Source organism: Schistocerca serialis, chromosome 3 (genome assembly GCF_023864345.2).
Source record: "Schistocerca serialis cubense isolate TAMUIC-IGC-003099 chromosome 3, iqSchSeri2.2, whole genome shotgun sequence".
In the NCBI taxonomy this organism is placed as follows: Eukaryota; Metazoa; Arthropoda; class Insecta; order Orthoptera; family Acrididae; genus Schistocerca; species Schistocerca serialis.
In genome coordinates, this window is record NC_064640.1 from 848,821,219 (window position 1) to 848,893,307 (window position 72,089).

The 72,089-nt window shown below is 38.2% G+C and overlaps 1 protein-coding gene across 1 annotated transcript; it reads right to left on the minus strand.

Annotated features, from left to right (window-relative positions):
* Positions 1-14,939: 14,939 nt before the first annotated feature.
* Positions 14,940-51,977, minus strand: LOC126471261 (unconventional myosin-Va-like). Its single transcript, XM_050099380.1, has 5 exons — positions 51,915-51,977; positions 41,691-41,784; positions 41,500-41,574; positions 40,940-41,289; positions 14,940-15,206 (listed from the first exon to the last, which is right to left on the minus strand). The coding sequence occupies exons 1-5, from the start codon at positions 51,975-51,977 to the stop codon at positions 14,940-14,942; spliced, it is 849 nt and encodes a 282-aa protein (XP_049955337.1).
* Between the last annotated feature and the right edge of the window lie 20,112 nt (positions 51,978-72,089).

A 72,089-nucleotide genomic window follows, 5' to 3' on the forward strand; every position in this document is an offset into this window, starting at 1 on the left:
TTTAGTTACTGAACAGTTTTATTAACTTCATTCTCTGTGGTTGGAAGTAACATCATTGTATTTAGTGCAACATTATTTACAGGTGTTATATTTGTTTTGGGGAATTTTTGCTGTAACTTGTTGGCAATACTTGAAAAATGGTCATTTATATAGTTTGCTAAGTGTTGTGGATCATTTATTACCTTATCCCACTCCCTTCGCAGTATGTTATTCTGCATTTGTTTGTCTCTCTCCATTTCCTTTTTTAATAACATCCAAGACTGTTTTGCTTTTATTCTCTGCATTATATATTATTTTATCATTAAATGACTTTTCTGCAGAAATCAGCACATTCTTGTAGGACCTTTTTGTATCTGTGATAGAAATCTAAGAATTCTGGATCATTGCAAATCTTTTTGTTGAAACTGAGTTGTTTAAGAGTTTGGGAGGACTTCTTAATACCTGCTGTTATCCATCTGTTATTGTGAGATGTTCATACAGACATGCATACTTTTGGAAATGCCTTTTCAAAGTTAAATTCAAACAATGTGGAGAATTTAGAGAATTCCATATTCACATTGGTTTCCTTCTGATAGATGTCATTTGTAGACTTGGAGTTTAGGGAATGATTCGATGCCTGATTTTATTACTGTTATTTGACAGAGATTGTCTGATAGTTTGAGATCTTTTACAGCTAAATCACATTTTTCCCTGTCCATATTTGTGGCCACATGGTCAATTACTGATGCATTCATTGTAGTAACCCTTGTTGCACTATTGACCAATAGGGACATGCCAAAACTCTGAAGGATGTTTATGAAGGTGCTGCTGGATTCATCTATGATATTAGTGTTGATGTTAATGTCCCCACACAGAATTACATTGACCTTTGCACTTCAGACTACTTCTAGAACTTCTGTTAATTTATTGAAAAAAATGTCCACACTACTACTGGGAGATCTATACTCACACAAAAGGATTAATTTCTTGGTGATATCAAGCCCTGTTAATTCAGTAGCTGATATTTCAAAGTGTTTGTCTTCACTTACTGTACTGAGGTCATGTCTTCATTTGAACTGTATTCCTTTTCTAATATAAATGCATGATCCTCCACCCCTTGAAGTAGTTGCCATTTCATACAATGATAATACTACATATTCGATTTCTGTGTCTCTACACCAGTGCTCAGTAATACAAACTACTGTGCAGTTCAAAGATTGGAGCTCAACTTCTAATAGTTGTATTTTAATTTTTATTGATTGCATGTTTTGATGGAGGATTGTTAAGTCTGTGAAATGCCCCATGTAACTCTTTCCAATGGTTTATTTTTCTTTGCGACATCTGGTACGTGTGAAATTTGAAGTGTTAAAATATGTCTTGTGAGTGATTGTTTCAGTATTTTTTAAACTGCTTGAGATAATCTCTATGAGGGGAACCTGGTGTCTGGATTTATCCTAAAAAAGACCTACTTTTCCTACCTATGACATCAGTTATTTGACCATGTGTGGCCCAAGATCCACTCCCTATACTTTCATGAATCAGCTGTATCAATCTTCCCTTCCCAGTCCTGTTTAGGTGCAGGCCATGCCTAGTGAAACCCCATCTGTTGATAATCCCGATGGGCAGCAGAGAAACATGAGCAAAGTTGGTTGTCCTCAGAGCCATCCTTAACCCCACATTGATTCACCTCACAGCTCCATCAAGGTGTGGTTGATCATGAAGCAGGAACAGCTCAACAAAGTGTACGTTGGTGCCATGAGTCAGGGAAGCTATCTTGTCCATGTCACCACCTATGTCATATGCCCCATCCCTGTCCAAACTGTTTCCCATCCCACCCACTATCACTACATGGTCCTCTTCTGTGAAGTCCTTACATAAAGACCCTAGGTCCTCTATCAAATGACTTAGCCCTGCATTTGGATTGAAGATACTGGTGGCCTGGTACGCTGCCCCGAAACTTTCCTTTAGCTGAGGACCTACACCTCAACCATGGCTACTACCTAGCAGCAGCACTTTCTTCTTCCTAACACTTTGTACATTCCTAGGCTTCTTGGCCATGGTTGAAGTGTGCTGCATATTTCCTGCTCCTCATTCTACCTGAGGCTCTTCTCCATGTAACTCTGGTAGTGGTAGATGCCTGTTTTTGCTGTTGACGATAAAACTGTCAGATCATGTTCTCTTTCTTCCTATCCTCCTACCAGCTGCCACTTCCCATCCACCCTCATCCCCCTATCTCCCTTGATCCTTATGAATTCCTTCCTTACTCCCTCCGACTGTGTCTGAAGGGCATAGATTTTCCTTTCCTGTTCCCCAATCAAAATGTTCCTACTGCATACTCTGCAGTTCCAGGAGAGAGCCTCTTTTGTTCTCCCAAAATTCTCCCCATTTCTATGTTTGCTGTTTACTTGTACATGAATAAACAAACATTGTTCTTTGGGCCACACTATTGTTTATGTCTAACATTATGACACAATTGGTGTTGAGTGTGATGTTCACTTCATCATGCTCAGTGTATTTGGTTTTTCTGTCAGTTCTCATGTCCATGCAAGCAGTGCTGAAATCTCTCCTTTAGGAAAAGGAGGCCCTTTCAGTTGCTACCACAAATTTGTCAGCCACACTGACTGTGTAGATAGGCTTCTATGTTGTCAGCATAACCACTACCCTTTCCCCATTATGGTGTTGGATCTGAAGACAATTGGCTTATGAGAAGTGGCTTAGGTAACACCACTTTGTTTTTGGTGTCACCAGTGCAATCATGCTTAAGGCTTTGTTCACTTCTTGGATTTCCCCTCAAATTTACCATTTGTTGTTCCATCTTGTCCCACTCCAGGAACCTTCATCACTTTCATTTGATGAAACGTGTAAGTGTGTAATTTCTCCAGTTAACACCAAAAGTGCATGCATGTAATTGCAGCACATGCTGAGTTCTATTGTTGACATAAATAGCCCCATCAGTCCTACGGCCTCAGTTGCAAATATCAGTTTGTTACTGATGCTTGTCAGGATTCACATGCTGAGTCTACGGTCTGTGTTGCCACCATTCGATTGGCTCCAGAAAGGAGGGGCATCAACACAGACTACAGTCTGATAATCTATTTTTGGCTGAAGTGTTGAATATTAGTCAATCTTTTGAGGCATCTCATGCTGTTGGTGATTAGACTGAAGCTTGGTATGATGTCACCACAGCAACTTCTGTTCCTGGTTGTTTGACATCAGTTAGTTCTTGGGGGAAGAAGGAGGGGAGGGTGGAGAATACCAATCAGATTCCTTTCAGAGTATGCAGGCACAATAGCGCTTTTCTTAGCAATTGTATACAACCACTCACTTGTTGAAGGGTCTGTTCCTAAAGACTGGAAATAAGCACAGGTCACACCAATATTCAAGAAAGGAAATAGGAGTAACCCACTGAACTACAGACCCATATCATTGACCTCAATTTGCAGTAGGATTTTGGAGCATATACTGTACTTTAACATTATGAATCACCTTTAAGAAAATGACTTATTGATACATAACCAACACGGATTCAGAAAATATTTTTTTTGTGCAATGCAGCTAGCTCTTTATTCCCATGAAGTAATGAGGGCTGTTGACAAGGGATCTCAGATCGATTCCATATTCCTAGATTTCCACAAGGCTTTTGATACTGTTCCTCACAAGTGCCTATTAATCAAATTGCGTGCATATGGAGTATTGTCTCAGTGGTGTGACTGGATTCATGATTTACTCTCAAAGAGGTCACAGTTCGTAGTGATAGACAGTAAATCATCAAGTAGAACAGAAGTTATATCTGGTGTTCCACAAGGTAGTGTCATAGGCTCTCTGCTGTCCCTGATGTACATAAATTATCTAGGTGATAATCTGAGCAGCCCCCTTAGACTGTTTGCAGATGATGCTGTAATTTACTGTCTATTAAAATCATCAGACGATCAATTCCAATTACAAAATGATCTAGAGAGGATTTCTGTATGGTGGAAAAAGTGGCAATTGGCACTAAACAAAGAAAAGTGTGAGGTCATCCACATGGGTACTAAAAGAAATCCGATAAACTTTGGGTATATGATAAATCGCACAAATCTAAAGGCTGTCAATTCAACTAAATACCTAGGAATTACAAGTATGAGTAACTTAAATTAGAAAGACCACATAGATAATATTTTTGGGGAAGGCGAAACAAACACTGCGCTTTGTTGGCAGAATACTTAGAAGATGCGACAAACCAACTAAAGAGACAGCCTACATTACACTTGTTCATCCTCTGCTGGAATATTGCTGTGCAGTGTGGGATCCTTCCCACGTGGCATTGACGGAGGACATCGAAAAAGTGCAGAAAAGGGCAGCTTGTTTCGTGTTATTGCATAATAGAGGTGAAAGTGTCACCTGACATGATACATGAGTTGGGGTGGCAGTCACTGAAACAAAGGCAGTTTTCTTTATGGCAAGATCTATTTATGAAAGTTCAATCACCAACTTTCTCTTCTGAATGCGAAAATATTTTGTTGACAACCACATATGTAGAGAGGAATGATCATCATAATAAAATAAGAGAAATCAGAGCTCGAACGGAAAGATTTAGGTGTTCCTGTTTCCGATGCACCATTTGAGAGTGGAATGGTAGAAAAGTAGTATGAAAATGGTTCGATGAACCCTCTGCCAGGCACTTAAGTGTGAATTGCATAGTAACCATGTAGATGTAGATGGCAAGTTGCCCAGTGCCTAGGGCACATAGCCTTGACATGCTACATGAAACAGTGTGGGAAAGATGGGTGAGGTGGTTGGTTGTCATTTGTCACTGTCGATGAGGGTGCAGAAGCTGCGTGCAGTATACATAATATTTTGCATGCGTCATTCCAAGCTCTCTTCTGCAGGTGTTAATTGTGTATCTCCAATGCTTATGACTTTTAACAAACTGTTTATTGAAGTGTGAGTAATAGACAAAGAGTTCAGGCAACAAGTGGACACACATATGCAGCTCTGACATTGCTGAACTTGTGAGCCTATGTCAATTTGGTATGTTTGGCATTGTGTCTGTGTACTTAACATCTGGCGAGTTACAATTGAACAACGTATTCTAGCTTTGGGGCAATGTACAGCTTGCACTGTGTATAAATCTGTGGTTCATTCCTTAACACTTCTGGTAGTGGATGATGCTGGTGCCAACAATTTATTTGGTCTGGATGCTTTCCATGTTTCTGGTTTTTTATTGTAGGTGCAGTGCACCTTGCTTCTGATGAGGTCCCTTTAGCAGCAGTCAGATTCGCAGATTCTGAGTTCACATTTTTTTATGTTTTAGGTTGTGCCACTAATTTTACAGCCCACATTACCTTGAAACCTACTGCGCAGCCACATTTTTACATGCGTGCCCTATTCCTGTAGCTTCGAAAAAACAAATGAAATCAGAATTGTATAGGCTGATGATTTTGGGGTCCAACAGCCTATTACAACAAATATGTGGCCTACCCTAACTGTTTGCTAAAAAATCAAATGGTGAGTAGCGCCTCTGCAGTGACTATAAAGTTTCCGATAACACTCACACTATTATTGACACTCACCCTTTGCCCCATCAGGACGAGTTATTGGCCAGACTTATAGGAGGCTAGTTATTTGCTAAAACTGAATTATCTGAAACCTATTTACAGGTTGCATTGGATGAGGATCCAAAAAGGCTCCTTGTGACTGGGGTGCCCTTTGGGATATACCAAAATCAGTGCCTCCCATTTGGTGTGGCTGGCACACCTGTGATTTTTTCAGCATTTTTGGAACAATTGATGATGTCTGTTCTGGCATGCATCAACTATCCTGATGATATTGTCATGATGGGTGCATCCAAGGAAGAGCATTTATGCAACTTATGCTACTCGGACATGGCCTTACATACTGCAGCCATCAATTGTGTATTTGGGGTTTGAGTTCTCTCAGGATAACATAAAGCAGGGTTGATCAAGATTTCAGCTCCCAGGCCATGCCCAGACACAAGGGCCAAAGTGCTCAGCCTCCCTTCATGTTTCCCCTATTGCCATGATACACTGTCTCAGTGCAAGGTGGGAGAAGAGGGGAAAACGGAACACACCTCATTTAAATGGCAGTGCAAGCACACTGCATACTACGTGGTTTTATATTTCACATTTACCAACAACATAGCTAACAAAAAAACAAATTTTTGGTATTATTTAATTATTTTTGGCTCATTGAAGACATAATTTTTATCTGGTAGCAACTGTTGGTATATGGACAGATGCAGACAATTTCACAGTTTTGCACTCAAGTTGCCACATAATTGTGACTTGTTTAGTTTCATAGTCAAAAAAATGTTTTTCACACAAATATGATGATTGAAGCATTGCAGCACTTTTGTAATCTCATTATGATGACTTTGAAACTCTACCTGGTGAAATATAGACATTCTGGACAGTTTTAATGCAGAAAGATTTGTAATGAAAACTAGAATTACAAGGCAGTTCGATCAATCGCATCTGTATAAGATTAGGGGCACTTTCAACTGAAACAAAGGGTCTAAGAAATAGATGTACAATTGACAGTGTCCTCAAAATCTTTATAAAACTATCCTTGTAATTCTTGCAAGGCCACAATGGATTCCTCAAACCTTTTATTTTCTTCAATGCTAGTCAGCTTATGGAACTGGACCGTCTTTGCCAGAATGTATCCCTTCTACAACATGATTTTCTTTTCAAATGCATCCACATAAAATCAGAAAGAAGTGTGGATAGTGTGCAGTCGAGTCTACTTCAAATGCAAAGTCTGTACTCCATTGTGGATGTTCAAATTTTCATTCCTGCTCTCCTTTTTCCTTCATAAATTCAATAATAGTGACTTTTATGTCAAGAAATCATTCCAGGCATGCCCCTTGACTTAATGAATGTACTTTCAGTAATATATGAAATCTCTGCACCCTTTGTTCAGGCCGGCCGTGGTGGCCGTGTGGTTCTAGGCGCTGCAGTTCAGAACCGCGGGACTGCTATGGTCGCAGGTTCAAATCCTGCCTCAGGCATGGATGTGTGTGATGTCCTTAGGTTAGTTAGGTTTAAGTAGTTCTAAGTTCTAGGGGACTGATGACCTAAGATGTTAAGTCCCATAGTGCTCAGAGCCATTTGCACCCTTTGTTCATTTCTATTGAAATCTATTGCAACTGACAATGGAATAATGTGTGTGACTTCAGAAATTTTACTGGTCATACCAGCAATTTCTTTAGGCACTCCCGGCCTGCAAATGCTATTTGACTTACAGAACAATGAATCCCATCTGTATCATCACAGTTTTTTGCTCTTTCATTGTCAACTAAACCTTCAAATTCTTGTTGCATAGTATTGTAATTTCATTTCATAGCAAATATACAGTACCTGTCACTTATGCAAACTGAGAATTCTCATCCCTCTCTTCTGTCATTCCTATTCACTTTACCGAGCGAGGTGGCGCAGTGGTTAGCACACTGGACTCGCATTCGGGAGGACGACGGTTCAATCCCGTCTCCGGCCATCCTGATTTAGGTTTTCCGTGATTTCCCTAAATCGTTTCAGGCAAATGCCGGGATGGTTCCTTTGAAAGGGCACGGCCGATTTTCCTTCCCCATCCTTCCCTCACCCGAGCTTGCGCTCCGTCTCTAATGACCTCGTTGTCGACGGGACGTTAAACACTAATCTCCTCCTCCTCCTATTCACTTTAAAGGATTGCAGTGATAGATTGCTAGACTGCCTCTTTTTGTAAAACAACCAGTAGACCTTTGAACATCCTTCCATACCATCAACAAACAGCAAAGGTTAAACAGCACTGACAGTGCAATTCTGCCAAACTCAGAAAGTTGTGCCAACTGAAAAATGCTGCACCACACTAGTAAATGAAATGTCACAACATTCCCTGTATGTCCAAGGAGGACTGAGCAAAGCCAAGTGACAGGCTGGGCCTTGTCCTGCCCGCAGTCCACACCCGTTGCATGCGTGAAGTTTGGCACAATGTGGCTGGCCCTGTTGTAAAGCCTTCATGTCATCATGTTGCTGTCACAGCTATTTGCCTCACCGTTCCAATGTCAAAGAACACCCAACTGCTTTTAGGGAAAATTGCTTACTACCATAAATTCATTCTGGCTGTGCCCACAGCGGTCCATCCCCTCCACAAATTTCACCACAAGGACATTTCTTTTCACTGAACATCGGCCTGGCAGCATGCATTAATGCTTCTGAAATGTATGCTGCATTCTTCTCCTGGCATCCTGGCCACCAAATGGTCTTGGCTACAGGCTCCTCTAAGTATGGCCTGATGGTCGTGAGGATGGTTCTTAATGTCTGATAGTTGACATGTCAAAAATGCTCAATTCCACCTCATTACTTACCACAAGCCCATGGTTCTGTGGTTTAGTCCTTCTGCTTTGTACTTTGACAAAGCAGCAGATTGCCTCCAGTGTGGGGCCTTGTTTCTGTCTCACTACAACTATGAAATACATTTTTGGCCTACTGCACAGCATGTCAATGTCAATGCACTGTCCCTGATTCTGACAGGGCCATACCCTACTTTTGGTCAGGAAGAGTGCCTTTGTTTTCATTTAGATGTTGAGGCATAATGTATAGTGGAAGGGTTTCCTATTGCAGGCTTCTGCATTGCAGCTGCTGTTGCTGTCAACCTGACTTTGCACCAAGTTGTTCAACTTGGTTGGCCAGACAGGTCTTTGGGCAGGACTTCTGATTTTTTATGTAGCTATTCTGTCCTTTGTCACCACCTTCCAATGTGTAATGGTGGTTTTCTCTTAGCAAATGATGGGCTGTCATCCAGGGTTGTGATTTCAATGGCTGTAGAGTATGGTGTGCTTCAGTTCCTACAGCTGGGAAAGTGGAGGGCTCTATTATACCAAGTCACTGACCCATCGACACATCTTCTGGCCTGGCATTGACGAAGACATCGTGTGTCTTGTTACGGCCTGCTGTCAGTGTGCAACCCATCAGGTGGTAAAGCTCTCTTCCTGGCCTAGGTGGTTAGTGACTTCAGCATTGGTGCAGTTCTGCCACTCTGAGGACCCAGATGTCTAGATGCTACCAACACCATTCTCACCGGCCCTCACTTATGGCACTTTGCAAGAGGTGGCCACAGCACATGTCAGGGGCCATGTCACTTCCACCTTTACTCATCAGTTCCAGGCCAGAATCTCCTCCCACATCCACCAGCATCTCCGATGCCCACCACATAGGTCATGGTTGTGTCATCATTTGCCCCAATTCCGTCATCAGACGAGTGCCCTTTTGGTAAGGGGGAGGGGTGCTATAATCCTGTACATATGGATATGATCCATGTTACCAGGTTACCAGTGCACTACACTCATACTCTACCAATGACATCTGTGCGAGATGGCCACCAGAGGCTGCCCGTAATTTGGGCATATGGTATGGCACATGGTGCATCTGCTGGAGATCTCCTCCATATAAGGACAGCACAGCAGGTGCTCATCCTCAGATTATGTTCTACTGTTTATTGTACCATTTGTGTGTTTGCTGTTTACTTGTATGTGGATAAACTAACTTTGTTCTTTGTGGCAGCACAACAGACAGGTAACAGTCAATCATCACAACTGTAGATAGAATGATATGACATCTACACAATATTATTGAAACACATATGAAGATATATAAAATGATGAGACAGAGTGTCATTGTATGGTAACTGATATATTTGACAAAAAATAATGATGAAATTGATTTTAATGTTCTAATCTAACATCTGCATAAATGAACCTTAATTTGAAATGAGAATGAAAACTGTTTTGTCATTCAAAACTAAGGTGGTATTCTATATCATACGTTTATTGATTTAAACTATCCATTTACCTTTTTTCTTAAAGTTATGTAAAATGTTGCAGCACACATCTTAATGCATTATTTTCTTTTAAGAAGTGTTGTGCAAGGTTGAACCCATCTTCCATAGTGTCCATCTTCTCTGGTGTTCTGACAACCTAACTGCCACAGATCTGCTTGACTGACCACTTATACTTTTCCAATATGTTTGCAGTTGATTTTGTACACACTGATCTGCTCTTAATATTTCATTGTGTCTTTAATTTAAAATAATGATTAATTTATGGATATTGTTTGAAAATCAGATTTGGATAATGGAACCAGTGAGAGGTGACACACCAAAGGAACTGAAAGCTGCTTACTTGTGACTGGATGGTACCATCCTGCACAGGTCACAGTAGAAGTAGCTGTTTTTCTGTAAGTGATAAATAGACCTTTAATTGTGTTAATGGGAGATCCTTCTATGAAACATTTGCCAGATCACAATTAAAAAGTGCTGCTGCCAATAGTGATGCTATTTTGTGTGGTAAAATTAATACAATTACCAAGTTCAAGAGGAAACTTGTGTCCAGCGATGTTATCACTAACGAAGTCAAAAAATAAAAATGCCTAAATAATTCTAAATTTCACCATCTGTATGAAGATCCAACTGCAGCTTCTAACAACCAAGAGGAACAAAACACTATAAAATCATGTGAAAATTTCGGTTCAGAAACCAGCAGCTGGACACTTGTAAATATGACTCCAATGGCTCCTAGATGTTTTGGTTTACCTATGTTACATACGTATGACAGCCAGTAGTGTCCAGTTTCTCTGCTTCTTGTTGATTACTATGGAAGAAACTGGATTACATCACAACAAGAAAACAAAACTTAATCTAATATTTGGCATCAGAAATTCCTCAGCTCTTGTAGCTAAAATTCAAACAATATTGGCTTTAACTACACTGCCTGACAAAAAGTCACTTAATAGCTATGGTCAGATATCAATTTACTTTCATATACATATGCATGATTGTTGAGTAAGTAATGATTAGAGTTGCAGGTAGTCCATTACTGTTGTTTGAGTTAATTGTTGTTACCAAGCCTGGTAGGATATATAAGGAGCATGGACAGTGTAAGATGTTGAATGATCACTGTGAAGAACGTGGAGGTGCCACATACTCTTTTTAGACAGTGTTATCAGCACCTGACAGAGTTTGAAAGGGGCCTCATTGTGGGTCTTAAATTGGCTGCCTCATCAGATTGTGCAATATCCAGATCTGATGGCATTTGTATGTGACAGTGACTATGTTTGACTGTATGGGAGTGTTAGGGCTCATATACTTATTGTTAATGTTTCGGTGAACTGCACCTAACCACCGCATAGAGGGACTGTCATAGTTTGCACTAACAACACTGTAACCCCTTCTGACTTACATCTGCCTTCCGAGAACAAATAATGAACTCTTGCTACATTCTGTGTCATTCCATACCATTGGTCAGAAACCATCAGCAGTTTCACCAGAGAATTACCATCCCATGAGGTGGTCATTAAAACCACAATACAGACTTTTTTTTTTTTTTTTTTTTTGAGTCATGGTACGGCCAGGAAGAATACATTGCTAATTAATTATGTCACATTGTCTTTGTTGATGAACTGAAGTTTGTACTACCCTGGATAACCATCATTGGTGAGTACAATGCCAGTCTGGGAGAGGTCCCATTCTTTCATGGTTTTGTAGTGGCACAAGGTGTTACTCCTGGCATTACGGAGTGTAAAGCCATTGGGTGTAACTCCAGGTAACAGGTTATACTGACACAGAAAACTCTGAAAGACAATGGTACATCACAGGAATTCTGTGTGTTACCTCTCATGCAAGAAGATTGTGGTACCATTTTTCAACAGGATAATGGTCATTCACACATGATGTGTATCTATGAACTGTCTGCATGATGTTGAGGTTTGCTGGTGGCTAACAAAATCCCCAGAACTGCCCCTGATGGAATATGTGTGGAATCAGCTTGGATCTCAACTAACATCCCATGCTGGCATGCAGTATATTAAGGACTAGTTACAACAGTTGTGGGCCAACTTGTCTCAGGAGAGGTCACAAACTCCTTATGACACCTTTTCCAACCAAAGAAGTGCATACGTCCATCTCAGAGGGGTGCAACATCATACTGATAAGTGGACTCCTACTATTAAGCTCTTTGTAAATTTGATTCAGTTTTGTAACCACTGCTGTAACATCACGCAACTTCTCAAACTGTGAAGTTTATTTTTTTCCCCTTCTTGCAGGTTCACTTTCTTTGTCAGGTAGGGTAGTTTCATTTAACATCACTAGCTTGTATACAAATACTCCCACTGATGAGTGTAAAACCAAATGGAGATACCTTTTACATATACCTAAGCTGAATTCCATAGTGCTACACATCAATAATTACCACTGAAACATATGAAAAACAGAATTATTTTCTGTTTGAGAACACTTACTACAGACCATCTAATGACATAGCTATGGATTTATTTTATTAGTCCTAACTATATGGTGTTTTACAAACAAACTGATCAAGCGTTCTTCCTGTGAAAGCAACAATGAGCTGAAAAATTAAATACTGGATCAGGTATGTTGGCGATGTGAAGTGTTCATGGAATGGTATCACTAGATAAATGCATTCCTACAACATTTAAAGTCACAATACAAGGTGTACAACTTTGCTTCCACTGTTTGACAATAGGTAGCGACAATAGTAACTAGCAGTCGAAACAAACAGATCGCAGACATCAGGCAGTTAGCTTGGACCTCAGTCAACATAAACTCAGTCAAAGATTAGTCAATTTTTGTCTGCATCATGAAGTTGTACTTAATTGAAAATGTCATTTTGTGAGCCTAATTCTCATGATTTGTGGAAGGTGTTACTGTTTTGTTTCAATATGAAGAAAACAGTGGTTGAGTCTCATTGAATGCTCTCAAGTATGAATGGTAAGGATGCTATTAGTGAAAGAGAGTGTCTTGAGTGGTTTCAATTCATCAAGAACAGTGATTTTAATGTCGTTGACTGGCATAGTGGTGGAAGAGAGAATGTTTTTGAAGATGCAGAATTGGATACATTGCTGAGTAAAGACTCGTGTCAAACTCAAGAAGAATTGGCACAATTAGTAGGAGTGACACATCTAGCAATTTAAAAACTTCTCAAGGCTATGGGCATGATTCAGAAAGAAGGAAGTTGGGTCCCATGTGAGCTGAAACCAAGAGACGTTTAATGGTGTTTGTGGGTTTGTGAACAGTTGCTTTAAAGGCAAAAACAGAAGGGATTTCTGCATCATATTGTGACCAGGGACGAAAAATGGGTTCATTACGATAACCCTAAATGCAAAAAATCATGGGGATATCCTGGCCATGCTTCCACATTGATGGCCAAACTGAATATTCATGGCTCCAAGATAATGCTTTGCATTTGGTGGGACCAGCTTGGCATTGTGTACTATGAGGTGTTAAAACCACGTGAAACAATCACAGATGCTTGCTATCGAATGCAATTAGGTGCATTTGAGTGGAGCATTACAGTGAGATGCACAATATAGTGATTTTGCAGCACGACAATGCTCAACCCCACGTTACAAGAGAGGTCAAAACATACGTGGAAACATTAAAATGGGAAGTCCTATCCCACCTGCTGTACTCTGCAGACATTGCTCCCTCAGACTAGCACCTGTTTAGATCAATGGCACGTGGCCTGGCTGACCAACACTTACGATCTCATGAAGAAGCCACAAACTGGATCGATTCATGGATTGCTTCAAAAGTTGAACAATTTTTTTGATGCAGGTTTCATACACTGCCTGAAAGATGGGAGAAAGTAGTGGCCAGCAATGGAAAATACTTTGAATGAAACACGTGTAACCATTTGTTTCATTAAAGCCTCAAATGTTGGGGAAAAATGGTGGAAGCAAAGTTGTACACCTTGTACAATAAAATCCAGTTCACTATGGAGATGGGAGGTTCTTCTGTAAATTATTTCAATACAGATCTACTGCTCCATACAATGAAACATCAGTCATGAAGTTAGTTTAATGTAAGTGTATCTGTCATCTGTCATGTTTTTAGAGTAGAAGGTATCCTATGCACCTGTACTGAGATACCTCACAATATTATCCCATATGACATCAAGCAATTATATACAATTCAAAGTAAAGTAGTCAAAGCATACCACAGGTGCTGACTGTAGATATTGGTATTATTATTGTAAAGCATGTTATCTACATTCACCATTTGCAGATGAAATGTACATGCCTTCCACAAGAGTTGCCACACTTGTCTTCAGTCCTAGAAGTCTGACGTACCACACTACACGATTAGGACATTATTGATGGCTGTAATAACACCAATCCAAAAGGAATTACTCAATAGAAATTACTTATAGTACATTTTTATTGTAACAGAGATACACTTTTATATGTGACACATCAACAGATTTCCCTCTGATATGTTATTTGTGGGGCTACATTACGCGGTTCCAGATGACAGTCTATTCCTTATGTTATCTGCAAGTTACTTTGGAGTCATCTGCTACACTTGATGACAAGTCATTGTTGAGTAACAGGAAAAGAGGGTGTCCCAAGGCAAAACACTGTATAATACCCCAAGTAAGTGACCTAATCAGACCAAATTTAATTTTTAGTTACATAATAGTCTAAAACAACATTATTTTTCCGACAACATAATGAGATTAAAGGGACTGCATTGCTTTCCCTAAATCCTTATTGTTGTCGATTTGACCATACAAAAGTGATTCCATAAGCCAAAGCCTATGAACACTCTACGTTTCAGTAATGTTGTTCTTTGCAGGGAGGAGGAAAAAAAATAGACTACTGATAACACTACATGTACCTGTAGTCTCATGTCATGACACCACTGTTCAAGATGTGATAGATTATATCTTATCTGCATTCCTTTACTCCAATGAGACAAATCCTTTCGGAGCAGTAGGTTATTCACTGAAATGGCACAGATGAAGTAGAATACCTGCAAAATTAAAACACACAACTTCACTTAAAATGGTAACATTGTCATGGGTATTTTCTTTTATTTCTGGTTTGCAATCAACTAGAGACTTCAGTATTTACAAAATACAGCAGTTCCCTTATATTCTAGGATCATGTAACTTACTGTTAGAAAATTGGTCATCTCACCTGCTGAAATATCTGGACAGTAAGTTCTGGGTCAACACCATGGTTCCCCGTAATTTTGTAGATATAATTTAGTTCCTGCAAGAGTGCATCCAATGACTTCTGTACACCCAAAAATGGCTCAGAATCCCATGATGACAACACAGCTCTTCCTCTCTTTCCACTAGGTATCTGGCTTGTCAAACCACTTATTTCTTCATGTTCAAGAATAGCTGGCACCACCAGTGGCTCTATCTTTTCTTGTATATGCCAAGCAAGACTCTGAATAATGGCATGTGAATGATAGACATTATTTTGGGGACAGTTATTATATACCTTGTAGATGAATTCATAAAACTGCTACTTTCATAGATGAAATGAGACCAAAACAATCTGTTAAGGAAAACTCAAAATAGGACTAAAACATGTTCTTACTTCAATCTTTTAATGCAGATATTCAATCCTCTATATAGCCAACAGAAAAAAATCCCTACTTTATGTTCTCCATGCAATGATTTAAGAATTAATTAATTAATTAACAAAGGAAGCATATAATTGAGTCTGTAATGTTTCTCAGCACTTACATAAGAAAACCAAAGAGAATACAAAGACTATAAACCATGTCTTCAAAACTGAAGAAATTTACAAAATCCACAAAACTTTAAACAGACCTGATCAACATTGTTTCTTCACCTCTGTGCAACTCTGTTGCATCTCATACTATGGTGTGCAAATCATCTCGGGGTATTACATGCTACACCATTTGGACAGTAATCCCAGAATCAGTCTGCACTTTCTTATCATGTAGCTGTGTAGTAGTTACACACTATAAGGGTACAATATTCAGGAGGTGTGATCTAATTTGAGCTAGAACTTGGGTATTATTTTGAATATTTCATAAATACAATAAGAAAATCAAGTGCCTATTACCCTCATGAAAATTTTCAAGTTTTGCCAAATGAACCTAGCTCCAACTACTCAAAAATTTGACACTGAACTGTGCAGTCTGTGCATGGTTCTTGGTAGAGTCACATTTCCATGATAACACTGTATAAAATTAGTTTGTTTCTTCATTCTTTGAGTACAGTATCTACGTCTTATTCAGTATTTAATCTGCATCAATAAGTTGTATTCCAATTCAAAAGCTATCCTATGCAATGACACACTAAGAAGCTGAGGTTAAGGAGGATACTAAATTTCAGTTCAGACTAATTCTCATGAGTCTTGCAAGGAGCATATGAAGGTTACACTTGAAATGTAATGAAATCACTTTCTAGGCATATACTCATGAGGTAATCAGTTAGGTGGGAATTGTTATATAATACTCTCAGATGAAGAATTATTGCACTATTAAACACAATGGGAGAACATTAGGTGGTATTTAAGAAAGATTCTCAGAAAGTTAAGTTAGATCTGGATTTTGCACATGAAAAATTTAGACAGACACAAAATATTTAACAGAAATCTATTCTATGGCTTGGGCATGCATAAAATACAGAGCATAAATTATAATAAGTCACATATAGAGTGAGTAGGGAGAAATTTCAACACATAAATTGCCATGTTTACATTCCAAGTTACAAATATTGCTCAATGTTATGACCACCTGCATCCATGATAGCCTGGATACCATCTCAATTGTTTGCAGCACTTTTTGAACAGAGGACAATGGAATGTTCAGCAGTTGTGGCACAGCTTGAAGATCGTTACTGTGTCCAGCTTTCATAGCCATGGCAACAGTACATTCTTCAACAACATGTGACAACTGGCCACCGGCCTCTTTCAGGAGTAATTCGCAAATTGTCAGTTAGTTCTGACTTCTGAATCATATTCTTCAACACTGGTGTAGAAAGAGGACCTCTTCATATTTCTTTAATGCATGAGACTTGTGAAGAGCAGCAACACTAGTGCTGCTGTTTTGATAAAAAAAAGTTCTATGAGTAAAGCTCTGCTCACATGCCCAGACCCTTATTGACTGTCTGCAGCTGTAATGCACATTGATACTTATGTTTCAGCACTTTGTCTCTGTACTAGTATTCCTACTAATGGCAAGTCATGATACTACCACTACTGACAAAGCAAATTCTGCAGCACACAGTCTGAACACTGTAAAGTTGGGTACCCATATGGTAAATGGTTTTCCACCTACACCTGCTCAAATAGCGAAGTTCAATAACAATGCTGTCCCTCCCCCTCCCTCTCCCTCTCCCTCTCCCATTTCCTGCCTCCTCCCTGGATTGAATTCAGGTGTTCTAGAAAGTCATTCAAGTTCTCACTGCCATGAAGCCAAATAATAGAACTATCATCTACGTATCTGAAAAAACGTGCTAGTTTCAGCTGCAGACTCCAAGGTGTGTTCCTCGAAATTTTCCATATACAAATTGGTAATGATGGGTGACAATGGGCTTCCCATTACAACTCCATCTGTCTGCTCACAGTACTGGTCATTGAATAAAAAGTAAGTGGGTGTCAACACAGTGCTTACTTTCTGCAGTTTTGCATTGAAAATGGCAAGGTATGTTCCTGTAGAAGTATCTGCAGTTGTTAACGATGCCACCCAGCTGCATTCTCTTAAGCTATTTGAACACTGTATACGCCAGAAGAAACTAAATCTCACATTGTTAATTTCCTCCCAATAGAACTAATCACTGCTTGTGGAGGTTGGATAAATTCTGCAGCAGTACAGTAAGATTGCAATGTGCAGTGTCGTTTTTACTGCAGTGTTGTGATCAAAATATTGTTCCAACATTTGCCAAAGTAGTGCATCATATTAATTCTCCTGCCACTAGTCTTATCAAGCAATGCACTAGCCTAGATATTGTTTATGAGAGGATCCATTACACTCACTGACAGCTGGATTTTGTTTCCAAGGAATTTTTTCAGCTTCATTTAACGCCTGCTTCAAAATTTCAACTTTTTCTTGGGATTGGTGGATGATGCTTCATGGCACTGGGAATTTCATTCTGTAACTGCCAGGCATTTGGCAAAGTTTGAATGTTTCTGTGACTTGGAATCTATACTGTATTCAACATTCTGTGATATGTCTCATGGAGAAAGCTTTTTGATGAAGCAGCTTTATCGGTGCTCCAAAGCATTTGCCAGTGGTTGATTCAATAAGTTCTTTTGTAGACACTGTTTTTAAACTACCTCCTGATGTTGCAGAATATACTAGGAGGAAGGCATATTGTGTGTTGACTGGGGGACGTACACCCAAGAGTAATATCACAGCAGCTGAGAGGACTGCTTTATGTTCACTTAGAGTTGACCCATCAAAGGATGCAGTGTTTACTGTCTGATTCCACATATTGCAGGATCGGTTCTGACCCAACAAAAAGTGTTGAGAGAAAGACTAACAACCTCCTGGAGAAATTTCCTTATGGCAGGAGAATATCAAGAGCCTCAATTCTTATTGTGCTATTCTCTCTAGGGTACTTGGCCTCCCTAAGGTCCACAGGGAAGAGGCTCCTGTTCATAAGATTGTGATTAAGACTGTTGCTCTGACATTGTGTAGAAAAACACTGTTAATCTGTTGAGTCATATAGTAGGTCAATGTAAGCACCACGTTAAGAACTCAGCAGATTTTGTAGATCAGTTAGAGTGAATGCATTTGAATGACATATTCTTGTAAGTTTTGATGTGGTCTCTCTCTCTCTCTTCACTCATGTACCTCTGTCCAATTCATTACAGTTGATTGAAGTTAGGATTGGTGCTGAATTAATGAACCCATTTCAACATGTGTTAACTCACTTCCTTTTAATTCAATGAGCAGTACTATGAGCAGACAGATGGAGTTGTCACTTATCATTGCCAGCTTGTTTATGGAAGATTTTGAAGAACTTACCTTTGAGTCTACGGCTTTGAAAACTGCATGTTTTTTTTTTTTCAGATATGTAGAAGATTCTTTTGTTGTTTGGCCTAATGGCAGCGAGAATTTGAATGACTTTTTAGAACACCTGAATTCAACCCACCTCAATATTCACTTCACAACAGTGGTGGAAAAGGATGGCTGTCTTCCATTCTTTGATGTGGTGGTTAGGAGGAAGGTGGATTGTACGTTGGGACATGCCAATTATAGGAAGCCTACTAACACTAACTTGTATCTGCAGGCTAATAGTTTTCACCATACAGCTTAACATAAAAGGGTACTTCAAACCTTGGTTCACAGGGCCCATGTCATCCTTGGCCCTGAGAGTTTGTCAGCAGAGTTAGTCCATCTTGAAGTCACCTTTTGTCAGAATGGTTATAGTGAAAGACAGATAAGAGATATGTTGCACTCTTGACCAACTATGCACTGTGTGAGCCATGATAATACTGAGGTGGTACAAAATTCTACGGCTTTTTGGCCTTACACAGGAAGCATTTTAAACAGGATTGGTCATATTCTGAGGAAATACAATGTGATGTGTGTGTTTTAATAACCATTTAAAATTGGGGTCCTTTTAGGTAACATAAAGGATGATCTTGGTTCATGTAAGGTGGTTCTCTACTGTATTCCTTGCAGCTGTTTCATGTCATATATTGGTCAGACTATCAGGACTGTGAAAGGCCAATGTTCTGAGCATAAATGGCATGCACACTTACAACAGCCAAGTTAATCTGCCACTGCAGGACATCGTCTTGACACCAATCATTCTTTGGAATATAACAGAGATTCCTATATGCACTTCAAGCTATTGGGATAGTGTTCCTACAAAAGGTATTTAAATTGAGAGATATATGTATAGATAGATAGATAGATAGATAGAGAGAGAGAGAGAGAGAGAGAGAGAGAGAGAGAGAGGGAGAGTGTGTTGAGTTGGGTTGTTTGGGGGAAGAGACCAAGCAGCGAGGTCATCGGTCTCATCAGATTAGGAAAGGATGGGGAAGGAAGTCGGCCGTGCCATTTCAAAGGAACCATCCCGGCATTTGCCTGGAGTGATTTTAGGGAAATCACGGAAAGCCTAAATCAGGATGGCTGGACGTGGGATTGAACCGTCGTCCTCCCGAATGTGAGTCCAGTGTCCCAATGTTATTCAATCTGTATATTGAGCAAGCAGTAAAGGAAGCAAAAGAAAAATTCAGAGTAGGTGTTAAAATCCATGGAGAAGAAATAAATACTTTGAGGTTCACCGATGATATTGTAATTCTGTCAGAGACAGCAAAGGACTTGGAAGAGCTGTTGAACGGAATGGACAGTGTCTTGAAACAAGGATATAAGATGAACATCAACAAAAGCAAAACGAGGATAATGGAATGTAGTCAAATTAAATCAGGTGATGTTGAGGGAATTAGATTAGGAAATGAGACACTTAAAGTAGTAAAGGAGTTTTGCTATTTGGGGAGCAAAATAACCGATGATGGTCGAAGTAGAGAGGATATAAAATGTAGACTGGCAATGGCAAGGAAAGAGTTTCTGAAGAAGAGAAATTTGTTGACATCGAGTATAGATTTAAGTGTCAGGAAGTCGTTTCTGAAAGTATTTGTATGGAGTGTAGCCATGTATGGAAGTGAAACATGGACGATAAATAGTTTGGACAAGAAGAGAATAGAAGCTTTCGAAATGTGGTGCTACAGAAGAATGCTGAAGATTATATGGGTAGATCACATAACTAATGATGAGGTATTGAATAGAATTGGGGAGAAGAGGAGTTTGTGGCACAACTTGACAAGAAGAAGGGACCGATTGGTAGGACATGTTCTGAGGCATCAAAGGATCACAAATTTAGCATTGGCGGGCACTGTGGAGGGTAAAAATCGTAGAGGGAGACCAAGAGATGAATACACTAAGCAGATTCAGAAGGATGTAGGTTGCAGTAAGTACTGGGAGATGAAGAAGCTTGCACAGGATAGGGTAGCATGGAGAGCTGCATCAAACCAGTCTCAGGACTGAAGACCACAACAACAACAACAACAACAACAACAACATGTCTTTTTCCACATTCAGATTAAAAAAAGAAAGAAATGCATTAGAGACAATATGGATGTCACGTCAAACCTTATTCTTTTTTAAATTTACAACTTTTTAAGCAAATATCCAGGAAAGTTTAACTTCTTGAAGTGATGAAATACCAGGACCACAGAAATAAAAGGCCTCAAATGGCACATCTGATATCTGAAGGCAATGACTTGTTATCGGACCCACTTCAAACAAAATTCCCAATTGAACTACATGACAGAAGCTGTCAATTTCATACAGAGCAACACAGCAAAATCGTGTCCACTGCTCATAATAGTTATTCACTACTGAAATTTGCAATGATACATCAAATGAGACGTTATTAGTACTAGCTTCTCTCAAAAGTGGAGAAGTTTTCAGTATGACAGTTCTTATCTAATATACAAGTGAACCCTCCAAATTTCAATCTAAAATACTGTTACACCAAACTTCTTGTTTGCCTATAGTAACTGTTCAGAATGGGAATTGCAATTAAAAATCATGGCAGATGTGGAAAGCCATTAAGTAACATTGCTTTTAGTGGCATAAATACCTCAGTGTCACTGACATTCATTAAAAATAATTATTGTATGGGAACTGAATGTGATGAATGAAGGTGGTGCACATTGTAATGTGCAATAAGCCATTTGGACCATGTATATTCTCAAATTTACAATTTCATCCATTTTTCAATCTTATTTGAAATGTTTTAAACTCCGACAGTACAATATGTCGTGCTAACACAATTAACCCCTGTGATTAAAAAAATTGAATTTCATAAAAATTACTGTACCACAAAAAAAAAAAAGTTTTGTTCATGTGAATACATATATTATCATAATTGTTCTATTATGCTGCTGAGTGAATTTCATTTTCTGTAAATTATTCTTGATTTAATGTTCTATGTTTTGTTCTTAGCATGCCTAAATCTTTACTGATGTACTATGGAATGATGTGAAGTGGGTGCCAGTTGGTTGTATGTTGTATGTTGGGAAGGAAGGAAGGTAGGAAGGAAGGAAGGGAGGAAGGAAGGAAAAATGTAAAGTTGTCTGGAGTTTCAGACAAATGGAATGTATTTCGCTGAGTGAACATTGTAGTTGACGTCAGCAAGGCATATAGGACTATTAAAATTGAAAACTACATATGAATCAGTTTGTAGTTTATGTGATTTCAAGGAGAACCTGGCTTCCACACAGAAGAAATTCAAGCAACGGACTGAAGGAGATCCTTAAAAAAAAAAAAAAAAAAAAAGAGGAAACAGAAGAGTATTTTTTCTTTAAGACTACCACTAGATCTGCCCAACAGTATTTCTACTCAATGAACAATTATTACAATTAACAGTCATCCAATGTGCATAACAAAGGAGGTCGTTATAGTGGTGCCCTTGTGGCCAGGATACTTATACTTTTGGATTTTTGACAGTGTTTATGCTTCAGGTGATGAAAAAGCATATAATTGTGTTGCAAAGTGTAATGATTTTAAACCAAATATTGTTTGACATAGTACATGTTGAGAAGTTTTGGAATGACACAACACTATGGACATACATGGTTTTAAAAGGTTGAAACATTATTATGAAAGTTGACACCACCTACCCAATCCAGGACAATAATAAGTTAAGTACCAATTAAAAAATTTATTTTTGTACTTTCTCAGTGCAATGTTGTGTGGACATTCTAACTGGCATTTTTTCTAGCACTGATAATTTATGAACAAATTTACAACAAATGGATCATGATCAGAACAATGAAAAAAATATGCTGAAGCTACCAGCTTCAACTAATGACTTTAAAAAGGATATAGCCAATAAAGGCATGTTTCAGGATGCATTAGGCAATAGTTGACCAAAACAGTTAAATGAAATCCATGCAGAATCGAAATTTTTAGACAGTAGTGTGTTATATTTGAGTCCAGACCATGAGAAACAAGTACAGTTGCACATAAGTGAAACAATGCCGAGTGAAAAACCGAAACAGTTAAATTTACAAGACATGTTTACTGCATTAATGTCATCAATTAAACAAAGAGAGAAAAACTGTCATTGATAGAGAAAAATAGTGAAAAAACTGTCATTGGTAGAGAAAAATAGTGAAAAAACTGTCATTGGTAGAGAAAAATAGTGAAAAAACTGTCATTGCCAGAGAAAAATAGTGAAAAACTTGAAAGTCAATAGTCTCAGAATGTAATGTCGTTAGAGCAGAGCTTAATGCACAAATTTCAGATATTAAAAAGACTTAGTTGGTGTTTTTTCTCAAGTGAAAGCTACAGATGAACATGTGAAAAAAGTAGAGGGGAAGTTAGAGGCTTCAGAATCCAAAATTCAATCATTAGAGACAAAACCATAGGAAGTAGACAAGGGTCTCAGATCTGAGATAGGTGCTTTTGAAGTTAGATGTAAAGATGCTGTTGGAGACACTAGTAAACAAGCTGTAAACTTTATAAATAAGCAAAATGAAAAAATAGACAGTGTTGCCTCAGAAATAGATAAAAAAAGTTCAGAAAATATCTGAGATAACAGACTCAAATGTGTTAGACTTACATAGTGATGTCACTATTATCAAAAAACAAGATGGGCTTATCTAAAAAAATTCTGCAATGTAGGACACCCAAGCTTTCCTACTATGCCCCTAAAATGTTTCCTCGGTGACAAGCATTTCCATCCATTTGATTTTATATGACATTGCCATGATAGTTTTCTCCCTGGTATGAGTGATGAATTAAAAATTAAGTTTATTAAAAGATCATTAGAAGGGGAAGGGCTGTCATAGGCCACGGAACTTGACTGTAACAATTTATCCATAGATGAATTCAAAAAGTGTTTCTTGAAAAAGTTTTGGTCTGACACTGAACAGGCACCGATAAAGAGTGAGTTTTTAAATGGTCCGATGTACAGGGAGCAGAATGGGGATATGAAAGAGTTTTGCGAAGACCAGATCATGAAACATTCTCACTTAGACCAACCTTTTCATGAATTAACTCACATAGGTGCACTTAAGAGAAGGCTACCAGAAATAATTGAAATGGGGTTACTCTATGGGCCAGATGATTCTGTAGACCAGTCCTGAAATATGTAGAAATGTTGGACAGGGTGTGTAACAGGTTTGGCCACCACAGTACAGATTCCAGGAGGCTTAACTGGAGTAATCACAATAATAACAGAAATTCAAATAATAATGTCAGTTTTAACCAAGGACATAACAACAACACCCTGGCAAGGAATGACAGGAATCCAAATAATTTTAGAAATTATCAAGATGTAGCATCAAACCATGGGGACCAACAGTTTTATGAGAATAGAAATTCTGGGAACAGAAATGGTGATGGGAATTTTGAAAATAGTGGTGGAAAATGGACAAATAGTAACTAGTCCCCCACACATGTGAGAGATAATGATAGTAGAGGTGATAGATTAAACTGAAACTGTCTCGGTTGGTGGAAACATTGGTGAACAGTCATTTTTGACAGTAAACAGTAACATAAAACCTATACAACACTGACTATGTAAAATTCAGAGAGTTAACAACTATTTGATTATTTTATGAGTACAAAAGTAATCAGAAGGATGTTTTTCTGTTTATAGCGAAAAAAGGTTTTTTGATTATAGCAAAAAGGTAAGGTAATGGAATTTTACAAAATGTACAAGTGTATCAAATTATTTTGAGTACCCTGAGTAACCAGTAAACATGAAAGTGTAAAAGGTTGTATAATGGCAGGAGTAATGAGGTAAGTACACTGCATGTACACAATTTTTTGGGAATATTGAGGAAGTATAGGGTATATATAGGTATTAGTAGAAGAATACACCTGAGCTATTTAGCGTCACATACTAGCTTGTAAAGGGTTTGTATAATGTAATAAGTGAAAGTACAGTTGCCTAGTGAAGTGTATTTGAAAGTAATGAAGTGATTGTAGGGAGTGTTACCTTTCTGACCCTTAACCCTTATGTGGTCACGTGGCTTTTCGTAACATTAATAGTCGCGTAGGGTGTTGCTAACACCCAAAATAATAGTGGCTATAATGACACAGTTGTGCAGCATATCACTGATATGAATATGTATTAAACTGAGTTATTTGAATCATATGCAGTAATTCCCATTTTCTCACAATATTTTGTTTAATTATTTATTTCTGTTATTCTTCATACTGTATTACAGGTGTAAGACATTATACTTATAATTAAAAATTTGTTCAGTCAATTCATACAAACATTTTACGAAATCAGTCACTATCACTGGCTGCAAGGGGTGCGTTATCATAGCACTTTTCCCACACATTTCTCATGTGCTTTACACACATAACTTTCAAACATCGAGCACAGTGCAATTTAACTTCTATATCTTTACCCCGAGGACAAACTGTGCAGCACCTGGGCTTAAGTATCCTTTGTTCAGAAGGTGGTGCATTGTTGCTGTCTTCAATTCCTGCCATTTTTGTGGCTTTCTGTCTAACTTGTTTAGGCAGGGAGTGAGTGGCTGCTCTCTTGCACACTATGGGATTTACTAATGACCTTCTGTCATCACGTAAAAACATTCTTCGGGAAATCCTCTCATTGTTATTATTTGCATATATGATGAAGGCGTTTTTGTAAGCAATGTCAATCATTCAAAAAAATAGGGCAAGTGACCAGCGTATAGTTTTTCTTGAGGTTGAATAAGTAGCGCACATTTCATCTATTGTGTCCACACCTGATTTGGTATTATTGTATATCGTTATAATTTCTTGTTTCTTTTCCTCTGCAGTATTAGTGTCAATGGCACAGTCATGATGCAAAGATGAGAGAAGAATAATGTTTTTGCTCTTCTTTGGCACATATGAAACTATGGTGATATCCTTTCTGAATCCAAAAAGGCTGCTTCTAAGTTCATGACCTCTCGAGCAAACAAAGTCTGGAGGGATCTCCCTCTTATTCTTTCTATAAGTTCCTACTATTGTATGTTTCTTTTTCAGGAGCTCTTCAGTCAGTGGTATGGAACAAAACCAGTTGTCTAGTGTCACATTGCGTCCTGTACCTCCGATAGGCTGTACAAGTCTACTTACTATCTCCTTAGGCGAGTTTGACAGTGCATAGGGACCCTCTGGCTGTTTACCCAACATAGATTTCCATCCCTGAAGTATACCATGTTCTGGCGTCACATAAGGTGAAAATTTTCAAACTACATTTTGCAGGCTTGCTTGGTATATATGGTCGGAAACTGCATTTGCCTCTAAATGCAACCAGTTGTTCATCCACTGTTGTATATTCAGACAGTATAATTACTGACACGGATTGACATGAGTAATTCAAATGCTTCTCTGAATGCAGCTAGGTGATAGAATTTCATTCAATTGTTATTTGCTCTCTCCAGCCATTTAACTGTAGCATACCTCATCATTATTTAACTCACATTTCCAGAAAGTAGTGTAAAGTTTAAGTTGTTGTTTCAGAAAATTCACCCTGTTGTTTCTCTTTACATACAGTTGCGTATAGGCCAAATTTGTGGAATCATATTTTCGTGTTTACCTGTAATTTAATTGACTTATTCTTAATCAACTATTACGTTTATCATGAGTGAAAAGTGCTTGACTTGCCATAGAATCTTAGATCGGTGCTTTGGTGTGACAGGTGCTGTAGTTTTTTCCATGTGGGCGACTGTAGTGGTGTGGGAGTGGGGGAAGTAAATGATACTCATCAGTGGTTTCATAGGATATGTAGTAGAGGTAGGAAGATACTAGAACAGGAGGGGAAAATTGGCACCCTCCAGGCTGAGTTAGATGAGGCCAGGGGAGATCTTGACACGTTAAGGAGGGATAAGGGCAAAAAGAGGCGAGAAGTGGCAACAGGAGGAACAGGCCTAGAACTTTGTCTGACAGCTTCGTGGTGAATGTGGAAAATAGATTTGACCTGTTGCTTTGGTTAAAAGCTGGTGAGCCTCAAGCAGTTGCAGGTGTAGACAGGGCACAACAAACTTTCAGCAGCAAATTGAAAAGTAAGAATGTAGGGAAATCGGTAAAGAGAAAGAAAGTGTTGGTGTTAGGTAGTTCCCATGGAAGAGGTGTTGGCCAAGTTTTGCAGGATGAACTAGGATGAGAATACCAGGTCACCAATTTTTTTAAATCTAGTTCTGGTCTGGAGCAGGTGACAGAGGATTTAGGATCACTTTGCAAAGATTTCACTACAGAAGACACCGTGGTTACAGTGTGTGGGCCAGGTAAGATATTGAAAGAATTCCTGGGTACAGTACATAGTGTGACCTGGCAAAGATTGCATCAGCATCGAAGCATGCTAGTGTTGAGTTTGTATATGCTCTTGGGCACCATGACCAACCCAATTTGAACTCTTCTGTCAGTAGAGTTAATTTGGAGTTGGAATGGCTGCTTATGTCAGGTACAGGGTCACACATTGCTGTGGTTCCTGTTGGTTCTCTCAATTTGTGGGATTATACTAAGCATGACCATCACCTCAACAGAAAAGGGAAGGATAAACTGGCTGAGTAAATAGCAGGACAGTTAAAGGGGGGAGGGACTGTCATGAGTGATAAAATACCAGTGGTTATAGTGTTCAGGGAAGACTCTTTTTAGGGTAGGGAGGACAGAAAGAAACCAAGTTTTAAGAGCGGTTAGGATTGAGACAAACCTTCAGTTGGAGAAATAAACCAAAAAACATAATTGTAGCTTGTTACATCAGCATAAACAGCTGCTGGTTAAGAATTTTAACAATCAGCAGAATTATATTACATAACCAATAGTCAATGGCCTCTCAGAGCATGGCATGCAGTTCCTTCTGTTAAATGTTAATACTGAACAGGATATAAAATATGTTAAATCTGAACTCAAGAGGGTAATCAATAAGGCAAAAATTGATTATTTTAGGACACTCCTCAGAGACATTCACTGGAGTGATGTTTACAGTGCTCATGACATGAATGAAAAATATAACACTTTTGCTAATAAAGTGCTTACCTTATTTGAACACACTTTTTCCCTAAAACTAGCCAAGGTTAGAGCACAGTCTACAAAGAAGTCATGGATTGCTCAAGGAATAGAGGTGTCTTGTAAAACAAAAAGAAAACTGTATCTGTCAATCCAAAACAGTTCTGATGATGATGCTATAGCACATTACAAGAGATACTGCAAAATATTAAAGACTGTAATACGGACATCAAAGCAAATATATTACATGGAAAAGATAGTCATATCAGATAACAAAATAAAGACAACATGGGATATAGTGAAGTGGGAGACTGGTACAATCAGATATGAAGCGGGTCAAATAGCATTAAGAGTAAATAATACATTGGTGACAGATGTGTATAATGTTGCAGAACTTCTTAACAAACGTTTTATAACTGTTACTGAAAAGATGGGGATGCCAGGTTCTGTAGATGCTGCCGTGAGATACCTTAGACCAGACATTTCAAGTAACTTCCATAATATGAATCTGACCCTCACTACCCCAACAGAAGTAATGTCCATTTTGGCCCACCCCATTAGCTGTGCGGTCTAATGCACTGCTAGTCACTGCTAGTCCCTGTCACGAATCTGCCCGATGGATTAGTGTCGAAGTCCGGTATGCCGGCCAGTCTATGGATGGTTTTTAAGGCAGTTTTCCATCTGCCTCAGCGAATACGGGCTGGTTCCCCTTATTCTGCCTCAGTTACGCTATGTCAGCGATTGCTGTGCAAAAATTTTCTCCATGTATGTGTACACCATATTTAGTCTACCACAAAAACATAAAACATTGGGGCTACACTCTGGTGTGAAGCGTTACTGGGGAAGAGGGTCCACTGGGGGCCGAACCGTACAATAACTCTGGGTTTGGTGTGGGGCGGTAGTGGGGTGAGTGGACTGCTGTAGCCTGTTGTCGGGTTGTAAACCACTGAGGGCTATGGCATGGATAAAGCCTCTCCATCATTTCTAGGTTCCCAGTTCCACACAATACAATACGATACAATGTCCATCATAAAATGCTTAAAATCAAAAACATCTGGTAAGTATGATGAAATATCAACACAGTTAATTAAAGGATGTGATTCTGAGTTAAGTAACATATTAAGCTATCTGTGTAACCAGTCATTTATCACTGGAATCTTATCACAAATAACATACTGTCATAGTTGCAGTTCAGATTTCTAAAGGGTTCTGATATTGAGAAGGCTATCTACACTTACAGTGAAAATGTACTTAGTTCACTAAATAAAAAAATTGCAAGTAACTGGTATATTTTGTGATCTGTCAGAGGCATTTGACTGTGTAAATCACAATATCCTTTTAAGTAAATTACAGTATTATGGTGTAACAGGAAATGCTGCAAAATGGTTCAAATCTAATATCTCTGGCAGGAAACAAGGGGTGTTATTAAGAAAGAAACATGTATTGAGCTATTAGGCATCAGCCAACTGGGAACTAATTACATGTGGGGTCCCACAAGGTTCCATCTTAGGGTCCTTACTTTTTCTTGTGTATATCAATGGCCTTTCATCAGTAACATTATCAGATGCCAAGTTCATTTTGTTTGCCGATGATACAAACATTGAAATAAATAGCAAATCAAGTGTAGTCTTAGAAAGACTGGCTAATAAAATATTTGTGGACATTAATCACTGGTTCCTAGCCAATTCTTTGTCACTAAACTTTGAAAAAACACACTAAATGCAGTTCAGAACTTGTAAGGAGTGTCCCACGAGTATACGCCTAACAGATGACAACAAGCAGATAGAAGAAGTGGACAGTGTTAAATTCTTAGGATTACAACTTGATAATAAATTCAACTGGGAGGAGCACACCTCAGAACTGCAGAAGTGTCTAACCAAATCTCTATTTTCAATGCGAATTCTATCAGACATAGGAGATATAAAAATGAAAAACCTGGCATACTATTACTACTTTCACTCCATCATGTCATATGGGATTATTTTTTGGGGTAATTCATCAAGCCAAGCTAAAGCAACGTGCAATAAGAATTATGTGTGGTATGAACTCAAGAACATCCTGTAGAGGCCTGTTAAGGGAACTAGGGATACTAACTACTGCTTCCAAATATATTTATTCACTAATGAAATTTGTCATTAAAAATATATCACTTTTTCAAAAAAAAAAAAAACAGCACAGTTAATGGAATCAATACTATAAATAAGAATAAACTTCACAAGGATTTGACATCACTTACTCTTGTAAAAAAAGGTGTGCCTTAATCAGGAACACACATTTCCAATAACTTGCCAACAGCCATAAAAAACATAACAACCAATGAAATTCAGTTTAAGAGAAGCCTAAAGGATTTATTGGTGGCCAACTCCTCCTACTCCATTGATGAATTTCTCAGTAGAACCAACAGATTTTTGTGTGTGTTGCAATCAAACTTCTGCACCATTTCAGTGCAGTAATGTGTTCATTGTAAATAAGTACTGTAGTAGTTATATGTTTATTACCTTATAAATAAAATAAACATTTTTTAAAAATTTTAAATTATGTGTATTAATGTGACCTTAGTAGATGAGTGCTGTAAAATGATCCTTTTATATGGTGTTCATTAAAAATATGACAATCATTCCACTTGGGACCTTTGGAAGGTACATTAGCTTATGGGTTTTAGTTGTAAATACTGTATTTGTCATGTATTATTGTTTGTCTGACATGTTCTACATCCTGGAGGACCTCCTCATTACGAATCAAAAGGAATGACAGCAAATGTAATCTAATGTCTTCTACTACATGACGTTATTTTGTGAAGTTTATCTATTGTGCAGGATGAAGTAGGTGATTTTTGTAGGTGATTATTAGCATCATTATTATTATTATTATTCTTTCTTTTCTCAGACGTTATGTCTGGTCAAAAATGGAAAGTGACACAGACCTTGGTCAAGCGTCACTTCCTTTTAACTGTACAGTATATGTTACATTGCATTTAGGAACTTTCGGGTAATTGAACATGTATCAATAATTACAGATTTCTGTAGTTGTATATATAAGTTTGGATGTAGCTGTATTGCGTTGATGTACTGGTGGATATTGTGTGGTATGACTCCTGTAGTTGACAGTATAATTGGTATAATGTCACCTTTATCCTGATGCCACATGTCCTTGACTTCCTCAGCCAGTTGGATGTATTTTTCAATTTTTTCTCCTGTTTTCTTCTGTATATTTGTTGTATTGGGTATGGATATTTCGATTAGTTGTGTTGATTTCTTCGTTTTATTCGTGAGTATGATGTCAGGTTTGTTATGTGGTGTTGTTTTATCTGTTATAATGGTTCTGTTCCAGTATAATTTGTATTCATCATTCTCCAGTACATTTTGTGGAGCATACTTGTAAGTGGGAACATATTGTTTTATTAGTTTATGTTTTATGGCAAGTTTTTGATGTATAATTTTTGCTACATTGTCATGTGTTCTGGTGTATTCTGTATTTGCTAGTATTGTACATCCGCTTGTGATGTGATCTACTGTCTCTATTTGTTGTTTCCAAAGTCTGCATTTATCTGTTGTGGTGTTGGGATCCTTAATAATATGCTTGCTGTAATATCTGGTGTTTATTGTTTGATCCTGTATTGCAATCATGAATCCTTCCGTCTCACTGTATATATTCCCTTTTGTTAGCCATGTGTTGGATGCGTCTTGATCGATGTGTGGCTGTGTTAGATGATACAGATCACAAAGTACCAGATACCCAGAATTAAAATTTTTAACAGAACAATGACTAGCTGATCAGATCCGTGTAATAATCAAAAGTAACAGGATACCCCAGTCAGAATCAGAAAACATCAAACAACAAGTACAACAAATACTGGATCAAAATAATATGCAATCAGAAGAAGAATAAAATACAGTAATGGACTCAAACAGCCCAGAGCAAACAAACAAAGAACACCACGCATCAATTAAACAATCAGAGGAAAACGAAATCTTAAGACAGCCACCAGAACAAGTACAAATACAACACAAAATGACACACATGTTAGATATAGAAGAAAAATTTCAGCTGACATATACAGAATACAAAGACACAAACACAGACATTAGACCGATGTTGCTTAGACCACCAAATAACCCATGATTCGAAACAACAATAACAACTATCAACACTATCATACACAACAAAATAATTGAAAATACAACTATGGAAGAGTTACAACTAATGGTTTATATAGGAGCACTCACTACACTAAATATACACACTAGGCAGAGATCAGAACCAACCAACACACAGAAGAAACCCATAAAACCAGCATGGCAACACAGGCTACAGATTAGAATAGAAAAACTGAGAAGAAACATCGGACAGCTAACACAATTTATAAGAAATGAAATATCAGACAAAAATCAAAAATGGTTAGGTAAAATCACACAACAAGAAGTGATAGAGCAATTAGATGAAAAGAAGCAGAAATTACAAGCATTGGCCAAACATCTTATAAGATACAAAAAAAGTAAAAATAGAAGGAAACAAAACCAAACATTCAACACAAACCAAAAGAAATTTTACAATACAATAGATAACACACACATTAAAATAGACAATCCACCAAACATAACAGACATGGAACACTTCTGGAGCAACATATGGTCAAACTCGGTACAACATAACAGGCATGCACGGTGGATACAAGCAGAAACAGATACGTACAAGATGATACCACAAATGCCTGAAGTGATAATTTTGCAACATGAAGTCACCCGAGCAATTAATTCTACTCACAATTGGAAAGCCCCTGGAAAAGATAAAATAGCAAATTTCTGGCTAAAGAAGTTCACCTCAACACATTCACATCTAACTAAATTATTTAACAGTTACATTGCAGACCCATACACATTCCCTGATAAACTTACACATGGAATAACTTATCTGAAACCTAAAGATCAAGCAGACACAGCAAACCCAGCTAAATATCGCCCCATAACATGCCTACCAACAATATACAAAATACTAACTTCAGTCATTGCACAGAAATTAATGACACATACAACACAGAAAAAAATTATAAATGAAGAACAAAAACGCTGTTGCAAAGGAACACGAGGATGTAAAGAGCAATTGATAATAGATGCAGAGGTGACATATCAAGCTAAAACCAAACAAAGGTCGCTACACTATGCATACATTGATTACCAAAAAGATTTTGATAGTGTACCCCATTCATGGTTACTACAAATATTGGAAATATACAAAGTAGATCTTAAATTGATTCGGTTCCTAAACATAGTAATGAAAAATTGGAAAACCACACTTAATATCCAAACAAATTCAATTAATATCACATCACAGCCAATGCAGATTAAGCGTGGAACACACCAAGGAGACTCATTAAGTCCTTTCTGGTTCTGCCTTGCTCTGAACCCACTATCCAACATGCTAAATAATACAAATTAAGGATACAATATTACTGGAATATACCCACACAAAATCACACATCTGCTGTACATGGATGATCTAAAACTACTGGCAGCAGCAAATCAACAACTCAACCAATTACTAAAGATAACAGAAGTATTCAGCAAAGATATAAATATGGCTTTTGGAATGGGCAAATGTAAGAAAAGTAGCATAGTCAAGGGAAAACACACTAAACAAGAAGATTACATATTGGATAACCACAGCAACTGCATAGAAGCGATGGAAAAAACAGATGCCTATAAATATCTAGGATACAGACAAAAAATAGGAATAGATAATACAAATATTAAAGAAGAACTAAAAGAAAAATGTAAACAAAGACTAACAAAAATACTGAAAACAGAATTGACAGCAAGAAACAAGAAAAAAGCTATAAATACTTATGCTATACCAATATTGACCTACTCATTTGGAGTAGTGAAATTGAGTAACACAGACCTAGAAGCACTCAATACACTTACACGATCACAATGCCACAAATATAGAATACATCACATACATTCAGCAACTGAAAGATTCACATTAAGCAGAAAGGAAGGAGGAAGGGGATTTATCGACATAAAAAACCTCTCTTATGGACAGGTAGACAATTTAAGAAAATTCTTTCTAGAACAAGCAGAAACTAGCAAAATACACAAAGCAATCACTCATATAAATACATCAGCTACACCACTGCAATTTCATAACCACTTCTACAACCGTTTAGATCACATAACATCAACAGATACGAAGAAAGTAAATTGGAAAAAGAAAACACTACATGGCAAGCACCCGTATCATCTAACACAGCCACACATCGATCAAGACGCATCCAACACATGGCTAACAAAAGGCAATATATACAGTGAGATGGAAGGATTCATGATTGCAATGCAGGATCAAACAATAAACACCAGATATTACAGCAAGCATATTATTAAAGATCCCAATACCACAACAGATAAATGCAGACTTTGCAAACAACAAATAGAAACAGTAGATCACATCACAAGTGGATGTACAATACTAGCAAATACAGAATACCCCAGAAGACATGACAATGTAGCAAAAATAATACATCAACAGCTTGCCTTACAACATAAACTTATAAAACAACATGTTCCCACATACAAGTATGCACCACAAAATGTACTGGAGAACTTTGAATACAAATTATACTGGAACAGAACCATTATAACAGATAAAACAACACCACATAACAAACCTGACATCATACTCACCAATAAAAAGAAGAAATCAACACAACTAATCGAAATATCCATACCCAATACAACAAATATACAGAAGAAAACAGGAGAAAAAATTGAAAAATACATCCAACTGGCTGAGGAAGTCAAGGACATGTGGCATCAGGGTAAAGGTGACATTATACCAATTATACTGTCAACTACAGGAGTCATACCACACAATATCCACCAGTACGTCAATGCAATACAGCTACATCCAAACTTATATATACAACTACAGAAATCTGTAATTATTGACACTTGTTCATTTACCCGAAAGTTCCTAAATGCAATGTAACATATACTGTACAGTTAAAAGGAAGTCGCGCTTGATCAAGGTCCGCGTCACTTTCATTTTTAGCCAGACATAACATCTGAGACAAGAAAGAAATAATAATAATAATAATAATAATCCCCGTGGAGGCCCGGGAAAAGAATAGGCCTCTGGTATGTTCTGCCAGTTGTAAAAGGCGACGAAAAGAACAAACCACTAATAGGGCTAACCCCCCTTTTAGTGTGATTAGTTGGTTCAGGACAGAACTAATGAAGCCTCGGACAAGCGCTGTCATGGTCGGGGACGACACTTGAACCCTATGCCCATCCATAATGGTAATGACACTGCTAGCCACACGAAAAATGAGTTAAATCCCAATAGAGGTGTTTTGCAGGACATGCCTCGTGCAACCACCCTAGAAGGAAAACAAAGACAGAGGACGAGATGGTCTGATGAAGTTAACCGACACCTCATGTTCTGTTATTACCAAGCAACAAACTTAGGAACCAACACAACTGGATACAGATCACAATATTTTAATGTGTGTGTTATCTATTATTATTATTAATATTATTATTAAGTATTTCATTAAGTATTTAGTGGAGTAATAAGGTGATATTATGAGGATAATAGGTAAAGTTATTATGTTGATACAATGAGGAGATATTAGATGTATTTAATGAAGTATTTATGTATTACTTATGTGATGAGGAGAATGATGTTAGGTAGGGACTGGATAGGGAACATGTCTTTTTCTTACCGTGGAGAAAGTTTATGAAAGACACATATAGTCAGCAAGGTTTGTAGTGCAAGTTGTTTTTGGTCTGAAGTAACAGATGCAAGTCAATACTCAGTTAAATTTATGCAGAAAGGTTGGGTCTATGTGAAGTGTGACACCTTTTGTAATTAGGCAACATGTCAGTAATCTGTGCACTGGAAAGTGATTAAGTGTCTTGTTGGAAATTAATGTGAAGAATGTGACACTTTCAAATAGGAAGTAAGCTGGAGAATGTTTTTAGGGAATTAACAACTATACCTATACACCACTACATACTTGTACACTGTTGAAAGATAATGAGAAGTCAGAAATGTTTATTTCTGAACTTATGAAATCTTTTTACTTACACTGAATCATACAAGGTAAGTCAAGAAAACACATCTGAACACTTGTGGGTAGATGTATTCAATATTCAAAAGGCTCTATAAATTGAACTACTTATTGTATCAGACTATATACTTGAGACATATAACTGTTCTGTTACTATTTCTGAAAATCTGATGAATGATGGGAGTTATATAGTTACTTTTCTCAAAACATGATGAGGTATATACTAAGTTTTTGAAACATTTTACCCCAGATGGCAGACTTATAATGAATTTGTTTTGTGCTTGATGTGCACCAAGTGTTACAACCCAATAGTGACTTACTGAAACATGTAATGATCAACATTTAATTCTACAGAAATTCTAGTTTTTAACTTTTTAAAGTGTTTCACCACAACCATATCCCACACAATGACTTTTAAATATCTAAGTGGTGTTACATATTTTCGTTGCTGTTTTGTTATTTATGTAAGCAACTATGAGTATGGGAGTGATTCTTGAATGATACTAACAGGTACAAAGACTACTTTGCCACTGAATACTATACCCACACCGCATAAAAAAAAAACTGCATAACACTATCATTTTTGTAAATACCTTGAAGATACTGTCTCATAACTAGTAATATATGTATACTATTCTTTGTCTTTGAACTACATGTAAACAGAAGGCACCATGCAATTTTATGTAGATGTCTATGACACAAAACAAGCAAATCCTATTTTCACCGAAAATCCGGTTTTAAGTGAATATTCAACCAGAAATGGTATGTAAATTTCAGACAACACCATGATCTGGAGAGGATATTTTCATTTTTATGCTTTCAGTGTTAGTTATATGACATGTTCTATGGACATTTACCATAGTGTTAATAAATATGTTATTTCATTGATGTTGTATATTATCCTCACCCACGAGTTGAACCAAACTGATAGTGAACTGGGCTGTGTGTTTAAACACACTACATGGTAACCTCAACTGGACTTGGACTTAAATTGTCATAAAGAACTTTTAGTTAAGTGCTAGATTTTACCATGTGGTATCCCGAATTGAAGCTGTGCCATGTTAGCACACTGGACTTATATTTGAACTACTATACACATAATCTAGTATCCTGGAACTGAGTAGTGCTTATGTAGCACACAGAACTTTAACAAATGCCTTGACATTTTAGTAGTGTCTATGCTGCACACAGTATTTCATAAACTACTGACAATGTAAAATAGTACTGTAGCCATGGTAGTGCCAAAAAGGTACAGAGGACTAGTTTCTAAGATATGGTATCGCATTTTTCAGTAGCAAAATTGGTATAGTACTCTACAATAGTGCAAATGATATAGTATTTTACAGTTATGATGAAAGTAACAGAAAAGACTGTTTTCAAAATAGTATTAACTTTTCAAAAAATTTAGTAACTTTAGGAAGTCAATTGAATAAGAAAACAAATCATTTATCTTAGAATTTTCTGCATCCAAGTTAAAATTTTCTGATTGCTGAGTGTTAGTTTTAGTCTTGTTACCCCTAATGCATTAATATTTGCTTTACAGTTTTTGTCTTAGTGTAAGTATTTTTCTTCAATATTGCTAATTAGTAGTTATACAAAATTCATCAGCATTATGACATCTGACCTTTTTTTTTTTTGCGAGAAGCAACCCATTCAAATTTATTTATTTACATTTTTCCAGATGAGTTAGTATTTGCTTTTGCCTAAGGGTTTGCCTGGTATTCTTTTCACTCAAACTTCATATCAGTTAAGAAGTCATTTTTATGTTTCTCTGGTTTCTTGTTGAAATGCAGATTCTGAAAGCCTTGTTTATCTTGGAATTTTCTCATGAAATATTTCACATATGTGGTTAGGGAACATTGGATTCTGAATTTTATACACTGAAAAATGTTGTTGGAAATATCCTTGGAGCTGTGTCCACTCCTAAAAATCAAGACCATCAACAGTATGAAGAAATCTTTGTTTATGTGAATATATATTTTCATAATTGTTCTATTGTGATGATGATGATGACAAAAATTGCTGTCCATCTAACACTGGTGGCTCATGCAAAATTTTACCAATGTGCTACAATACTACAAATATAAACAGATTTTTTTTTGACTGTATCGTCATGACAGGATTGACTTAATACTGTTGTGATATTAGCTTTACATAACAAACTAAGGTCATGTATGATATTTTTACCTAAATCTATGTAGATACTCGGCAGTTGGTCACATGATGCATGGCAGAGTGTAGCCTTTACCAGTGGTAGTCATTCCCTTTCCTGCTACACTCAAAATATAGCAAGGGAGAAATGACTGTCCACCTTTGTGTGGGCCCTAATTTCTCATGTCTTATCTTCTTGGTACTTATATGGAAAATATATTTGGTGGCAGTAGAATCATTCTGTTGTCAGAGTCAAATACCATTTCTCTAAATTTTCTCAATAGTTTTCCTCAAAAACATCGTCTTCCCATTTGAGTCGCTGAAGTATCTCCATAATTCTTGTGTGTTGTTCAAACCAACTGCTAACAAGTCTAGCAACACACCTCTGAACTGCTTCAATGTCTTCCTTTAATATGATCTGCTGCAGATCCAAAATACTCAAGCAATATTTGAGAATAGATCACTAGTATCCTATATGACATCTGCTTTACAGGTAACCACAAAACTGGTTATCACCCACCTTCACTACCACAATCCTCACATGCACATTCCATTTCATATTGCTTTGCAACATTACATTCACATGTTCAAATGATTTGACTATGCCAAGTGGCACACTACTAATGCTGTTACAGAACAATTTTCTTTCCCTACTCATCCACATTAACTTACATTTTTGTACATGAAGAGCTAGCTGCCATTCATGACAACTACGAATCTTCAAATAAATTTGTAGTTGAAATATGGACAACAAGCAACCCTATAATGGAATGACGATAATGAAAATTTGTGCTGGGCTGGGATTTGAACCCTGATTTTCTGCTTATTGCAAGATGTCATCTTACCATTAAGCTATCCAAGCATGCCTCATGGGCAGACTCGATCTTCTATATGTTGTTAACCATGTGTCTATAACCTACACTAGTACATCCATTATGTCTATTCCCATACAGGGGAGACATTTTAATTGAAAGTCACTTGTTCAGTGTTGGTAGTTAAATAAGATATTGCAGTGCCTGTGTTGTTCAGAAGTACAATGTAGTGGTCTGTCTGACATGTATGTATGTCCACAGGACCACTGCATCACACCTCTTACAAAAACAAGCAGTGCAATATTGTATCTTAAGTAGAAATCTTGTCTAAGGCATCTTGTATCCCATTACAGTCACACAACAGTGAAAAGTTTCTGTACATCACATTATTATCAGTAAATAAACAGATTGCTGCCCACCCTATATGTTTATGATTTCCATTGTTTCTTTTTTGTTAGTGCATTGATGTCCTAGATCTTTCACCCCTTCTACCCCACGCATTACTGTTCATGAATAACAAACATGGAAAGCAAATAACACACTGTACACATCACAAACACAAATCCAATGCTCTTCATACACTTTCATACTAAACTTTCTCATATACTCACTTTTTTACCACCACCTACAACCTTTTGACTTACAAATGTAGTAATCTTAACTAAATTGAATATATTAATTTTACGAATATAAATTTAACTGTTTAAATGTATTTAAAATTTTATAATTGAAACTATATCATTATGATGTGGGAAAAGAAGCACAGAGCAGCAAGAATCAAATGTGAGCTGACAAACTGCCAGCTGGTATGCTTGACCAGTGCACCATGGCACTGATATGTCAAGTATTGCTCACAAATCCCTCATACTTTACTCACAAATTATTAGAGAGAACTTTACATTTTTTATGGCCCATGCAGGTGACATATGATAGTAAGTTCAAAGGGGCATCAACCCATTTCTACTCACACAATTTGATCCAAATTTGTTAGGATTTAGATTTGGAATAGGTGTACCTAACTCTAATTCATCCTTTCTTCTCCAAAAATCTACTGGAAAAGGGCCTCTTCAGTAGACCATATACTGAATTTACCATATTGCTTTCACAGCACCTTACAAACATCTTCAAAGAAAAATACTGACTTGTGAATGACATCATGCCCTTAGCGCCACCAGGGATAATGTCACACCAGAGCATGTGTAATCAAAACAAACAGTTTTATTGCTTTTTTGAGTTGAGCATAGTGTGGATGACCATTTCAGCACTTGACACTTGTTTCTGGTTATCATATGGAGAGCACTACAAAACATTTTTTCGTCCATTTTATTTGCATACCAGCACACATTTTATGAGAAATGGTATAATTTTAGTGCAATGTTTACAGTGAGCTGTAGCATGTTAAAACATGATCACCAGCCACACTGCCACCAGTAGTCAGCAACAAACTGGTGCAGGAAAATCACTAAAGAAATTCATGAAAACTATCAGTTTTGTCATATCTCCACTACCATAACTTTTTACAGACTTCTTCGAGCATTTTGTATGGGATCACGTCCAAATGATTAGGCTATCACGAGTTCTGTGCTCGTTGTGTTCCAAAACGACTTTCTCAATCACAGAACTCAGCTGATGACTGCTTCTCTTGACAGTCTTCTCTCAATGTGTAGAAATTAGGGATTAAGGTGGGTAAGAGGATTGTTGAGGGAGAATTATGGTGAATTAGTGGGGAGTTACTCTTTGTATAACAGTGCAGATGGAGATGACACAGTGATTAACATGTTGAGAATTGATGGAAGAAGTAATTAGTACCTCTGGTGTAGTGTTTTAGGCTGGAAGCAGTAGACTATTGGTGTTGATAGGCAAGAGTGAAAATTTCTTCAGTGGGTTCATAGCAGCAAGCCATAATGAGATGTATTGAATGGCTGGACTTACGAGTTTCAGAAGAAAGTAGAAATTGGTGCGCAGGTGGTCTTAGGACTGAGAAATGAGAAATTCCACAGAGTATTTTTTAGAAGCAATTGGAGGCCATGCTACACTTGTTGACTGCAGTCGATGCAGCAAGTCTTGTCTATTGATTACATTACCACCACCAATTATCATCATCATCTGGAATCTGTTGTTTGTACAAGAGCTACAAAATTGCAGTAAATATAAGGCATACCTGATAGATTTCTACAGCTGTATCTGAAAGAACTTCTCTGTATTCAGTGAGATCAAAATTCTGTAGACACTGTTCATTCTGAAGTGATGTGTTTTCAGTTTGGAATGTTTTGTCTCCACTATACTGTTTCAGATTATGCCGAAGTCTCACAGTATTTGAAAGCCACAAAACGATTATATCAATATCATCATGGCCTTTCTTAGTAACTTTTTCAATGGTGTAGATAGTTGCTGTCAGGAGTAACTGTACTTTCTCATAATCATTTTGACAGTCGGCATGCCTAATGTACATGAACAAAATGTATGCAGGCAATCCTGGTAGTAATGTTACAGCAATATGTGGCTTTAATTCTGCAATTAAAAGAATGTAAAATTCATAAACAATGGAAGTACTTCAATAAAGAGAACACATGAGTGAACATAATGAAAAATTATTCAGGCATATATATTGACCAAATATCACATGCCTAACAATATGTCTAATATCCTCTTTGTGAAACTCAAAAATTCCTTAGTAATGTCTTTCCTTCTTTCTTATCCCTCTTCTGTTATTCCTTTGACCTTGCCTCTTCACTAGCACTTCCTCTATTGAGTTTTCAGCTGTTTCAGCATTGTTATCTAATTTGCTGGAAAACACTAGGGGAAAAAATGTAATAATGTTTCTGGAGCAGTTACACAATCATTATAACAGCACCTCTCAAAATATGGAATAATTTTAACATCCTGTTTATTGGTCTTCAAAATATACTTACACCCTGTATCCTTCAGCACTTCAGTTTGCAATTTTATGCTGTTCTGGCATTTTGAAAGTTCCTCTTTAGCTAAATCTAGTTTTTCTTGAAGAACCTGGAATTTGTACACAACACATTTAGAAATAATTAATGTATCCAAAATGTATTTTGCCATTTGCACTGATTGTGGTAAAAGTATAAGGAAACAAAACTGTATTTGCAGGCAATGGACTGGGAAAAAATAACAAAAAATAATAAATGTGGGATTAATTATAAAACTGCTGAGGAAATGATTGCACTACAAATTGCATCTATTTGCAAACCATTACAAGAAAAATTCCAGTGATGATGTTAGATGAAAAAGATCTTGCATTTCTCCTTGGACCATACTGATTTTTTCAATAATGATGGATGTGCAGGATTTATGTAAAGTTCCTTATTATCAAGTGAGAAGGTATCATGAAAGGTTATCCTCAGGAGTCACATTATCTGGCCACATAAGTTGGAACAATATAGTCATAAGATATATTCATTGTATCTCTGTCAATTAAACCTTATACTTATTTCCTCACTAATCATTTGTAATTATTGGTCCATGTACATTGGGTGAAGTTTAACAAAACACAAGAAACGAAATACAGTTCATCAGCATTCTTAAAATAGGGACTTCATAGTTCAAGGATATATTAAACAGGTTGGGAAGCCACAGAAGATGATCACAGCATTTACAATCATATAGTCATATCAGGAGGGTGAGATCTGTAACTCTGGGCGTACCAACAGTATCCTGAGAGGAAGCATTCAGTAAGTAATGTAAAGAAGGAGTACAATGCTTTAACATTTCTGGCTCAGTTCTTTACTGCATTATGAACATGAAATCTGCAGCTAAATGAGAGATGCAAAGCTGCCAGGATTTTTCTATGCTGAAACCAGTAGATTGTATACCATAATCAAAGAAATGAAGCAGATGATGCAATACTGGGAGAAACTAAACTGCTTTCAGAATAAGATTTTCACTCTGCAGCAGAGTGTGTGCCTGTCAGGAAGTTTCACTATACTGCTTGCATATAGTGGCAATGAACTGCTAACTCATTACAAAAACAGCAATAAATTGGATAATAATATTTTAAAATATAACAACTGGAATTTACATAATTATTCGTGGTATTAGCAAAGTTTTCTCAGATGAGCTGCAGCTTGGCACAGGGTAGATGACAGCCAGTTGAGTCTTTAATTAGTACCCAACACAGTTAACATGTCTGCAACACATATCATTGTAAATATAATGCTTTCAATCAAAATTTCCATAATCAATCTAATGTTCATGACAATTTTCGTAACACATGTATATCTTCCAACATGCCTGTGTGAGAAGTGAAACCATTACAGATATGTTGACATTACAACATTTTATTTCTGTGTAAAGAATATTTCACATCAAGTTGCTGTTAACCTAATAAAAATGTACTGGTAATCTAATAACTTACATATTCACACACACCTTATTGCCACATTCTGCAAAGTAGACGTGAAAGTTAATTTAGCATCAGTTCCAGTCAACTCTACTCTTCATGAAAGAATGCCACTGACATAGGAATGAAGGTGAGTGACCATTATGTGGAATCGTGATGAGGTTGGGTGAATGTGCATTGCTGCTGTTCAACTTTTAACATATTGTTTCTCAGCCAGTCCTGTCCATTATCTTAGTTGCCTCAGCCAGTTTCCAGCTGCAGAGCTTCATGATAAACCAAGTTACTTCTCATACTACAGGAAACAGACTCAGAAGGAGTATGGATTTCAGTTTTAACTTTTCAGTGCTCCAGGCAAGTGTGTTTGTAAGTGCAAGTATATTTCTTAGTTAAGCACAGGCCTTCCATCAGATTGGAGTGACATTAGTTAGCTGGAAATTAGTGTTTGAGACAGTGAGATCAATGTGGAAATGTTTAGCTTCAATAGAAATTTTTAGAGTAATGTCTTTGTGTGATTCTTTCTCCATTTACATTGACTTTGAACTTCCTTTTTAGTTATTATTGACAACAGCTGCCAGTAGCCAGCTGGAAGTGATGTATTCAACTGACAGCATTTATCATTTTCCAGTCCAGAGCTCATAATTCTGCATCTATCCTGAAAGTAGTTTGGTAAGTACAGGGTTTTCAATTATTGACTCTGGAGTTGTGAGAAGTTCAACCCTCTCTCACAGGTCAAGTCAAGGCTGGCAACCCTTATTTCTACTGACTGGGTAGTGTGGCAGTGCCGAGAAGTTATCCAGTTCTACTAATAATGCTTCAGAGTAAATCTACAGAACAGTAAATCACATTATTTGTGTAGCACACTGGCCATTGCTAAGAGTAGTGCATTCCAACTGCTGCCATGGATGGAATTGCATGCAATGCCACAGAAGCTCTGACATATGGACAAAAGGAATGTTTCAAACCCAACATTGCATAGTAATGAATGCAGCCATAAGGGTGATTGTTGTTTTAGTAATATAGTGGAGTTTAATAGCTGTTATTAAAATAGAATAAAAAGTTATGAAAGAAGTGATAAAATTATAATATGGTTTATAGGAAATTAGGAGTAGCATACTATACAAATACTAGTTTGACAAAGAGAGAATGAAATTTTTCACAGAAAAAAAACGAACATGAAGAAATTAAGACTGAAGATGAGTTGTGTAACAACTGCAGGTGTAAATTGATTCCAATAGAAAATAAACGGTTTTTTTATTAACAAGAATATGAATTTTATTGGCTGGAAAGACGAAAGTATCATCACCGGAATCTGGACAAGGGGATGAGGCAGGGAAAAGGTGGAAGCAGAGAAGAGAAGTGGGGTAACATCCCTAAAGTGTGTCACTCAGTCATTATGAGAGGGTATTTTGTACTGTTGGTTATTCCTCAATCAAATGTGAATGTAAAGTTTTACAAACACGCTCCAAGAATTTGATTTGAAGAATGAAGTATGTGAAGTGAGAGTTTACTTTCATTCCATGCTAATCTGCAATGACAGAAAAAAACTGCACTGCAAAAGCACTCAGCACAGTCAACTACACAAGAAAAAAAAAAAAAAGAGAAAAAATGAAAAAAAGAAAGAAGAAAAATGAAATGGACACTTCACTGCTGGGTCACAAGATGAAAGCAACAAACATTTTCCACTAGTACCTGACAGAGAAAGCAGCATGGTATTTGTGCCCAGCCATGAAGTTCAGCATTAAGTAAGGGACTAACTGGAAACATCTAAAAAATTGGCATAATTATGAACTCTTAAAAAGACCACAGAAAACTACAAATATTATTGCTGATTTGGCCTCAGTCCTCTATGCATTCTCCTATTGTTAAGTTTTGTTACTGAGAAGAAAGCATAGAATTATACATTGTTTCCCCATTACAGCAGTCTGTATTATCACCTCTTCATGCATGTGTGTTTCCTCCTAAGACATCCTGTACATGCTATAAGCTGTTTTAATGAAGTTTTTAAACATTAATATGATCTGAATTAATATTCACCAGCTTTTCTGAAGTCACTCTTATAATTTCATGTTGCATAAAAGCCTCAGTTTGAGTTTGTGGGCTTTTAGTTAAGCTTGGAGACAAAAGCTTGTGCTGATTATCATTCTCCTCTCTGAGTTGCTCATTTTCTTGTTAGAGTTGTTCTCTTTCTGCTTGCCACTTATTTTTCTCTTGGTGCAATTCATCTTCCAGCTGCCTACATGAATTTACAGTTTAGAGAGTTAATGATTCCCAGACTTAATTAACAAAAATAAGATATGGTACTGCATTTTTGCAAATACCTGTTTATCTTCTGTGCTTCAAATTCCAGTACTAGCTCCACAACCTCATTTATTAAGTGTACATGACTTCCATAGTTGATACTAGCAACATTCTTCAAACCTTCAGTTTGCTTTGCTAGAATACTGTGTAACTGAATGCATTCCTCTCGCCAACTGTCAACTTCAAGTTGCAGCTGATTGTACTGCTCTGAATGAGAACAAATTTATAACACTGTCATAAATAAATGAAATTAATACTGATTCAAGTATAACAAAATAACACCAGTCGTGTAGAAAATCAGATGTTATGCTGTTGAACAGTCACCTGTGAATGTCAAGTTACCATCCCTAGAGTATTTGGAAACACAGACTTAAAATGCACATCAGGAACACATTCTCAAACATTATTTCTATTATGTTTGTTTTAATGTTATAGCAATTTTATACCTTTAGCATGTAGTATGATAGAATAATTATTTCTGTCTAGAACTGGCAGTATTTGTAAAAACCAGCACTTACAGAAGTCCTCAATTATTAGAAAGAGCGTCTGTGGAGGGAAAAAAAACTGTTTTTCAGAATGAAAACCATGAACTTGGGCGTTTGGGAACAACAGCAACAAGAAAGATCCTTACTATGATGAAAGAACAATTTGAACTTACTTAGCAATTCTTCTCGTCCTGGTCCATCATCTAATGTTTGATTAGAACAGCAATCATCGAATGATAGCTGAAGTTTAGTCATATTTGCATGTAATCTTAGATTTTCCACTTCCAGTTGCTGCAACTGAAATTGAAATATAAAAGGTGTCTCAAGAATGATGCCTCAGAGATAACAGATACTTAAAACAGAATTAAACTGACTCAACACTGCTCAGTTTATGTTCCTGGCTCAAAAAAGATTTTTATGTAATGATGTCACTTATCATTTTTTATGTACAATTTGAGGTACCTTAATATGCAGTGGTCTTTGTAGTATTGCGTACTTGAGATTACCTCAGAGTCTGTCACACATCTATAAGTATGAAGAACATTGTCTCATAACTGTGTCCACATTGGAGTCTATTTCTCAACAGAGTATTTGTTAAACAAACATGCTGTAAAAATGTCAATTTTCTCTGGTCCTCTTCCGTAACAGTTAGTTGAAAATGGAGCTATTTATACTTTTTAACACTACTGGTGAATGGGGTTGTTCATATTAGTAGTTGGGTCTTTTGCAACTCTGTTTATTTTATAACCAATTTCATCATACCAATAATAAACACCCACAGCCACTGCACATACCAAATGTTTAACAGTGTCATGTGTAGCCTGCAACATCAAATGTTGCCTAAAGAAATAGTTGTTTTATGTTATGGACTAAAATTTACATCCAAGTTTTATTTCAGTTTCAACACCATGTCTAAATGCCATAATAAACATTTTTAAAATACTCTAATGCTAACTATGAATGAACACTTTAAAAAAAAAAAAATTATGACATTGTAGCCTCGTTGCCTGGGAGGCCCCATCCAGGAAAGTTCAGCCCCGGGTTGCAAGTCTTATTTCAGGTGACGCAACGTTGGGTGGCTTGCATGTCAGTGGTGGTGGTGGTAGTGGTGGTGGTGATGGTGACACAACACGGCCGGAAATCGAACCTGGGCCCACTGCGTGGCAGGCAAACACATTGCCACTCAGCTAAGCAGGTTGACTACTAATAACAAATCAACATACATACGCTGCAGACCACCATATAGTGCACAGCAGAGGATACTTTGTGCCACTATTAATCACTTCCTCTCCTGTTTGACTTGCAAATGGAGCAATGAAGAAGTGAATATCTAAAAGCCTCCATACAGGCCCTAATTTCTTACATCTTATCTTCATGATCCTTATGTGAAATGCATGTTGGTAGCAGTAGATTCATTATGTAGTCAGCCTCAAATTGTTGGTTCTCTAAATTTCAGGAATAATGCCTTGCAGAAAGAGCATTATCTTTCCTCAAGGGATTCACATTTAAATTCATAAAGCATCTTCATAACACTTGTGTGCTGATGGTGCCATGTACCCCTCATTCACCTAAAGGGATCAGCAACCCCTCAGACACTGAACCATCATGGGCTTGCATAGGTACAAGGTATTGCCTCACTGCATTGAACTGATCACATAAAGGATGACAGACAGCAGGACGAGCACCACCAGAGGTCCTCCACGTCAGGGACCTATTTCCTCAACTGGGTTGTGTGCAGAACTGGATTGGCATGAATTCCTCCATGTCCCATCTATACAGGACAGTGCAAGCCAACACGATTTGACAGTTCACCTCACCAGGGTTCTGGGCCAATTCACACACAAGCTCTAAGCAGCTAATCAGTCAGGGCCTGATTAGAAGCCCCCACAGCAGCACTTATAACTTTCCAGTGATATCCTGAGACATACCTGTCAACCAGCTATGTTGAGCACTCAACCTCTGTCATTAGGGACTATCTGTGGCATGGTCTTCATGCCCCACAATGTTTATTCACTGAGTGTTCCAGGTGTGTGCCTGTTAGTGTCAGAGAAGTTGTATTATATTTTATTGAGAAGAGTTTTCCTTTGTTATTAAATCTCTCTATTGTGGCTGTAATAGATCCTTGTCCTTGTTTAGCTGTATCTTACTATTTCTTATCAAGCATCTACCCATGGGACAAATTGCAGATTGAATCTACTGGTAACAAATCCAACTGCCCACTTTGAACTGCTTCATGTCTTCCTTTAATCCAACCTGATGGGGATGCCAAATACTTGAATGAATGAATAGCACTAGCATTCTATACACCATCTCCTTTATGGATGACACTTTGCCAAAATTCTTCAATTAAAATGAAGTCTACCATTCACCTTCCCTACTGCCATTCTGAGGTATTCAATTCACTTCATATCTACATCTACATCCAATCATTTGACTTCTGTCGTACTGCACAACCACAGAAAAAAAAAAACCTATACAAAGGGTAGAAACTGGCACATCCCCATTATGATTACAAAAGTGGCCTCCTGCTGCTGCTCATTTGATACAGAATTCTTAGGATAACACAGCTATAAAACATTCTCACAAAAATAGGAGTATGCCATGCTGAAACTTTTTCTTCCACTGATAGAAATACGTTGCACAGAAGCTCCCTAAAAAGTGTATAATCAACTGTTTGAAATATTTCTCAATAATAGTTGCAAAGAGGATCCAAGTTTGTACCATTTATCCATCTTATTTGCTAAGTGAATAACAATTTCTGATAATTAGACAAAGTTAATTAGCAACAGTTAGAAAAAGTACCCTTTTAAGAAAGTGTCATTTGCAGACTGTCTAAGTTTTCTGATTTATCATGGTATAGTTCTCTAACTGGATTCTTTCATGTCATGGTATAGTCCTCTAAATACATGTTTACATTAAGTATACCTCTCCTAACAAATCTTTCTTACTACTATATTGAATGTCATTACTGAATTGAATCTTTACAATAGGAAATGTTCCCATACATCACAGCTATTAACTACAGGCAGTGTGGATAACTGTTATGAGCCTGTAACAAGAGGACTGAGTGGAGAGCAAAAAGTTTCACTTCTTAATCAATATTGGTTCTATGATACTGGTATAGGATAATTGCGGATTAGAAACTGACATTTGTTTTATGTGGGTGACATGAGCTGCGTACAATTTAATAAAGTATTGAGGAAGATTAGCTCAACATCCTTCTGGTAATGACAAATCAACCATGTCCTCCTCAACAGTAATATCTCATCATTCACCATAACTGATTTAGGAAAAATAAAAAACATGTGTTTGCAACCTGGGAAAATAGGCAACTTTATCTCCACAAAAAATTAAGACCTGCCATGCAAGTGCATGAGGTCGGGCTTGCTGATCACAGCTTACTGTAATTGTGATAGAGCTGTAGGTTAACATCAACAGTGATCTGATAAACAATTAACCATTATGATAAAATTCTCTTGACCTCACAATAACATCAAATGGTGTAAAATCATCAAGCTCTTGGGCCAAGTACTCCTCTGCCATTGTCAAGTGGTGACTATCTTTTGGGTGCTGCCATCATACTTATACAGCAGTGCTTCCTTCTTTGATGTCACTGGTGTTTGCTCCACTGCCATATAGTGTAATACTTTCATTGCACACCCACAGCACCCATTTCAATTTTCTGATGGTAGGGTCCCCAGGCTTGCTTAACTATAGGCCATCAATTTCATTGAGAGTGTTGTTACAAATTTTTATCTCTATTGCTTTTTTAATTATGATATCCCAGAAACAACACATCTGTGTAATAAGTGATGTCTTTTTGAATGAAATGGGATGTCTGTGTTCCAGAGCATGCTCTGCTACCACTGATCCCTCAGGGTAACAAAAGTGAAAGTATCTTGTGTTCTACTCAGCACTGTTCATTAGTATGCACAGACTGTCCAACATAAAAATATCCACACCCACACAGTATTTTATGTACTACTGGCATTCAAACACCTATACCATCTTTCAAAGGACTGATGAGTTGTGAAACTTTTGTTGGAGCCCTGATGACCGAATCTATTTCATGCCTCTTTAGGAAATGGATGATCTTTCCCATTATTGAGCCATAGAATGGAAAAAACACGAGCTTATATTTTTTCTCGTGGCCCTTCTGCTTCTATGTTTCCAGGAAGATGGCTTTTGAAATCTGGCGATTGTTGTAGCCGTTTTCCTTGAATACTTTCTGTAAGTGACTCAGTTCCTTTGGCAACCTTCCAGTGTATGAGAGAGCTTTCTATTGATGCACCAAGGTCCTCAGAACAAAACATTTCTGTGACAGATCGTGATAGCTGTTAGCTTGCAGATCCCGATGTGTGTGGGTGGATTTCCAGTAAACACTGTGACTGAGACACACATTGCCTTACAGCAGATGAGGACATCAAGGAACAGCAAGGCACTATAGGTCTCCACCTCAATTGTGAACTTTATATTGTCATGGATATTGTTGATGTGATCCAAGAATTACCCCAGTTTTTTCACATCAATGAGACCAGATGATGAAAGTGTCATTGATGTAATGATAAAAGCAAACAGACTTTGCAGGAGGCATGTCCAGCATGATGTTCTCCATAAACAAGTTGGGTATAACTAGAGCTAATGGACTTCCCAATGTGAGGCCGTCCATCTGATTTTGTATGATGGAGAATATAGAATGTTTTAATCAGACAAATGCTTTTCACTGGCTGTGGCTACTGCAAATCCTAGTTGCTTTTATCATTACATTGACAATACATTCATCATCTGGTCTCATGAATGTATAAAGCTTGGGGAATTCTTGGACCACATCAACAATATCCATGACAACATCAAATTCACAATGGAGGTAGAGACTGGTAGCGCCTTGCACTTCCTTGATGTCCTCATCTGCCATAAAGCAATTTGTGTGTCAGCCACAGTGTTTACTGGAAACCTACCCACACATACTGCAGATACCTGCACATTAACAGCTATCACTATCTGTCACAAAAATATTCTGTTCTGAGGATCTTAGTGCATTGTGTTGAAGGTGTCTCAGATGCTGAAAACCTGCTGAAGGAACTGAGCCACATACAGAAAGTATTCAAGGAAAACAGATACACTAGTTACCAGATTTCACAAACCACCTTCCTGAAAACACAGGAGCAGAAGAACCCTGAATAAAACTCAATGAAGCTTATGTTTTTTCTGTTCTGCGGCTCATTAATCAGAAATATTAGCCACTTCTTAAAGGGGTATGAAACAGATTCAGTCTACAGGCCTCCAACAAAAATTTGACAACTCACGAGACCTGTAAAAGTGATGTAGGCCTCAGAATGCCAGGAGTATATAAAATACTGTGTGAGCATTGACAGTTTTCTGTCAGACAGAACATGAGAGATGCTTTCCCCTGTCATGTCATAAGAAATCAGTGATAGTGGAGCATGCTCTAGAGTATTCACATCATACTGCATTCAAAGTGACATCATTTATTACATGGACTAGTGTTTTCTGGGATAGTATAATTAAAGAAGTGATAGATAAAAGTTTGTGAAAACACCCTCAGGAAAGGTGGTAGCCTACCATTGAGCAAGGATTGTAACACAGCCATCAGAAAGCTGAAGCAGGTGCAGCAGGGGCGCGATGCAAACATTACCCCATATGGTGCTGGAGTGAGCACCAGTGACATCATGTAAGGCAGTGCAGCAGTAAAGGATGTTAGCGGCAACCAAAAGACAGTCACTACTTGACAGTTGCCAAGGAGTACTTGACTGAAAGCTTGTGAGTTTTAAACCACTTGCTGCAACTGGAAGTTCAAGAGAGATTTAGTGGTACATATCACTGCAAAACCATGCATTAATATAAATCCTCCATAATATTTTAAATGACTCCACATCATACTTAATCAACATGGAATGAGGTTCAGAAATGTTATATTTATGTATGGCCAACTTCACTGATTTGTACATCACTAAAACTAACTGACTTACAGCTAAGATCTTCCCAATTTCATATTCAAAAAAGATAAAAGGAGCACTAACAACTAGCCCCATGTTAGCACTTTGCCATCCTCACATCTTATACAAATTTATACACTTGGCGCCGGCAGCACTAATTCAGATTACTTGGCTTATCACTGGCCACTTGTCACCTTTCCATAGATGACAAGCTTCTAAAACATTGACTTTTGTGAGCTTTAATTTTCCAGAAATCCTCTATTTTCCCATGTCATTCCACAAACTCAAATTTTCTTTTCAAGTAACTTCTTTGCAAGTTCTACACTGTTATAATAATCAGCCATGAAGAAGTGGTGCCACTTTCCCTCAGAAGGTGTCAATAGTTCCATCACTGTTTTTGCTAAAGGCTGTCCAGCACCAGAATATATCTCGAATGAAGAAATGTATCCTGTACTCGAATCACACAGCATCCGAACGAGTATGCTGTATTTCATAATTTTTGATGGATTATAAACTTTAAAATTTAACTGTCCACCCAATGGTGTCATTCCTTCATCAGTTGAAATGTTCTGACTTGGATTAAACATTTCTTCAAACTTTTTGGAAACATAATCTATTACGAATAGCACTTTGACTAGCCGGTCGGCATTATCCAGTTTACTGTTGCTGTTGGAAAAATGTAAAAATGATAATATTTGTCTGAATCGGTTGCAGGACATCGTTTTGCAAAATATCAGTGTGTCTATCAATGGATTTGTTGACCAATAATAATCAATCCTTGCTGTATTTATAATTCTCATAAGTATAGCAGCCCAAACCAATTTCTATGCTTGGGTCCCATAACGTTGACAAATTTGGCATTTTTTAAATCCAGTTTCCTTCTCTTGCAATTTTGACTATAGTATTCGTTGGTTTCATTGCTAATATATTCAAATAGATCATTCCCGATATCTAATTCTACGATATCCTTGATGCTCTGTGTATTTTTGGGAAATATGTTTGGACCCGAGGATCCTTAAAATTTATTATTGGTCCTTGGTAAATCAAAGTCTGACCCCTGTGCACTGTCTTCTTCATCTGATTCAGCCGAATCAGTTAGAAACCGTAGCCTTCACTGAATTCTTCTTGGACGTATTTTACTATCTTCCTACGATTCTGCTTCACTTTAATTTTTTTGATATCCTATGTCTTCTTCCTAATCAGCCAAGTCATTCAAAATGTCAGACAAGACGCCTGCACCTTCATTGTAAATAATCCTATTGTCTCTTTCATCTGCCATGATGAAAGTGTGCAAGTACTTATAAAAACAAAAAACTTATTGATGTGTGTAACTCATTGTTACCTAAACAAAACACCAACAGAATGCAAAAGATACTGAAGTGCTGGCGCTGGCCACTGCATCATACTATGCTCATGACACCACTGTAGTGTCACCGACCACTGAGCGATACTATGCAGATGACACCACTGTGGCGTCGCCGGCCATTGACTGCTATTTTGTGCACGACACCACTGTTGTATCACCAGACAACGTAGTGTTAATATTTCTGAATTATGAGAAGGAATTTGTTCTGTCCTGTGATGCAAATAACTAGCCAGGAGGCTGTACTATAAGCAAAGATGTGAATGGGAAAGAGCACCTTGCAGCCTATGCATCAAAACAGTTAAATGAAGCTGCAAAATTACTTGAGTGTGGAAAAGGAAATGTTGAGTTTGATGTGTGGTATCATGTACTTCAGGCGCTATATTTATGCCAGGAAATTCAAAGTCTTAAATGATCACACAGTGTGAAAATGGCTATTAAGCTTGAAGGAGGCTCCAAGCAGGTGGACTTGGTGGGAATTGAAATTAAACGAATTTGACTGCAGGAGATTTATAAGCCAGGCAGAAAGCACATAAAATGCAGACGGATTAAGCAGAAAGTTTGGTGTCATATGGACACTTGGCTGTAATCATACAGAATGATAGAAGCTGCTAACTGCTGATGCTGACTTCAAGCTGTGGTGTCACCACCAGACACCACACTTGCTAGGTGGTAGCCTTTAAATCGGCCACGGTCCGGTAGTATATGTCGGACCCGCGTGTCGCCGCTATCAGTGATTGCAGACCAAGCGCCGCCACATGGCAGGTCTAGAGAGACTTCCTAACACTTGCCCCAGTTGTACAGCCGACTTTGCTAGCGATGGTTCACTGACAAATTACGCTCTCATTTGCCGAGACTATAGTTAGCATAGCCTTCAGCTACATCATATGCTACGACCTAGCAAGGCGCCATTATCATTTGCTATTTATCTTGTGATGCATGTACCGTCAGACTGATGTTTACCAATTATGGATTAAAGTTAAGTATTCCAGAAGCTATGTACTTTTTTTACTAGACTCAGCTCCTTTAACTGTTCCAGACCTCAAGCCAGCCTGCGTGAGCTTAAACGCGTGCATTTCAGCTACCTCATAGTTGGCTTGGCTGTCTTGCCAAGTCACAACACAAGCTATTCAAAACATAGCCACAATCTGCCATGCACAATGGAATGCTAGGTAGGCCACTGAAGCTTGAGCCATGCATCATGATGTCTGCTGCATTATGGGAAGAAGTATTGAAAGAATTTCACAACCACATTCTAACTGGGCACAGAGGTCAAAGAACAATAGATTGTAAGGTTGCTCAACAATATTGGTGAAGAGTGTGAAGACAGGATGTTGACAAGTATGTGAGAAATTGTGTGCTAGGTGATAGTGCGCTTCATCAGCAAGTACCACTGGTAAAGGGACACCCTCCTATAACATTACCTTCTTTCAACAGAAGTTATCAATAGCAAAAAAAACTTTCTACCTTATAAACAGGTTAATATTATCTCATCGGTTTAACTAAAAGAATTCCATATGATTTTGTGAATGATGTATTATACTTCACTCTAAAATGTGTAAAAAGACATTATTTTATTGCAATTGATATGTATTAACTGTGTATTTACAGTTAAAATTACTTTTCTTTTGGAAATATTTGAAATCATGAAATAAAATCATGAAATATCTGGCTAACTTAAAATTCCTATTATTAATTGCACAATGTGATAATATTTATTAAATTTATTTCTGGTCTCAATTATAAAATAATTATATAGTTTTGTGAAAACTCTTCTTTTGTCAAGAAAGTTTGTAAACCCTGTTTTGTTAACTCTTTGGACTGCTGTTAGTACCACAGAATGAAGTAATACTGGGCACAACTCTGATGGAATTGGAAATGTTTTTAATTTTGGCAATAAAAATGAAATTTTTGGTTTTATGGAAGTGTAAATTGTAAAGACAGTGTGATATAGAGAAATGTGATACAATAAAAAAAGTACAAAAACAGAAATTACACAACAGACTTACTTAACAGTTATCATGTCATCTGAAAACCTACAAAGTCAAAAAATTTAAGCCTCAAGAATCAACCCCTAGATGTGACAAACTGGAGCCAATGATGAGAAAAGAAGGTAAGTAAAAAAGTTTATTTGTCAATCTTACTCCTCTCAAAGCTTATGAAACAAGTCAATTATTTAGAAGAGTGAAAACCAACTGTTGATGTGAGGGAGGGTAATTTTACAATTGGTGGCATGATCAGTTGACTGATAATGAAGTTTTGTCTGTTAGAGAAGGGACAGTGATTTGTGCCTTTTGCAGTTTATATTGAATTTCCCATCACTCAGAGAAAGAAGACCGAGAGCTGCACAGTCAAGTTATATCAACAGTGATGAGATACTTCCAATAATGATGGACCGGATCAATTGAAAGAGGACTTTACAACTACAATGAGGGACATCAAAAAGGAAAGCTAAGTACAAAGTATTTGTGAAATTAATTTGTTTGTGTACTTGTGTGATTGTTAAGAAAATGAAGAGAGATGAGGGCAGGGGTGACGTAGAAGTGAAAGCTGTGGGACCCAGTCAGGACATGTATGAGCCAAGTGAAAATGTAGTCAGCAAAGAAACAATAAAAACTGATATTTTGCAGTTAATTTTGGCAAAGCTAGAGGAAATGAAGACAGATAATAACAGTAAATTTAGCGCATTAATAAGAAGTCAACTGAAATAGGCATGGACAATGATAGAAAATTTACTTCACTACAAGGACAATTAAATGACCTAAAAACTGAAAACAATAGTAAAACGGATAAGGTACAATACCAAACAGACCAACTTAGTAATCAGGTTTCAGAGCTATAAAATGGGTTGTCCAAGGGATTAAGAAGTGTGAACAAAAAAGTTGATGTCTTAGAAAATAAATTTATTGTTTTGGAAAATGAGTTAGGTGCCGAGTCTGCAAGACAGATGACGAATGCTAATGACATCAGAGTTGAACAGAAGGTCATAGCAGAAGAAATGGAAAAGAACTTTAGCAGTTTAAATCAAAGAATTTTAAATGTTGAAAACAGTATGCAAACTAATGTAAATGTTTTAGATCAAAAAATTTCAGCAGTTCAGGAAAACTGTATTTACAAAAATCTGCATTCAAACATTAGTGTTGCGTGGCGCAACATTCCAATCAAAATTTTTTTCTGTAAGACAATTCACATCCAGTAGATCTTCTGCACCACTGTAAAGAGAGTTGTGTGTCAGGCATGAGTGACAGTCAAAAAATTAAATTTGTTAAAAGATGTCTTGAAGGCGAAGCTCTGTCTTGGGTAAATCTAAATTTAAGTTAGTGAGAAACATCTCAAAGTTTCAAAAACAGTTTTTTAAATAAATTATAGTCAGAAGCTGAACAGGGGAGAATTAAAAGTGAACTTTTGAATGGTCCTCATTATAGGAATTGGGCAGTACCCTGAAAGAGTTTTGTAAGAATCAACTTCAGAAATTTATGCACCTTGATAAACCATTTGATGAAATGGCAATGACTGATGCACTCGAAAGGAGATTACCAAAAAGGTTGCAGTGGGATTTAGTGCACAGAACTGATGATTGCCTTGAACAATTTTTACGATATGTTGACAGGCTGGATAGGGCAGTAGAAACAAGCATGTATCAAAATAATCAAAATGAGAGAGATTACAATGGTAATAACTACAGAAACAGAGATAATGGTAGCTTCTATCAGGGTCAAAATGTTAATAGAGACAGAAATTTTTAACATCAGCAGGATAGGAATAATGGGGATAACCAAGGGCAATTTAATAGAAGAAACAATTGTAGATGTAACTACTCGGGAAACAGCAATCCGCCTCAATGAAGGTCCATAGTTTTGGGGCATGGAAACACAAAAAGCATGGGACCTTCAATTTACACTTTTAATTAGACAATAATGACAGTGTTAATAAAGTGGCACAGATATCTGAAGTTGAACAGAAGGAATATCAGATTTCTCACTTATGTTTTGATAAAAAGTTTTGAGATACTATATTTAATTATAGTGTTGTCAGTACTAATTACAAACCAGAATGTGACACTAATGGGTGTTTTGATGCAGTATGTACTAAGGATTTCTTCTTTTGCTCAGAAAACAGTGTTATTGATGTATACCAGTCAGGTGATGAACTAGATTGTATTTTTTATATAGATGCGAATGAGAGCTGTGAAATGACTGAAGTTGCTATGTCTGAGATTGGTAGCTTATTGAGAATGAATGTATGATCATCAATCATAATCACCAATCATAATCATCATCAGGGATTATGATTATGATGATTGTCATGTAGTTGTGGAGTTTAAGAATAATGAAGTTTCAGAGTTATTTGTGAATAGAGGTAAGGTGATGTATGTGATGGTGTAAGTGAGAGTCTTGGAATACCAGTACAGTCAAAGCAGATTTTCATTAATATCACACAGAGTAAGCCAAGAGAAAAAGGTCAAAACATTTTTATGTTTGTTTTGGACGAGACTGATGGTAACATAGATAAATGTGCATTCTGGAATAAGTTAGCTGTGGTTAGTCAAAATTTATATCCAAATTGGTGGAATGAAGTCAAAGAAGATCTGAGCAGGAAGTGTAATTTTGACAGTAATATATTTTTTGTGTTCCTTCTGTAATAAGTGAGGTCAGTTGCACTATGGAATCCATTCCTTGTCTTTAATCTATACCTGACAAAATGAGTAACCAAAGTGATTCTATGATATCAGCAAAGTTGATTAAACCCTGTAAAAACAGTGTGGATGTAGCACTTAACAAAATTGAAAGTGATATTTTACATGAAGTGTCTATTATCAGAGATGATGATTCAGATTTTGGATGTCCATACTTTAACATTAAGATTGATCAGTGGGAAGGGAACTGTTTGTTTGAGACAGGTACCAATTTGAGATATATCTGAACAGTTTAGAGACAAGATCCAGTATAATAAGAATTTTGTGGAAATGTCCATTGCACGTGTAAAGATAGGAGGATCTAGTGGTAAGTAAAGCAAGTATGTAAAATGTTAAGTACTGTTAACTTTTAGTATAGAGGACAAGACCTATGACCATGGATGCTTAATGATCTAGAAGAAAATACACACTATGTTTGCAGATTCATAAGATTACATAATTGTGGTGTGTTTATCAAGAATGTAGTACATAAGATAATGTCATTCCTAGAGTTTTGTCTTATCTATAGGCTGTTCAAATTTGTGATGCACTATATAATGATTTTTTGTAATAGATTTGTACTTTAGAATATGATACATATATGCTGTAAGACTACATGAGTAGATCCTTTTCCAATTTTGAAATGGGATAATATACATAATTTGTACTGTAAAAAATAGGAATAGTATGTTAGTATATCTGTGTGTATCACCTTGTTAGTTTATTCTTTCCATTGCAGTTAACTCTGTTTATCAAAGTTTCAAGTGTGAACCGTTTTTAAATTTCATCTCACACAATACATTATGTAACTTTGAATCAGTATGTACTTTTTTTATCAGTTGTGAATGAGTCTTCTAGACCTTTATGTATGTAGGTTAGTTTGTATGTCTTCCACACTATTTGCTAGCATAGTCAATATAACAAGATGTGCACATGTCTACTTCCATACACTGATTTTTATCCTCAAGCTACTTTATTATGTCATCATTTAAAGCTATTTATGACTCTCCCTCTCCCTCCTTTTATGAATCAACATATCCTCAAATACTCTGGTTTATGTGGCTGATTGATTTTGTACTATATTCCTACTCATAACTGAGTATATTCCTCTGGTCTGTACCCATCGTCGTATTTTTAGAATCGGCTCACTCATCGTACACTTAGGCTCTGAATTTTTTCTCGTCTCTTTTTAAGGATTTGAAGGTGTGATTTTATGGATGTATACTTACAATTTGTAATTATAGTCTCTGTACTTATTTCCAGAGTGTAGTGTTGTAATGTTATAGTTTTGACTTTGTATTATTTGTCTTGTAAAAGTATGCTCCACAGATCTCAAAAGCTGAATGCCAAGCCCTGACATATGTATAGATTATGACATGTATAGCAGATATTTTTCTGTTTTCTGTAATATGTTATGTATCAGATACTTCTATACATCAGTATTCAACCTTTTGGCATCATTTTGTACACCGATTGGCAAACTTTATAGTCTGTCACAAAATATTGTAAACAAACAGTTTCAAAATTTTGTGAAGGGGATACTGTAAAGGGACATCATCCTCTAACATCACCTTTATTCATCAGAAGTTATAGGTACCAAAAATACTTTCTACCTTTTGAACAGGTTAATATTGTCTCAGCTATTTAACTAAAAGAATTTCATATGCTTTTGTATATGATGTATTACATTTCAGACTAAAATGCACAAGGAAAAATTATTTCATTACTTTATCACAATCTATATGTATTGACTCTCTATGTACAGTTACAATTACTTTTCTTTTAGAAATATTTTAAATTACAAAATATCTGGCATACTTAATAGTCCTATTGTTAATTGCACAATCTGACAATATTTATTTCTGGTCTCATCTATAAAATGATATAGCTTGGTGAAGATCCCTCTTTTGTCAAGAAAGTTTGTAAACTCTTTTTGTTTTGTAAAATCTCTTGAATATTTTTAGTACTGCAGAATGAAGTAGTAGTGGGTATGGATGTAATGGAATTGAATGCGATTTTAATTTTGGCAATAACAATGCAATTCTTGGCTTTATGGAAGTGGAAATTGTAAAGACAGTGTGATATCAAAAAAGCCCAAAAATAGAAATTACACAGCAGACTTACTTAATAGTTAGCATGTAATTTGAAACCTACAGAGTCAAAAAAATTTAAGCTTCAAGAATCAACCCCTAGATGTGACAAACTAGAGCCAACAATAAGGAAAGAAGATATGTAAAAAAGTTTATTCGTAAATCTTACTTCTCTCAAAGCTTATGAAACCGGTCAATTATTTATAAGAGCAAAAATCAACTGGTGATGCAAGGGAGGGTAAGATTACACAATTCAATGATTACCAGGGTCACCCAGGCCATTATAGATGGTTGGAATGAACAGTTTTTGGTCCATTGAGCCAAAAATGATGGGCAACCACTCTTTTTTGACTATCATAGACCACTTTTTGTGTTAGCTTGCAAAGATTACAAATCAGCTAGCAATTACAGTAGCACAAGCAATTGTGAATAACTGGTTACTGAAGTTTGGTATCCCCAACATGATAATCACTGAACAGGGCACCATCATTATGTCAGAGATAATGAAACAGCCATTACATCCATCACACATCTGGAAACAAAGAACCAGTCCTTGCACCTGCAGTCTAAAGAGAGGACTGAACACATTCACCAAACCATAAATAAGGTGCTGAGCTACTACTTCAACAGTCACCATAATGACTAGGATGTTTACTTACCCTGTGTAATGGCTGTGTGTAATTGAAAGGCGCACATTAGTGCTGGGTTGTAACCATATAAGGTGATGCATGGAAGAAAGATGCCATAACTTTTTGAGGTATTAAACCTAAGATAGGGAAAAAATGGGAAACACATGGAATTATTACAAAGCATTAAAAGATATAAGAAAGCAAATGCAAAAGGCAAGCAATAAGGCATTCGATTGGCAAGAGAAAATGGGACAGTATAAAGTTAAACTGCCAGAGTACAGAGCCAAGTGAAGGGTAATGTTAACTGGCCCCTATAACCAAAGAGTAAACTGAAGAAATTTATTACGCAATATTATGTGCCATATCAAGCTGTGGAAATGACATCACTAGTAAACATTCCATTGCAGTTTCTGACACACAAACCATTGCTCAGGTGGAGCACAGCTAATCTTTTAAAGGTGCTTCAGATACTACTACAATTGCCAGCACCACTACCTGGAAAGAAGATAGATGGCAAGAGTAAAGGGAAGTAAAGAATCAAACTTGCATGCAGGCTGCACACAAGATACTATATGCTCTTAGGTCACGCACATAAGTGGTTTGTATGTATATTTTATGAATATTTTTTGTATGATTTATTGTATGGGAGATATGGAGTACATGATAAACTTCGTGGTAGATTCTGTTGTGTTTGTATAGTTCTCTTATTTTTCTGTTGTTGTTTTCACTTTGATCTGTTTTCTAATAATAGGCTTGGTATGAAGTGCAATACAGGAGTGGAACACATGTATATCTGCAATACAGAACGAGTTATATCATGTCTGGTGTATAACAATGGACCATGGGCAGTGTTCTCATGAGGGGGACATAGGGTGATGCAGATTCCATTTCCCCAGGTGGTGTTGCCACCAAAAATGGGCATGAGTGCAGTCTTTGCAAGGAATTTTGGTTACTTGCAATATTTTACTTGTGCATGAATTTTTCTTGGGATAAGGTGTTCATTTCTTGTGCTTTCATGTCAAGAAGAGTATGCTTGGATTATGGGAACCATTCCAAACTGTTGTATTTTTTGTGCATTTTTATTGTTATTTGTACTGTTTATGTAGTGAGTTATGGGTTGGTATTCAGTTTGAGGGTGTATCCAAAATTATGTTTGTTTGTTCTAAATAGTGGAGAGCTCTGGAGAAGTACACACAACTAAGGACACATGAGGTGATGCTGATCTCCAAACAAAGGCGATGCTATGTGTTAATGTTAGTGGATGAGATTTGTCAATGGCAGAGAGGATGGGTTACAATATGACTAACTCAGATGCTCCAGACTGACACAAAGGTGTGTGAGAGTTATTTTTAGGTTGGTTAGTTGGTTGGTTGGTTGGTTGGTTAGTTGGTTGGTTGGTTGGGGCTGAAGGGACTAAACAGCAAGGTCATCAGTCCCTTGTTTCAAATGTGGTCCATTCAGACAGTCTGACATCTCAGAAAAGTCAGAACGATGAAAGAAAAAGGCTAAAAAAACGTAAAAGTGCAGTCGTGCCGTCAATGGTAAAAACAAAATGAGGGAAGTCAGCAAGAGAGCAACTCCAAGGCTATACTAGAAGCAAGAAATATCCCGCCTCTGAATGCTTTTAAATAGCAGGTGGTCTTGCCTCTACTGCATCAACCACTAGAATGTAGATGTGTGTACTGGAAAAGGAGATTAACTAATTCTAAAAAGTGATAAAAACAGAGTAAAAGGGAAAGAAAAGAGGATATTGGCCCTGCCCCAACACCAGAGTGAGGTTAAAAACCTTAAAACTGAGAATGAAAACCACTTTCATGGAGGAAACTGAGAACCAGTTCGACCATCTGGGACCTGTCAGCCAACATTAAAGGTAAAGTGTGGGGAAGTCTGTACTTAGTACGCAGGGCCAAAAGAAGGCGGCATTCCACCAAAATGCTGAGACCAAGGGATGGCAGGAAAAACTCTGGTCAATAGCCAGAAGGCCACTCATTAAGTCCGTACATAACAAAACATGGTTGCGTTGGGACTGTTTAATAAAGGTAAGGGCCTGGGAAACTGCCATCAATTCTGCAGTATACACCCCACATGTAAGTGGGAGGAGATGATATACCATGCCAACAGAGGATATGAGGGCATATCCCACATGATCAGCAGATTTAGAGCCATCAGTGTAAAAAACAACAGCATCCTGAAACTCCCATAAAATTTGGCGGAAAAAACAACAGAACACCATCGCGGGAGTGGAATCTTTCGGACCTCGAAGGAGCAGGTGGGTGATGCCCATGGTCTGAGAACAAGATAGAATAGGAAGGATGAGTGAGAGAGGAATGGACAGCGATTGCATAAGAAACCAAAAGCTGGGACCGCCGAACAGAAAGGGGGATGGGGGGGGGGGGGGATCCCAACTTCCACCAGGAGTTTATCAACAGGGCCAAACTGATACCACAATGGTGGACCGGATCCAGGAGGTACAGTGTGGAAGGAGCAATTGCACCATAATCTTGACAACCATAGTCAAAGAGAGACAGCACTAAAACCTGATAAAGGCGGAGAAGGATGGAGCAGTCCGCACCCCAAGAGCTGTGGTCAATGAAGCGAAGGACATTGAGTTCACAGAAACATCCTACCTTCAGGAGTCTGATATGGGGCAGCCAAGTGAGCTTGCTGTCGAAAAGAAGACCCAGGAAATGAAACTGTGGGACCACAGGCAATTGTTGTGCATCATGATAGAGCTCCAGATCGGGGTAGATCGTAGTACGGCGACAGAAGTGGACCACCCATAGTTTTAAAGGCGAGAATTGAAACCCGTGCGAGGGAGTCCATGCAGAGGCACGCCGTATAGCTCCCTGGAGCTGCCGCTCTGCAGAGGCCATCGAAGAGGAACTAACCCAAATGCAGAAATCATCCACATACAGAGCAGGGGGTGACCAAAGAACTGACAGAGGCCACAAGGCCATCAATAGCAATGAGGAAAAGTACTACACTCAATACGGAACCCTGTGGGATGCCATTCTCCTGGGTCTGTGGAGAACAAAAAACAGTACCAACCCAAACCCTGAACGACCGATGGAACAGAAACTGGCAGATAAAAATCGAGAGTGGGCCTGGACGACCCCACTGATGACGTGTAAGTAAAATGTGATCGCGCCAAGCCGTGTCATAGGCCTTGCGAAAGTTGAAAAATACTGCAACCAAATGGGGTGCTGGGAAAAAGCCTGCGAAACTGTGGATTCCAAGTGAAGTAAATGATCAATCAGAGACTGCCCCTCTTGGAAACCACACTGGTAAGTGGACAATAGACCCCGAGATTCGAGGATCCAAGTGAGCCGACGGGCTACCATCCATTCAAGTAACTTGCAAACAACATTTGTCAGGCGAATTGGCCAGTAGCTTTCGACAAAGGGGGGTTCTTGCCAGTCTTAAGGACAGGAACCATGATGCTATCCCTCCACTGAGAAGGGAAGTCACCCTGGAGCCAAATACGGTTAAACACCCAGAGAAGATGTTGCCGTTGAGGAGCACTGAGATGTTGAAGCAGTTGGTTATGAATGGAGTCTGGGCCAGAGGCCGTATAATGAGAAGAATAAAGAGTGGAAAGAAGTTCCCATTCAGTAAAAGGTTTGTTGTAAGATTCTGATTGACAAGGGGTAAAACATAATGTGGAAGCTTCGGCCCGCTGTTTCTGGTGAAGGAAAGCAGCCAGATAGGAGGCTGCTGCTGATTCTGTTGCAAAATTGGTCACAAGATGTTCCGCGAGAATCAACGGGTCTATGCAAAGGCCATCCAGGACGTGAAGGCCTGGGAGGATGGACAGCAACCTTGGAGAGAGTGAAGTGTAGCCCATACCCATGACATAGGGACAGTAGAACTGAGGGAAGGAACAAAGCTTTCCCAACACATCCATTTGCTCTATTTGATTAAGTAAAGGGGCTTTAGCACGAAGGCATTTAAAGGTAATAAGATTGGCAACAGATGGGTGCCTCTTAAGGTGTTGCAAAGCATGACTGCAATCACGGATGGCAATGGCAATTGCCATACTCCACCACAGGACTTGCTTGACAGTGATCACGAATGTCAATGGCAATGGCCGTACTCCACCATGGGACTTGCCGGCGGCATGATGGTCCACTTGAGCGCAGTACAGCAAGGCTAGCAGCACGAACAATTGCGTCAGACACGTCACATAGGACGTCATCAATACAACCTGACAAACATGGAGAAAAAACGAACTGTGCAGTATATAGAGGCCAATCGGCACATTGGAAAGACGAACCTAGATAGATAGATAGATAGATAGAAAGATAGATAGTCTGCAAGAAACTGGTCTATGAGAAGACCCTATCTAGATGGAAATGCACTGCCCCACAAGGGATGATGAGCAACCCCGAGAAAGAGGAAGGGAGGAGGAAGTTACTGAAGAAGGGCAGTTAAGGCAGCAGGTGTAAGAGTCCTGTCAGGAGGGAGCTAAAGATTGCAAACCGTGACCTCAGAGTTGAGGTGAACCCTAACAGCAACCGCTTCCAATGTAGATTGAAGAGGAATCCACAACGTCCGTACCGACCAACGTACAAACACCACCAGAGGCCCGCAGGGGGCCGACCTGATTTCAACAGAAAACATGGAACCCACAGATGGTCAGTGAGTGATCATCAGTAAATTGAGATTCCTGTAGAAGCACAAAAGCTGTAGAGTAAGACGAAACAAGGGATTTCAATTCTGGAAGCTGATGGTGGTAGCCATTACAATTCCACTGGCTAACCGCAGAATGATGATTCAAATGGGTGTTGGACAGGCTAAAGCCAGTCATGCCACTGGGTCACCACTTGTCACCGACAAGGAGGGGCGACACCCACGAACAACAGATCAGAATCAGGATGCAAAGGTGGGGATGGGACCTCTGGTGACACCAGAGGCTCCTTGTCCCAGAACTTATGTCTCTTCTTCTTTTCTGTTTTAGATCATGGAGGGCTGTGTGGCATAAAGGAGCCAGCTGCAGCAAGATCGGGAACAGTAAGAGATCAGGTGACCTGGGGGCCCACAGACCATGGTTCTCGTGGTCATCTCGTGGCAGCAGACCTTTGACCTGGAAGGTGCCGGTAAGGGGCATCCCAGGAGGGGCGCCCTTGACCGGCAGACGCCGAAGAAATAGGACACATATCGGCTGGTGAGGGGGAGCAGCGCCCAGAGGAGAAGGTGTGGGAGCCGCAGGGGAGGGGGAGGAGAGGGGTTCGGGACTTGGGTAAGGGAGGCGCAGGAAGGGCTGAAGATTTAACTAAAGCATAGCTAGACGTCATGGACACAGGGTGAAGACGTGCATACTTCTTACGAGCCTCGGTGTAGGTTAAATGGTCAAGGGACTTCTACTCTTGTATCTTCTTATGAACTGGGCAATCTGGTGAACATGGAGAATGATTGGCATGGCAATTGACACACACAGGAGGGGGAACACAGGAACTCCTCTCAGGGAGTGGACGTCCACAGTCACCACAGAGAGGGGCCTGCGAACAGCGGGAAGACTAGTGCCCAAAATGCAAGCACCTAAAACATCTCATAGGTGGTGGGATGTATGGCTTCACATCACATTGATAAATAATGATCTTTACTTTTTCAGGGAGCTTATCCCCTTCGAAGGCCAGGATAAAGACACCAGTATCAATGCAATTGTCCTTCGGACCCTTCTGAACACGCCAAACAAAGTGAACACCCTGCCAGCTGAGATTGTCCCGTAGTTTCTCATCAGTTTGAAGGATGAGGTCCCTGTGAAAAATCACACCTTGAACCATGTTTAGAGACTGTTGGGGGGTAATGGACACAGGAATTGTGCCAAGATGGGTACAGGCACAAAGGGCCACAGACTGGGCAGCTGAAGCAGTTTTTATCAACAACGAACATGACTGCATCTTTCTCAGAGAGTCCACTTCGTCAAACTTGTCTTCAATGTGTTCCACAAAAAAGATAGGTTTGGTATCAGTGACAGTATCCCCATCAGTTCTGGTGCAAACTAGATAGTGGGGGAAAGGTTTCGCTCCTAGCTGATGAGCCTGACCCTCCTCCCAGGGGGTAGCCATGGATAGGAAGGCCGAAGGAGCAGGAGAAGCAGCACTAAAAGAATCAGTTCCACGCAGAGAGATGGCCGCAGAAGAACGGCCAGAGTTCTGGACCTGTATGCGTTTCATTTGCATAGCGTCCGCCCTGATACCACCCACTCCAATCAGGGGCTCTCCCCATGGGCGCCACCCAGCCACAACAAGGGCTGTCTGGAACGGTGGCCATTGCCAGGAGTTCTGATGCTCCAGGGCAACAAGCAACCACTCCTAGGCTTACACGAGGAGGTCACAGCTCAGGTATCAGAAGTGTGATCCCTGTGTGTTCAGGGGGCTCAACCAAAAGGGTACATAGTGACCCCACCACACGGGCTGCCTACCGTGCAGGCTATGCATCCTAGCATCAGACAAGGATGTGAAAGAAAAGATGGAATGAACTAGGAGGGCACATGTCGGAGACACTAGGTAAGGCACTCTTCCCCAAATTGCTCACACTAAGGAACAGAAGTTTAGTAATGGAGGTCAAACCCCAGAGGGGAACCAGGGAACGCCAAAAGGATGAGGTGATTACGCAACAAAACCAAATTGCAAAGCCAACAGAACCAGGAGGATAACAGGGCCAACTTAAAAAAGGACACCAGGAGAGGGAGAGGAGAGGGGGAAGGGGAAGGAGCAAGGAGAGGAAAGGAAGGAAAGGGCAAGGAAATGCAGCCCTGGAAAGAAGGAAGGCTGCAATAGCTTGCCCATGCTCGCCATGCACGTACTCAAGGAAGGACCTAGAGACCCATGGGCGGGTGGGGGGGGGGGGGGGGTATTTTTAGGGATTAAAGATGCCTTTGGATGCCAAAGGGATGTCATGGAACTGTATCCTTACTTTCAAAGGGCTGGAATGTATTATATCTAATCCATATTTACAACCAAAATAGTTGTTATAAACTGCTATGAGCAAGGATGACAGAAAGGGAGGATGAGGCTAAAATTATGAGGTAGTGTGCTACTGGTAAATGGTACAACTTGTGGCATAGCAGGAACTGCCTTACAGCTAATATCAATGGAACCACTATAATGAATATGATACAGCCATTATTGTATTAGCTGAAAAAAAAACTACTGAAACTACTACCAATCCAGATTTAAACTTACATAAGCAACGCTTAAAACCTGACTTCCTTTCACTGGTTAAGCTTACAGCTACACAGAAATCATGCATTACTGCAGAGCAGGTGCTCCGGCATGTGTGGCAACACCATGATCAGTTATTCATAAAAAACATGACACAATGTCCTGGTGTCTGGTATCACCATGGTTGTGACTACTGTGTGTTACTTGTATCTACTTTAAGTGGGAAACCGCCTGATTGCTTTAGCTTTTATTATGACTACCAGTAAACTGTGTTAATATTCGGAAACAGTACTTAAGTTAGTAAACAGCAAATGAACAAAGTGGTTCACACTGAACCTGAGAAGAGAGAAGTGGAGAATATCGGACATATATGAAACATCTATTAAGATTTTCTTTATAAATGTTAACATATCACAATTGGAGAGACTGGATCTCAAAGTGGAAGGTAGTGCTCTACCATGGCTTTGCCTGGTGTAGCGAACAACTGCTGTGTTCATTCAGCAGAATGATGTCATGAGGAGGGAAGCGTACATCAGCTCTATAATTAGGTGATATGGCACAAGAGTGCATATTCAGCACTCAAGAACATGTATTCAGTACACTGAAAATGGAGAAGATGCCAGCCATCATCTACAGAAGTCCAGAAGTTGAAGTTATGATGCCTCCCTACTCCAGTAGAGCTTCTGGAGGAGCTAGCAAGATAGGAAAACCATGGCAAATGAAGTCAGTTTCCCAATGATTAAGTCTGACAATAGCAACCTGTTGTGACTTACAGGTCAGGACTGCTGCCGTTTGAGAAACACTATCCAGCCCAGCTCATCTACATACATACACCCCCCCCCCCCCCTCCCCACACACACACACACAAAACCTAATTTAGTCCATCAGTCTCAGTAGCATTAATCTGCACACAGAAGGCCCAGTTACGCAGTTTATGCTGGCCATTAGCTATGAAAAGAAATTTGCTTGCAATCAAAGATGAAGCAACCAGCCATTGCTGTCAGACTTTGCTGTCAAGAGCTGCAGGCCTCTGCTTGAGCTGAGCCTGTATGCAGTTTACTGGTTGACTACCATCTGCCAACAGCCACCTCCCTGGTGGGCCATGGTTTTGAGGCTGGTGATCTAGCTACCCTTGCATCACTGCCCTCTGTGGACACATGTAATTGCTGTTCACTGTTCAGAACAGGCACATGCCATTGTCATCAGTCATCCCAGTGGCTGCAGTTTAACCCCACCTACTCCATTGTATTCTCTGGCGGGTCATAAAAGCAAGTGAGAACTAAGGTGGCTTCCTACTCCCTGTCACCTGTAGCCATTACTGCCTTGCATCAGCACTCTGCTGCTGTGCTGATTTGCTGATTACAGCATGATGGGTTACCATCGTACTGTGTGCCACCCTGGGCCACCCCCCTTGCAGACAACTGCTAATGCCAGCACACTTTAGCAGCTATTGTCACCTACATCATGGATGCAAATGACACTTCCCTGATGCCATCACTGTAACTGTTATGAATAAAAGACTTTCTCAATCAGGAACATTTATCTGATGGGTCACCATACAACAACTGCTACCACCAGCACTGCAGACATGCTAGAACAGGGAAACTGCACTACAGTCTGAAATATCAGCAGCCCAATTCACTTGCCAGCTCAGGGGTTATGCCCTACTGCTCATCATGGGTACAGCACTGACCTGTGCAAGTGATGTCACAAATGTAAACAATGTGTGCCAATGCCATCATAGCCAATCTACTTACTGCTTCCCTTTTATATCTTTTGACAGATAACTACTGTCTGGTTTCTGTGAAAGTTGTAGACAGCCTACAGTTCCACGTGTTTTATCCACACTACCTTCACAAATGTAGTTTTGTCTTCCAAGGTAAGCCCTAAGCCCCAGACTCAGTATCACCTCATGTGTTCTTATATTCTTCCAGGAAGATGTATAAATATGATAGTACAGGACCTTTGGCTGACAGTCTCATCTTGCATAAATATGTTGTTATTGTTAATGATGTTACTTTTAATTATTAATAATTAAGAAACAATTATTTATATTCAACTATTACTAGTATTAATGAATGATTAGTAATTGTTAAGATCAATAATAATAATAATAATAATATTAATAATAATAATAATAATATGCCAGTCGTAAAAGGCAATGAAAAGAACAAACCACTAACAGGGCTAACCCCCCCTTTTAGTGTGATTAGTTGGTTCAGGACAGAACTAATGAAGCCTCGGACAAGTGCTGTCATGGTCGGGGACGACGCTTGAACCCTATGCCCATCCACAATGGTAACGACACTGCTAGCCACACGGAAAATGATTTAAATCCAAATAGAGGTGTTTTGCAGGATATGCTTCCTGCAACCACCCTAGAAGGAAAACAAAGACAGAGGATGAGATGGTCTGATGAAGTTAACCAACACCTCATGTTCTGTTATTACCAAGCAACATACTTAGGAACCAACACAACTGGATACAGATCACAAGTATACACAACATTTATTACCAGATACCCAGAATTAAAATTTTTAACAGAACGACTAGCTGATCAGATCCATGTAATAATAAAAAATAACAGGATACCCCAGTCAGAATTAGAAAACATCAAACATCAAGTACAACAAATACTGGAACAAAATAATATGCAATCAGAATAAGAAGGAAATACAGTAATGGACTCAAACATCCCAGAGCAAACAAACAAAGAACAATATGCACCAATTAAACAATCAGAAGAAGGCGAAATCTTAAGACAGCCACCAGAACAAGCACAAATACAACACGAAGTGACACAGATGTTAGATACAGAAGAAAAATTTCAGCTAACATATATAGAATACAAAGACACAAATACAGACATTAGACCATTCTTGCATAGACCACCAAATAACCCACAAGTTGAAACAACAATAAAAACTATCAACACAATCATACACAACAAAATAAATGAAAACACAACTATGGAAGAGTTACAACTACTGGTTTATATAGGAGCACTCACTACACTAAATATACACACTAGGCAGAGATCAGAACCAACCAACACACAGAAGAAACCCACAAAACCAGCTTGGCAACACAGGCTACAGATTAGAATAGAAAAACTGAGAAGAGACATCGGACAGCTAACACAATTTATAAGAAATGAAATATCAGACAAAAAATGAAAAAGGTTAGGTAAAATCTCATAACAAGAACTGATAGGGCAATTAAATGAAAAGAAGCAGAAATTACAAGCATTGGAGAAACGACTTAGAAGATACAAAAAAAGTAAAAATAGAAGGAAACAAAACCAAACATTCAACACAAACCAAAAGAAATTTTATCAGACAATAGATAACACACACATTAAAATAGACAACCAACCAAACATAACAGACATGGAACATTTCTGGAGCAACATATGGTCAAACCCAGAACAACATAACAGACATGCACGGTGGATACAAGAAGAAACAGACACATACAAGATGATACCACAAATGCCTGAAGTGATAATTTTGCAACATGAAGTCACCCGAGCAATTAATTCTATGCACAATTGGAAAGCCCCTGGAAAAGATAAAATAGCAAATTTCTGGCTAAAGAAGTTCACCTCAACACATTCACATCTAACTAAATTATTTAACAGTTACATTGCAGACCCATACACATTCCCTGATACACTTACACATGGAATAACCTATCTGAAAACTAAAGATCAAGCAGACACAGCAAACCCAGCAAAATATCGCCCCATAACATGCCTACCAACAATATACAAAATATTAACTTCAGTCATTACACAGAAATTAATGACACATACAACACAGAACAAAATTATAAATGAAGAACAAAAAGGCTGCTGCAAAGGAGCATGAGGATGTAAAGAGCAATTGATAATAGATGCAGAGGTGACATATCAAGCTAAAACTAAACAAAGGTCACTACATTACGCATACATTGATTACCAAAAAGCTTTTGATAGTGTACCTCACTCATGGTTACTACAAGTATTGGAAATATACAAAGTAGATCCTAAATTGATACAGTTCCTAAACATAGTAATGATAAATTGGAAAACCACACTTAATATCCAAGCAAATTCAAATAATATCACGTCACAGACAAAACAGATTAAGTGTGGAATATACTAAGGAGATTCATTAAGTCCTTTCTGTTTCTGCCTTGCTCTGAACCCACTATCCAACATGCTAAATAATACACATTATGGATATAATATTACTGGTACATACCAACACAAAATCACACATCTGCTATACATGGATGATCTAAA

Coding starts and splice junctions, on each gene's coding strand:
- LOC126471261 (XM_050099380.1), bottom strand. CDS start 51,977: ATGGGGCTAGTTGTTAGTGCTCCTTTTATCTTTTTTGAATATGAAATT. Junction 41,785..51,914: donor AAATTGGGAAGATCTTAGCT/GTAAGTCAGTTA, acceptor TACAAATTCCAG/GTTCTTCAAGAAAAACTAGA. Junction 41,575..41,690: donor AGTGCTGAAGGATACAGGGT/GTAAGTATATTT, acceptor TTTTTCCCCTAG/TGTTTTCCAGCAAATTAGAT.